This window comes from Impatiens glandulifera, chromosome 1 (assembly GCF_907164915.1).
Source record: "Impatiens glandulifera chromosome 1, dImpGla2.1, whole genome shotgun sequence".
Lineage (NCBI taxonomy): Eukaryota > Viridiplantae > Streptophyta > Magnoliopsida > Ericales > Balsaminaceae > Impatiens > Impatiens glandulifera.
In genome coordinates this window covers 97,889,120-97,954,101 of record NC_061862.1, presented here as the reverse complement: position 1 = coordinate 97,954,101, position 64,982 = coordinate 97,889,120, and the positions used below count along the sequence as shown (strand labels likewise).

At 30.2% G+C, this 64,982-nt stretch overlaps 5 protein-coding genes across 6 annotated transcripts; 2 read left to right on the top strand and 3 right to left on the bottom strand.

Annotated features, from left to right (window-relative positions):
- The first annotated feature begins 9,780 nt into the window (after window positions 1–9,780).
- LOC124922466 lies at window positions 9,781–10,698 on the top strand. The gene has a single exon (XM_047463196.1). It carries the CDS (start codon window positions 9,847–9,849, stop codon window positions 10,465–10,467), a length of 621 nt encoding a protein of 206 aa, XP_047319152.1. The 5' UTR covers window positions 9,781–9,846; the 3' UTR covers window positions 10,468–10,698.
- Window positions 10,699–12,124: 1,426 nt separating this feature from the next.
- On the top strand, window positions 12,125–20,299 carry LOC124919383. Of its 2 annotated transcripts, none has more exons than XM_047459616.1 (8): window positions 12,125–12,532; window positions 13,527–13,707; window positions 13,799–13,920; window positions 14,000–14,024; window positions 14,117–14,200; window positions 14,285–14,420; window positions 14,529–14,593; window positions 20,286–20,299. In XM_047459616.1, exons 1-7 carry the CDS (start codon window positions 12,440–12,442, stop codon window positions 14,590–14,592), a joined length of 705 nt encoding a protein of 234 aa, XP_047315572.1. In that variant the 5' UTR covers window positions 12,125–12,439; the 3' UTR covers window position 14,593; window positions 20,286–20,299. The 2 variants fall into 2 exon arrangements, with proteins under 2 accessions (XP_047315572.1, XP_047315571.1); XM_047459615.1 differs by lacking the exon at window positions 20,286–20,299 and adding an exon at window positions 14,688–14,932.
- LOC124919382 (pentatricopeptide repeat-containing protein At2g35130) lies at window positions 15,441–20,597 on the bottom strand. Its single transcript, XM_047459614.1, has 3 exons — window positions 20,444–20,597; window positions 17,346–18,463; window positions 15,441–16,666 (listed from the first exon to the last, which is right to left on the bottom strand). Exons 2-3 carry the CDS (start codon window positions 18,396–18,398, stop codon window positions 15,608–15,610), a joined length of 2,112 nt encoding a protein of 703 aa, XP_047315570.1. The 5' UTR covers window positions 18,399–18,463; window positions 20,444–20,597; the 3' UTR covers window positions 15,441–15,607.
- Window positions 20,598–24,388: 3,791 nt separating this feature from the next.
- On the bottom strand, window positions 24,389–26,294 carry LOC124937784 (protein ABA DEFICIENT 4, chloroplastic-like). The gene is made up of 5 exons (XM_047478111.1): window positions 26,138–26,294; window positions 25,963–26,060; window positions 25,755–25,883; window positions 25,569–25,657; window positions 24,389–24,561 (listed from the first exon to the last, which is right to left on the bottom strand). The coding sequence occupies exons 1-5, from the start codon at window positions 26,292–26,294 to the stop codon at window positions 24,417–24,419; spliced, it is 618 nt and encodes a 205-aa protein (XP_047334067.1). The 3' UTR covers window positions 24,389–24,416.
- A 4,759-nt stretch (window positions 26,295–31,053) lies between these two features.
- On the bottom strand, window positions 31,054–32,186 carry LOC124922465 (protein ABA DEFICIENT 4, chloroplastic-like). Its single transcript, XM_047463195.1, has 6 exons — window positions 32,140–32,186; window positions 31,877–32,060; window positions 31,694–31,791; window positions 31,486–31,614; window positions 31,298–31,386; window positions 31,054–31,214 (listed from the first exon to the last, which is right to left on the bottom strand). The coding sequence occupies exons 1-6, from the start codon at window positions 32,179–32,181 to the stop codon at window positions 31,076–31,078; spliced, it is 681 nt and encodes a 226-aa protein (XP_047319151.1). The 5' UTR covers window positions 32,182–32,186; the 3' UTR covers window positions 31,054–31,075.
- Window positions 32,187–64,982: the final 32,796 nt, after the last annotated feature.

The following is a 64,982-nucleotide window of genomic DNA, read 5'->3' as shown; positions in this document are numbered from 1 at the left end:
CCGTCAATATCATAGGAGAACGGATAATACTTAGTCTTGGAAGACCTAGTCGTTCCTTTCAAGAACAGATCAATCCGGATCTACAATGGGATCATCTTTAGGTACGCTTCCGCTGCGTTATAATTATAGTCTATATTCATGATTAGGATAATGATAAATTTCTATCACGACCACGCCAATTTAGTGACTCACTTGCCTTAGGATGTACTCGTACATGAGTGCCATCAATAGCACCAATACAATTCTGTTAAAGACAAGACATGAAATGATTTTTTTATTAATAATATACAAAACAAAGGAACTAATATTATTAATCGTAAAAAACCAAAAAAAAATTACCTTGAATAATTTTCGAATGTTAGTGGTGGAGAACTTAACATGTACTTGTGTTTGATCAATGGGTTGCATCTCATCCGTGTATAGTTGTACTAATGATTTTAACACTTTTGATACAATTTTAGACATCGTAGACTTCGAATGACCAAAAAAGATGCCCACCGCTCCCATACTTCCACCATGGGCAAAATATACTAAAGTGATTAATACTTCCTCTTCAATTGAAATTTTACGTCCACCAACTAAATTGTAATGTGTTACACAAGGATTTATCAATCGTCTAACACATTCACAATTCATTCTTACAGCTCGAAAATATGAATTATCATTATTCATTAAAACTTGTACAATTTCAGCACCACGAGTGGATGGATCTTTAGGTAAACGTTGAACTTGCTCATTCAATAAATAATGTTCCGCAAACGTTGTAAAACAAATTGCGACCAAATAATTTACAAAATCATCATCAGATAAAGTACTCGTGTCAATTTCATCTAAATTGTTCATTCTTTCTAATTTTGTAAAACAACTCAAAAATACTAATAACTAAAAAGAACACGTGAAAAAAAAAAATCAATAAAGAAGAGAGAGATGTGTTATGATTTGTGAAGAGAAAAATATGAACATAAAAAATAGACGGATGAATGTGTTCTTTATAGGTAAAAACTCAATTATTGTTTTTAATTTGTCCATAAGATAAAACAATGTATGTATTTGTTATTGTTATTGTTTGTCCATTGGATTAAATGATGTATATACATATTATCTCAATTATTATGTATTTTTGGTCCTTAGGATTAAACAATGTATGTACTTATTGTTGTTTGTCCATTGGATAATATTTGAAATGTACATATTATCTCAATTATTATGTATTTTTGGTCTTTAGGATTAAACAATGTATGTAACTATTGATGTTTGTCCATTGGATAACATTTGAAATGTACACGCCTTCGAAATCGGTCAGATTTTAAATATTATCTCAATTATTATATACTTTTGGTCCTTAGGATTAAACAATGTATGTACTTATTGTTATTGTTGTTTGTCCATTGGATAACATTTGAAATGTAAATAATATTTCAATTATGATGTATTTTTAGTTCATAGGATAAAATGATTATATCTTTATTGTTGTTTGTGTATATTATTTGAAATGTACATAATTACAAAGTATTTTTGTTTGTGTATGTGATTAAATAATTATGTGATTAAATAATGTATATTATTTGAAATGTACCTAATCTACATCTGCTTTGACCAAAAATAAAATAAAATAAATGTCCGATGGTTCAGGTATAGATGAGTAAGAAGATCAGTTATGTCTTATTTAGTCATTTTTAACCTGTTAGATTGAACATTGAATAATAAGGTATCTATTTATTTGTATATTATTCTAAAAAGTTTATGAAATATTAAAAAATGAAAGAAAAAAAATTTAATGAGCAATAATTTTTTTTTTAAAAAAGTCGATTATTTGTATATTTTATATATATACATTGTATAATTATTATCTATTATTTATTGTAATTAAATGAATAATTATATATATATATATAAGGAGGAAAATTTAAGTCGCCCATATCCAAAAAGGCAAACCTTTACTTAAAATAAAACCAAATAATTGTGGGTTTCTTATTAATAATTAAGTTATTTAATTATTTAATTTATTAATTAAATTAAATTTATTTTTATAATATTTTAATATGAGATAAAAAAAATCAGTTATTTAACTTAAATAATATTTAATAATTTATTTTTATTCAACAACAAAAAAAAATGGAATTATATATTCAGATTTTATTCAAATATTATAAGTCAAAAGAATTTTAAAATATATTTTATTATATATTTGTAAATTTGTAATGAAAATTTTAAAATATATTTTCATTATAGTATGAGTGTTTTTTTTATCATTTATATCTTCTCCACTTTCTTTTCTCTAATATGTTTTAAAGGACTTTTTAAAATAGATCAATTCTTTTTTTATAAAAAAAAAATTAATTCTCGTTAAATCAAATAAGAAGTTACATTTAGAACATTAATTTATAAATAAAAAAATAACATTTAAAAAATTAAATCTAGACGACACATAAAATAAATTTACAAAGATTAAGATTCTATTTAAACTAATTTACCAATCACATTATTTCTTGAAGGTAACTTCAATGACAAACTAATTTGAACTCAATAACAATGAGTGGTGAATGAGAGTAAGTCGAACAAACCATTAAGCGGCATCGGAAGAATCTCTACCCGGAATTTTGAACGGTAGTAAGATTTATTTTTGCTCGAGGGTTGGTAACTAACGCCGGAAAAAGTTATGCCAAATAATAACTGACCATATACAAATATGGTTAAAATAGCGAGAAACTCATCGATTTGTTTGTAAAAAAACCTTAAGATGAAAGATTAATTCTAAAAACTCCTTAAAAGAAAAAAAAGAACTTCAGAACAGACCATATAATTTCTTTTATTGCAAAGAAAGAAATGAATACAGACTCGAAAAATTGTCACCAACACGATTTGAGGGTATGAGCAGCAAACGACCTACCAAAGATATTCGAATTACAAAAATCTGAGGTTACAAATTCAATCAACAACTGGACTTCAAATATAAGGGGTTGAAAAAAAATAAGACACCCTCCCAATACTAAAAAAATCACCATAAATACTTTTCTAATTTGTGTGTATAGAATATGATATATATATATATATATATTATTTATTTGATTTATACATTATTTAAAAAAAATGTTGTTATATATTATTTAAGTTAAATTATTTAATTTGATAATAATACAAAACTTCTTCAATTCTAGCCTGAATTTGGTTCAAGTGGAGAAATTTTACTTGTTTTGGATATAAAAAGTTTGATTGATATACACCAAAGATTTTGACATGTCATTTTGTCTAAGTTACATGTTACCTTAGAGTTAGGATTGAAGATATTTAAAAGTCTGAGAGAGAAAAAAAACAATGTTAGTTGATAATTTTAAGGAGATTGTGATTATTTTTTATAAAAAGATTTAAAAAGTATTAATATATAAATAAAATAAATGATATTTTAGTATTTTAATTAAAAATTTGAGTAATATAATAGATAAGAGAAGAGTGAAATAATATTTTATTTTATTTTAATTATTTTAATAACCTAAACAAAGAAAGTATAGGGAAATTGAATAATGTGTATGTATCTCTCTAAACAATTTTCTTTAGAATATTGAAATTTGAATAATTTGTATCTTTTCTAGATAAGTTTCTTGATTGCAATAGAATGTTACAACTGCCGTCAGAATAATCTTCTCATTAAAACTTTATCTTAAACGTACGGATAAGTGTATTACTAAATTTTGATACATTGTTTGATTGACACAAAATAGCCAATTTTGAAAGTATTATTATAATCACGATCATAAATATAATCACTTTTACAAATTTTGAACATAAAAAATTAAAAGTAAGTTAAATTAATTAGGACAATTCAACTATTCAAGTATAAGAGTAGTTCAATTTCATAAAAACGTTTTAAATTTTAAAATAGGAAGAAAGACTATAAAGATGGTGTTAATTTTTTAAATTTAAAAAAATTAAAGTAATTTTCTTTTAGATATAATATAAAGAATGTGATTAAGTTTAATAAAATGATTTTAGATTAAAAAATAATAAAATAAATTATTTAAAAATTTTGATTAACAAAAATAGAATATATTGATCGACTAATAAAATAATTATTCATTATTTTAATTTTATAAAACAACCCAAATAAGGCATAGAGACTCTCCTTTACTTTCACATTATTATTATTATTATTATTATTATTATTATTATTATTATTATATAATTGGACAAAGTAGTATTTCTTTATACATCTTAAAAGAGAATTAAGAGAAGGGTGGAGGTGGGCCATAGTCAGAGTAACTTTTTAAAACACTATTAGGCAAGGTTTTGTCCAGTTGGTTTAAGATCTAAAATATTCAAGGGAGGTGATCAAAGCCTAATTATCACCCTTCGTTTTATTATATATTTTAAAATATAATAAAAATTAATACTTCTTTATTATTTTAATAAAATATACTATTCTAATTTCAAAATTTTATTAAAATAATTATTATTAATATTTTATTTATACAACCAATATTTTGTAATATATAAATATTTATAATAATACATAAATTCTAATTAATATATAAATAAGATTTATTTATATATTAAATAATGTAAATCATATAATAATATTATTTATTTTAAAATTATATTTATATAATAATTATATATTATCCTTCCTTTTATTTAAATTTTAATATTTATTATTTATTTTAAAATATAATAAAAATAATACTTCTTTATTATTTTAATAAAATATATATACTATTCTAATTTTAAATATAATTTTATTAAAATAATAATTATTAATATTTTATTTATACAAACAAAATTTTCTAATATACAAATATTTATAATAATACATCAATTCTAATTAATATATAAATAAGATTTATTTATATAAATTAAAATATAAAGAATTATATACAATATAATATAAATCATATAATAGTATTATTTATTTTAAAATTATATTTATATAATAATTATATAAATTTTAATATTTATTATATATTTTAAAATATAATAAAAATAATACTTCTTTATTATTTTAATAAAATATATTATTCTAGTTTCAAATATGATTTTATTAAAATAATAATTATTAATATTTTATTTATACAAAAAATATTTTCTAATTTAAATATATGTATAATAATAATACATCAATTTTAATTAATATATAAATAAGATTTAAGTATATAGGTTAAAGTACAAGTAATTATATATAAAATAATGTGAATTATATGATACTATTATTTATTTTAAAATTACATCTATATAATAATTATATATTATTTTTTATTAATTTTAATATAATTAATAATATAAATTATTTATAAGATAAAGAAAATCATAATTTATATAAATATAAAGTTAAAACAGTTTTTTATTTTTTTTAATTTAAAATTAATTTAAAATTATTTCGAAATTTTATAAAAAAAATATAAATTAATATTAAAACAAGTTAAAACAGTAATATTGATTTGGTTCGGTATTTAAATAAATAAATTGATATATTATTTATTTTTTCAAAACGATTTATATACATTAATATTATATATTCGTCTTTCTCATGTGTTTATTCACTGGATAATCTGTTTTTGTCACAATACTGAAATTCACTAAATTAGACTTTCATATTTTATTTATGTATATAATTAGTTTTTTATGATATAAAACTTAATTAATTTAAGTTCTCACATTTTTTTAACCTAATTTTTTTTAACTATATAGTTTTTAATTTATAAATTTGTTTTTTAAATTATTTATCTTATCTTTTATTAGATTTTGTATATTTATTTTATTTTAGTAAAATATTCTAGAAACGGTTTGATAAATATATTCACTCATTGCCCGTATCTATATATATAATGATGCTTAATTTTCAAAATGTCATAATTGCCGGGTCGAGAGTTGTGGTTAATTTGGATATATATGTGAGAGTAAATGGATACTTGAGTCGGATTGTGGGTTGACCCGCCCATAAACTTAAAACGGTTAAAAATAAAATTAAAAATGATGTATGTATGTTTCGAACTTGTAACCTAACAAAACAAGTACAACCCTTTAAATAAGTGTAATTGGGATATGGTTTGCCGAGGGATAATAGGTCGGTAACAGTTGAAAGTGTTAGGATCGATATTGACAATAGAGACTGGGGTCTGGCTATTGTGAACAACTTACAAACTTCGATTCGATTCTAACTCTGTTAGAAGTTTAAATCTATTTCTATTCTTCACAAATCTTCACAAACTCTTGAACAAGTTCAAGTGCAGAACAATTTGTTGGATTTGAAGCTTCAGACAGATGAATGCAAATAACAGAAAATAAAGAACACAAGGAGTTTTATGGATGTTCAGAGATAAAACTCATACGTCACCCATTCTTCCTCATTTGGAAGGATATTCACTAGAAGGATTTGATCAGTATATAACACACTACACAGACTCAGTCAGAAACCACTTGACTTAACAACCGTCTGCTTCTGAACTTCTAGCTAACTCTCTATTGAACAGAATAATCACTGTTCAACTTACAATACTGAAATTTCACATAGAAAAAACAGTTTACGATTTACAATATGATCACAGCTAGACAATAATTAATTCGTGCTTGAGCTTGAGAGATTGAATAATGAAAAAGAGAGAACTTAAGAAACTTGTGAGACTAATATGTGAAGCAAGTCGTGATTGATAGCTAAGTTCCAGTTATGTTCACAAACCAGCTAGCAATTATTCGTCTGTTGTCCTTGAGCTTTTATTAATACTTGAAGAGCACCAACGGTCGAATCTTCTTTGTGGACACATGGCATGTGTCCGTTGGACGGCCTCTAGTAGTACAATAATACAATGGACTGTGAGCATTGAGATCATGGTCGTACAGAACTGATAGTGAGCCGAATATCCTCTGATATTGTGTTATACTGGAGAGATACAACGTGAGAAATTTGAATGATAAACTCATACGTGGTAGTCTTTCATTTGTCGAGATTAGTTGGCTTGTTAGACTGCTAAAAACAAACACAATAGACGAGCTGAGTAGAGAAACAGACGCTCCTTCGGACGTAACGATTATTAAATCGCTTGGAAGGGGCTTCTGATGAGCACCTAATAGATCTCTTTTTGACATCATCCCCACCTTCCTCCAGTATATCACTGGCAGTCCTTCGTGAGTGCTCATCTTCTTATTTATAAGCCACAGCTCACTTCGACGTTTCCAATTTTCCTGATCAAGTCGGAAGACGTCTAACTACACTTCTTTATTAGACCGCGTCTAAGAGGAAGTTTGACGGCGTCTAACCGCGCACTCTTTAGACCACGTCTAAAGGAGTTAGACGACGTCTAACCGCGATTTTCTTAGACCGCGTCTGAAGGAGTTAGACGACGTCTAACTGCTCTTTTCTTAGACCGCGTGTGAAGGAGTTAGACGACGTCTAACTGCGCTTTCCTTAGACCACGTCTAAAGGAGTTAGACGACGTCTAATCACGCTTTTCTTAGACCGCGTCTGAAGGAGTTAGACGACGTCTAACCGCACTTTCCTTAGACTGCGTCTGAAGGAGTTAGACGATGTCTAATCGCGCTTTCCTTAGACCACATCTGAAGGAGTTAGACGATGTCTAACCGCGCTTTCCTTAGACCGCGTCTGAAGGAGTGAGACGACGTCCAACTGCCAAGATGACTACTTCCGTCAGACCAAGTCTGAAGAGGTTAGACATTGTCTATCGATCAAGACGTTTGTTTACGTTTCCTTTAGATGTGCCTGCAAAGAGACAATTTTACAGCTTAGACTTATTTATTTTTAATATTAAATTAATCTTTTCAGCTTTGTATGTGCATAACTAAGTTTTATTTTGATTAATTCGCACATCATCAAAATACTGTCAGACTATAATAAAGATAATGTTGTTTTAAATAAATTTATTTTTTTAAGTTCAGTTTAAGTTTAATTAAATTGACTAGACCTAACAGAAAATGGTTAAAAAATATAAATCAAATATTTGATTGACTAAAATGTAAAGTTACGATGCTAAATTTTTAAAAAATATGAATCAGATATTTGATATACAAAAGTGAAAGGGTAAGGTCACGAGATTAAAGGTTCATTGAAAAAAATATGTTATGAAATATACGAGAAGATGAGTTGTTTTACCGAAGTAAATAAAATGTGAAATGAGAGTGTTCTATTTTTTATTTTAATATATTATTCGTGATTTATTAAAAAGTTTAAACATTAAATACATATTATTATAATTTTGTTTTAATTTTTTTTATATATAATTATTCAATTTTCCTAGTTAATTTAATACCTATAACATTTTTTCAGAAAGGAATTTTTTTTTCTGGATTCACCTTTGACTAAGAGAAATTTGTAAATAAAGAAATTTTTCATTAATTAACTAATCTTAGTGTTTTTTTTATATTTTATTTAATGTTACATACTTAATAAACTATTTTAGCAACTTAACTAATCTATCATAACTAATACATATGTTCATAATTTATATATATTATTTAAGGTTTAATAGTACTTAACAATGATGAACAATACCTATGACCTAATCAATTTTGAAAAAGTATGAAATAATCAAACACATGCTTTAAGAAATAAAATATTTGAGTTATTTTGTATTTTGAGACCAAGTTACTCTTCAAAGTTGCCATTTGTGAAGGTTTTATGCCGATTGATTTATAATTTTTTATGTTTCAAGTCAAACAAGGCGTTACCTATATATTTTTTTTCTTATATCTAGATTTTAATAATAAATTCTGTTTTCAAACTTAATCTTATTTCAATTCATATCTTATCTATAGTTAAACTGAAATAATTTTTTAATATTAAATTATGTATTAATGAAAATAATATAAATATGACTTTGTGATTGATTTTATACTCTAACAATCACTTAAAATTTGAATTTAGAATATAAGATGATATCAGTCAGCACTTGAGTCTGTTTTTCAATAAATTTAAATTCAATTTTACTAGTTTGTTTATACTTATAAAATATAAAGATGAGTAATTTTTTATTTGAAAGAGATGTAAAATGATATTTAAATCAACTTTTTATTAATCAAATAAATTAACTAGAAAATGCCAGCATAACAAAAAATTTAAACAAATTTCTTTATTAAAAAATATAAATATTAATTTGGTATAACTACAAAAAAAATTCAAGTACATTCTAATTTTAATTAATATATTTCAAGTAAAATCAGATTGATTTAGTTAAATAGATCTTAATTTTTTTTTTTGTTCAAATTGAGTGAGTATAATCTATTTTAATAATTTATCTAACCCAAAACAATAAAACTTTTTTTTGTACCCAAAAAAAAAATACTTTTTTATTGCAGGATTTTTTTTTTTATAATTATAGTAGATTATGTAAACAGATCCAAATTGAATAAAATAGTTAGTCAATGGTCAATCATATTTGTTAATTGTTATGGTGTTTCCAAATAAATTTAATTGTTAGAAAGAAGAAAAAAAATCTGCATATTTCAAAATTAAGTCAAATATATATACTAACATTTATTAAATCTCAAATAAAAACAAAATTATAAATGTTCTTAATAGTTCATTTATAATGCAAAATAATAAATGAAGGTTGAATGAACAAATAAAAGTAAAAATTGATTATATTATAAAGTTGGTGAAATAAATAGATTAAAATAATGGTAGGGTTAAAAAGTAATATACTTTGGTAAATATTCAAAGGTGGGACCCATAATCGGAACGTTGAGGATTTAAGAGAGAGAAAAGTTATAATAAGACCGTTGAGAAATCACTTTATTATATAATAATTTTTATTTTTTCTTAAAATTCTCACCGCAAGAACGAACCTTTCCTTCTTCTTCTTCTTCATCTTCTTCCTTGTTCAATATTTTACTACTCATCGGAAAATGGCCGGAGCATCTGTTTCTTTCATTTCACCGGCGACCCAACAAATGGAATCTCTGTTCGATCCCAAATCCCTAATTCTCTCTCAATTTGAATTCAACAATGAAAGCTTCGTCTTTGAAAGAGGTCCTCGTTACAAAGCGTACGCAGATCTTAGAGAATCGAAACTTCGAAGAAAGATGATGGGACAAGAAGATTCCGTTGAAATCAATCTCTCCCCTCTTAAAAAACAGGTCAGATTTCAGGGGAGTTTATTACCGGAGCCAACTCCGATCAGGAGAAGGCCCACTTCTTCATTAGCTCAATCGGTGCCCGATTTCTCGGCGGTTATTAGGAAGGAAAATAGGAAGCCGGCGAACATGTTGCCGCCGTTGGCGGAGAAGTCGGCGACGACACCGCCGGCAAAGAGTAGTTCGAAGATGTACGGAGTTGGGTCGAGATCAACGGGAGGAAGTAGGTCGGCGAATTCATTGGAGAAGAAAGGCGGTGGGATTCTAGCTAGGAAAAGCTATGCGAGTATTGAAGAGCTAAGGGGGATTTCGACGGCGGCGGCGAATGGGATCGGCCGGAGTAGCAGAGGCGGTGGAATTGTTAAGGGTATTATGACGGGTTACAGGCAGTGAAATCAATTGAAAAACTTGAATTTGTTTTGAATAATAATAATCATCCTTAAAAAAAACATCATTTTTCTTTTCAAATGTTTTTCTGTTCTTCATGAAATTTCCTCAAATCATTCATTCAGTTTGTTCTACTCTTTCTTGATTGTATAGATCATTTGGTTTCATTTGAAACACTTGTATTGAATCCAAATTTGAATTTGAATCTAAACTTTGACAATAATAGTGTAATTTTTTTTGTTTAATATTATCAAAGAAAAAGCTAACACAATTATGAAGTGAGGACCCACTTTCAAGAATAGGCTAGTTTCATAGTTTGTTTAGTAAGTAAATTGTATATAATCTTATTATTTATTTTGGATTATTCAATTTATTGGCTAAATACTACTTTCTATAATAGTTAATTAGGTCATGGTAACTTTTTAGAGCTTATAATTAGAATAAACTAGCACCTTGTATAATTTGTTGGGTAAATTATTCTGCCTATAAAACATAGAATTTGGAAAATTTTGTTGAAACAAAAAGTAAATTATTGAATATTTGTATTGTATATAAAAAAAAGAATAATTTAATTAATAATGTTATCCATAAAATAATTAATAATGTGAATTTAACTCGACTCACTTTTACATTGCCATAAATTTAGCTTATATTCCCAAATATGCTTAAATAGCATAAAAAAGGAAACCATAAATATCTTTAGGCCTTGTTTGAAGTATGTTATTTAAGAATTAGATTTCAAGGTTATCTATATATATATATATATAATGATGCTTAATTTTTAAAGTGTCTGGATTGCCGGGATCGAGAGCTTTGATTAATTTGGATATATATGTGAGAGTAAATTGATACTTTGGTCGGATTGTGGGTTGACCCGCCCAAAAATTTAAAATAATTAAAAATAAAATAAAAAATGTTATAGTTATGATTCGACCTTACAACTTAACAAAACAAATATAACTCTTTAATCAACTAGGTTAATTAACACTTTATATTTTAAATTCAACACAAAATTTGTTCAAAGCGGGATATTTTAACAATATAAGTTCAACTTTTTAACTAACTAATTTATATATATAATGATGCTTAATTTTTAAAGTGTTCGGATTGTCGGGTGGGTCGAGAGCTGTGGTTAATTTGGATATATGTGAGAGTAAATGAATACTTGAGTCGGATTGTGAGTTGACCCGCCTATAAACATTTTTACCGTAATATTTTTTTCAGGATTTTTTATATTATTACTCGTGTAAATACATTGGATACATGTTAGTTTTGATAAAAATACATTAAATATATAAATATATATACATTTATTTTTAAAGATAGATAGATTAACTCAACCCTAATTGAAGAAGATAGATAGTATTCTGTTTTTCTATCTTATTAAATTTTATGCAAAAAGTTTGATAGGAAGATTGTTGGATTCTAACTTAAAAAAAAAAAAAATTGAGGTTATATTAAATTTCAAATTTTGAAAAAAAACACCTTGCAAAAGATTATAAAATTCAAATTAAGAAACAAAAGAAGAAATGTACTGTCCTAAATGTTTTTGTTTTTCTGATTCGTCCTCCGTGGCAAGAGATGATTGGTTGTTTCTGGGTCTTTTGAAATGACGAAGGTCTTCTTCTTCTTCTACAACCCGTAGCCGTCTTCTGAGAAGTCTCCTTCACCAATTAGGTTCAACTACTCTCTATCTATTGCAGATTATCATCAAAAGGAGGAGAGAAAAGAAAAGAAGAGAAAAGAACCATTCTTGAAGAAATTTCTCTCTTTCTCTCCGCGTCTGCTCAGCCCGTTTGCGCGTTTTTCTTGACATTTCCATTCCAACCCAATAACCGGAGAATCAGTCTTTCTCATCTCTAATAACATAAATTGATCATCATTTCCAAACTTCAACAACTATTTCCTTGATTGAGAGCTGAAAAACCCTTGTTCCAGACTTCAACAACTGTTTCATTGATCTGATTCGACAGTAACAATGATGCCGAATTGGGAGCTGAAAAACTGCTGTCAGCGCGATCAGACTGCCTTCCTCATCACCATTGGCATCTTTTTCCTGGTTATACTCTTGGTATGTCTTTTCTCGAGGATGCTTTATGTTTGCCTGTTTTAAATCAACTCTAGAACTACATGCTTTGGTTCGTTGAAATTTGAATTGAGATAGGGAAATTGAAGGAATTGAAACTGATCACGAACAAGAAGATTGCAACAGATATTGGAAACCCAATTAGATAAGGATTTTAGAGTTGATCTCTTCTTCTTATTTCTTCCTTTTTCAGAGCAAAACACCCCTCATTTGATTGATATTCTGGATTTTTGAATGCTTGGTTTATTTGATTCCCTAAAAATATGATCTATTCTTAAGCGGGGAAGTTTGGCTAGTGTGTTTTACATTTGGCCTTTCCTGCCTCCTTCATGATTTGGTACATTGATCTTTATTTCTCCAAGTTATGGTGTTGTCCATGAACAATTATTTGTATTTGGATTCTTTCAACACCCTCCATTTATCATCTTTACTTAAATTGAGAAAATACCAACAAATGGTAGTTTTTTGCGAAATGGAATTTAAAACTAGTATTATTAATGAAAAAGATTTACAAAATTTTGAATGAGATGTCATTTTCAAACACAAAATTATACATCATAAGTTTTATCCTAAAGTTCATCTTTCAAACATGGATAATATATGATCAGGACCCAATCCCATTTTTTGCCAAAGTAAAATTGGAGAGATTGTTCGGACTCTGCTTCCATACTCTACTATGAATCAACACATTTAAGTGAATTTCTTTTCATACTTAATCATCTCGTCGCCTTTTTGTCTTGTCAAAGTGTCTAGCATTTTGTTCTCAGTCATATCTTGTAGATCATGGCCCCCAAAGCGCATTTTGTTCTGATTTAAAGGGGGTCATGCTAGCCACCCCTGAGAATAAACTCGAGTAACCAAAAAAAATTACATTGAAACATTACAATTCAATCTCCTTCTACAATCTTCAAAAACATGGCAATTAACCTGAACATTACTCAAATCTGAGATGTTTTTTTCTTCTTCTTTGTGATTACAGTTATGGAGGACATTCGTTTTGACACCATTTAAACTCATTACTGTGTTTCTTCATGAGGTGAGCCACGCAATTGCGTGTAAGCTGACATGTGGTCACGTCGAGGGTATTCAGGTCCATGCAGACGAGGGCGGGGTAACACAGACAAGGGGTGGAATCTATTGGCTCATATTACCTGCTGGATGTAAAAAAAAAAATACATTTGAAATTTATGATTATGTTCTTGAAAATTGTCTTAAATCAACAAGTATTTCCATTTTTTTTCTTGTATTCAGATCTTGGATCATCATTCTGGGGAATGGTCTTTATCCTTTCATCTACAAATCTTCTAACCACAAGAATTGCTGCTGGTTGCTTTGCTATTGCACTACTTATTGTGCTATTTGTCGCTAAAAATGTAAGTTGAGAAAACTATGAATTTGAATTTGAATTTATTTGCCACCTCTAACTTCCTTTTGACTTTGTTCCTCGAGCAGTGGACCCTTCGAGGACTTTGCATAGGTGAGGACATATTTTTTCTTTGATTTTGTCCCTATTGAGTTGATAATAGTCTGCCCTTTATTGATGATCTGAATGGTTTTTTTTTCTTCTAGGATTTATCGTATTCCTTGCTGTTATATGGCTTTTGCAAGAGTACACGAAAGTTAAAATCCTTCGATACATCATTCTCTTCATCGGTAAATCATATTCCTACCACACTTTCCTTTTTCATATGCATTGCTTACTTGTTCATATATCTGATTTTGGATAGTTTTTTTCAGGTGTAATGAATAGCTTGTTTTCTATATATGATATCTATGATGATTTGATTTCTCGAAGAGTGAACTCGAGTGATGCTGAAAAGTTTGCTGAATTATGTCCATGCCCTTGCAATGGTGTTGCATGGGGAGTTATATGGTGAGTTGTTTCTTCAAAAGGGTAGTTTTGATTTTTTATTTTTTTACATTTTATTTATTTTGTATTTTATTGACATGAAAATTGAAAATTACAATTTCTGCATTTCAGGGGAATGATCTCTTTAATATTTCTCTCAATAGCTATTTATCTTGGACTTGTCATCTTGTCTTGAGGTATATGGAAAACTTCTTTTCTTCGATTTGATCTGCTGTTTGATCAGAATTTGATATTAGGGTTCTTCGTTTGTTTGTTGCATATTGATCGTAGGGCTTCATTTATTCACATGATTAGATTCAGAATATCATTGTAAAATTTTCCTACTTCTTCAAAGATTATGTAAATCTTTCGATTCTTTTGACCATAATATTTATATTGGAGAATGGAGATGATCCATATTTCTTCTCAAATTCTATATTTATTTATTTGTAAAAATTGAACTGTGCATTCCAATGAAAAAAATCTACCCTTGTTTGGAATAGGGATTTTTGGTATTAATCTAACATCCATTTTATAAAAACCTAATATTTTATTTATAAAGTTAACACTTCAGATTAGCACATTATAAATATATGATTTTGTTAAACATATATATATAATACAACAAAAACAAGAAAAATTAATTTATGAAAATCTTTATCAATAAAATTCTAATAATTTACATAAATTTAACTTTAAATCAGTAAAATTTTAAACAAACCATTAATTTATTTCAAAAAAATAAAGACAAATTAAATTAAAATTAATTTCAGATCAAAAAAGAATCATTCATACAAAAACAAACAAAAGATAAACAAAATATAATATAAGATAACGCAACAAAGTTTCTCGGTTTATAATTATTTCAATCAATTTTTGTCGCTTTGATGCGATTTTTTGTTTACACCAGTAAATTAAATAACTAATTACCACACAAAATTATTTGAAAATAACCTATTGATTATGCAGTTTCATGATCAATCTATTAGCAAATCAAAATGTTTACATTACACATGAAAATGCTGATGATGAACCCATGAAAAGGATGAAATAAAATCTTCCTTCCTTCTATTTTGAGATGCTCAAAACAAAATGTCAATATCTGCATATTCAAACAAAAACAGCAAACACACAAAAGAGTGAACTAACCTTGAAAAGTATCGAATTTTTTCGGTTCATTATTCCCAACTGCTTCCCAAGAAAATTACGAATCAAAAGAAACTAGTTGACCCCTTGCGACTAAACGCATCAACCGATATCCAATTAATTTTAGCCTTGTCGGACGCCACAAAACCCCTAGCTTGCATCAAACCATGCATCCTTTTAGCATCTTCGTTAAACCCTCCATTTATAAGCCCACTAATAATCCTCTCAAATTCATACCCAGACAACTGTTCATATTTAGCTTCCACAGTTTCCAAAGCTTGAAGAGCCTTTTTCTCAGAACCAGATCTCGCATACATATCACACAAACTAACATGAACCTTAAACGGAGGAGCCTCGCCCATTATCGAAATCTTGCTTAATATCGCCTCAACTTCGTTTACTAACTGCAACTTACCGAACCAATCCACTAAAGCCGAATAAGTCAAGATTCCTGGTTCAAACCCGTCTTTCTCAAGTTCAAGCAACAATTCCAAACCCTTGTCTAATGAATTATTTTTCTCGTAAGCAGTTATCATTGCGGCTGTACACCTATCGTCTGGCTTGAATCCGAGTTTCACCATGTAGTCGAAATTGCTCCTAGCTTGATCGGAATTTCCATATCGACTATAGGCTTCAACCAGCAAGGTGCAAGATTCTAAATCGGGTTCGAATCCTGCAAACTGCATTGCAGTAGACATTCGAAGAGATCCGACTATGTCTCCGATTTGTGAAAACGAACGCAGTAATAAGAGGTATATTTCCTTTAAGGGTTGCCCTAAGTCTCGCGATTCAAGTTCTCTTAATAACGATTCTCCCATTTTCGGTTGTCCTGCGTTTACGTAGGCCATGATCATGGAGTTGTAGATTTTAACATCGGGTCGGAATCCTTGAATTCTGAGACTTTCAAATGCTTCTTTTGCACGTTCGAGGTTTCCTGCCTTGCTGTATGTGTGAACTAGTGTAGTGAATGAACGAGTATCGGGTTGGAAACCTTTTTCATTCATCTTCTTGAGAATTCTTTCCGCGTCGTGTAAACGATTCGCTTTTGAGTGTACCTCAACTAGCTTTGAGTAATCAGTTACGTTCGTTTGGAAGGACTCTTCGTCGAGAACAAGTTCTCCTACCTAAATAATACATTAATTTGTTAACAAAATAATTATATAAAAAAAGTAGAATATGAAGGAAATACATGATTTTTTTTGCAGCACAAGGGATTTTCTATGAACTGGAAAACATAAATGAAGAATAGAAGTAACTTGTGAAGGATTTTTCTTTACTGATACGAACTTTAACATTTAGAAATTGTGAAGGGTAAGGTCTATGCAAACTCAGCAGCTCTACACAGAGTTAGTAATGAGATAATTATATAATGTAAATACACAATAGTCAGAGGATAAAATCACTTTAGCGACACAAATTGCTGCTGACAGATGGACATTTAGGCCTTAACCCACCCTATTATCGATTCACAACATTCAAATTATCAACTAAAATACCCTCTCTATTTTATTTGTATACTCCTAATGTTACTATACCCAAATAAACCCAACATCAAGCAAGATTGTTTTGAAAATAATCCTTTAGTTATTCAAACAACACAATATCGAACAAGGCCATACAGATTTCCCAAAGAGAAGCTAATACATTGATAATTTGATTTAGACAAATGGTGTCAAAAGCCATTACACAGGAGGACTTGACTAAATAAACTAGAGATATGGAAAACCAACCCGAATTCAAAAATAGAGAAATTACTAGGAAAAAAATACAATGCTAATGATGATTATGAATGAGTGTACGTACCTTGAGGTGTATAGATGCATCCTTGTCTTTTAATTTATCAAGCAAAGCCATCCAGTCAGCCCTGTTAGGCTGTAAAAGCTCTATCCATTCAGCCAATGGCACTGAAGGATCATCATCTTCTTTCAAGGAAAGGATTTTCTCAGTAACCAGTTTGCATTTCCCAGTTATAGGTTTTGGGTCTTGAGGCCAATTAGCCTCCTCAGTATCATGAATTTTATCAGCTACTTCAGCCCAAGTTGGATCAGATAAATCAAGACCATATATTTTATAGTTAATTTTACCATGCCTCTTGGGAAGAGAAATATCTTTAGGTTTCTCTTCAGAAACAAGGTCACCGTCCACTTCAGCTTCGGCCTGAGATTCTTCCTGTTTAAGGCGTTCCAAACCCTTGTAAAACTCATCCTCCTCCATTTTTTCACGAGCCCATTTGAACCGTAGTTCTCTTAACAAATCTCCACAAACGCCAGCCTCAGTAGCAAATCTGTACATTTCTTTGACCTCTTCACACTGAAGAAACGTCTTCATTTTCTCCTTCTTCCGAGCTTTCTGCATCTCGTCAAGGACCTTATTGCTAACTTCCCATACTGTTTTCCACAAATCGTCACTTAGATCATGTGATGAAGAGTCCATTGATGATGCACCGAGAATCTGCTCAAAACCACCCTTCTCTACTTCGGAAACAACTTTCTCCACGATAATCAAAAGCATACTATCAATGGTCTTCTTATCACAATCTGGGTAGACATCAGAAAGCTTGCCACGCATGATCCACACAAAGTGCGACAAGAATTGATTCATGGTTGTATCATCATCCTCTATTTTATTGGAATCAAGCACTAGTTTAGTGCTCAATACATCGTGATTTGCTTTTTGATCAGAATGGAAATACCTGGAAGGTTTAGGAGTTTTTGGTGACAAGTCGTGAACTGTGAATAGTGGAAAGGTAGTGGTGGAAAGTTTTCTATACAGGATAGGTTCATGGGATAAACATCTCCCTCTCTGTTGGGAGATGACCTTAATTGCTTTTCTAAAAAATAAATGTTTCAAATTCATTTCCAACAGATTATTCCCTAGACCAAATTGTCAATAAATTTGCATTCCTTGGTCATCAATCAGCCCTGAGTAATGAGAAACATTGAAACACTTCACTCCTTTGTTTGTAAATTAAAATAGAACACAGTTAGAGAGCACAAATAATACAGCCTATACTACTTCAGAAATGAAGAACAATTAAAATATATATATATATATATATTTATACAAGTACAAGTACTTCACCATAAAAAAAATTAACAACTAAAATAACAATGATTTATTAGTTGTTTCACTTCTGGATCCGGATACTGAAACTTAAATTACAAGTGTTTCCAAATGGGGCCGTACTTACCTCACATCGGATATATAAATCAGTCTTGTAAGTAAATTTTAGATTTTAAAAATATGTAATTTTGATTTAACATAAAACTTGGCCATATTAACATCTGAGCAAGCTACAAAATGTAGTTGCAAACACTTCTTAAAAAATGCTCAATAACTGCAGGTAAATGCAAACACTTTTAAAAAAATGCATACACACTATATGTTTTTATAACATATACGATTCTATTGAAAAAAATGAAATCACAATAATATTGAAATTGATCATGTGTATAAATAAATATCTATATAAGTTTTTCTAACAAATATATATAAGATTTAATTACAAATCAATTACATCAGTTCATTTATTTGAAAGCGATAATTTTTTGAATTTGTAAATATAAATTCTCTTTATTTCATTAAAATCATATATAATTGTAAAATTGAAATAATTTGTAAATTAGTAAAATCGTAAAATTTGTAATATCGTAACTTTAGAACTGTAAGAGTTGTAACAGTTTAAAAATGTAAGAGCTTACTTAAATTTTGCTCGTTAGGCTCCTACAGGGTCGTAAAACCGATTATAAGAGTCAACCCGAGATTTTAACTACCTTGTTCACCATCCATACAATCAACAACACTTAGATTTCCGATCTACTATTTTTTATCTTTATTGGATACATGTCTCACAAAGGTTATATGTGTTTGCATAATATATTCCATATGCATTTAAACGAGTCTATTGGTTGTCACAAAGATTGACTTGTGGCAAATTGTTTTCACCAGCAACTGAACATTGACTATAAGTAAACATTTAGTCTAGTTGGTAGACCTAGGACTATATGTGTACTATTCTGGATTATTTTTTTGAACAAAGATCATTATATTAAAAACATAGTCGTTTCGTCTATGACCTAGGCAATACCATTTTGGTTCTTCCTATGAGAAACAATATCCTATCCACCAACTTGAGGTAAGTAAAGTTTTTCTCGATGGTACGCTAGATGAGGATGTATATGACTCAACCTTCGTTATGATTAACTAAGAGTTTTGAATCATGTGTATCATCTCTGAAAAGTTATATATGGTCTCAAACAAGATCCTCGTACCCTACAACTTAGAAAATAAAAGAAACTATACTGACTATAATCTGTAAAACAAATCAAATATGCAAGTGTAGTAACTATAGGAGATGTAAACGCGCTTGATGAAGGTAATTCTTCTTATATAGTTTATATATCTGTATGGATGTTGCGACCTATTTTCCAAAAGATTGCTTTATATTGGTACTTTTTATCCACACACGCGACTTGATTGTTCAATATTTATCAATAATTTAAGCGATGATGTGTGTAAGATTGGAAATCTGAAATCTGAACTCTGAAAACTACTTATGCTTGAATCAAGTGTAGCTCTGTTAATAAGATTCAAGGACAACAAAACTCACTTCACAAAAACTCAATAGAGAAGAAACATATTGATTATTAACATCATTGAACTGATTGTTTATTTGTTAGAATCATTTTATCTCCTTGCATATATATAATTGAAAACTTGAATATGTAAGATCCTTCTTCTCAGGAAATTACCACAAGTGAAATCAAACTCATTCCAGAATCAGATGCAGAGTTTTCAAGAGAATCAAACAAGATAATCTTAAACTAATTTCTAAAGTAAGTAAAAATTAGGGTAAGTAATGCTGTATATGCTACATTTCATAAAGAAAGAAAGTAACTAACCTAGAGGCTTTCGGATGATTAGTCTGGGAGAGTGTTCGCCGGAGACTCGGCGGGGACTGAGCAGCGGGCGACCGGAAAGAGGTGTCGGCGAGGGCTGAAACTGAACCTGAAATTGAATCGGAAGAAGAAAGGCGAGGGTAAATTTTTTTTGGTCAGAGAGAGGGTTTGGTTTGGGAATGGGCCTAATGGGCTAAAACCCTGTACTGTGAAGGGTTTTCAGTTGGGCCTATTTTGGGACCGAGATGCGCCCTTGTCCTACTCATGGATCACTTAACCTACTGGCCCAAATCTGTAATAGGTAAGGTATATAGTTTAAGAAGATTCAAACATTTTATTTATTTATTTAATTTTTTTTAAATGATTCATGCAAAATTATATAAATAAATATTGTTGATCTTATCTCTAGCTAATCTATATTTAAGTCTTATCTATCCAAATCTTTTGTATTTATTTAATTTTAATTTTTATCTTATCTATTCATATTTATTTATATAATTTAATAAGTTACTTCAGAATAAAAAGTTTGACTCCTTTTTCATTCTCACTACAAAAATATATATAATATATTAAGTTAAAGTTATAAAACATTTAAAATTGGAAATTTATTTAAAATTATTGATAATTTTTTAAACTCATAAATCAAAAGTATATTTTAAAATAATGACATATACTAGAACAATGTATAGAATGAGTTGTTCTTGTTCAACTCAACTAAAAAGTAAAGTAAAATAATATGTAGAACGTATTTTCTAACTCAAAATTTTTTATTATTAATAAAATAAGAAAGTAAATTTTGCTCTTTTTTTAAATTTTATTAAATATTTTAAATTTTAATTAAATAATGTATTATCTAAAACATTCAAAAATATTTATTTAAGTATTTTTAAATTTTTATTATAACAAAGAAATATTTTTTTATTTTGAAAAAGATTCATCTATATTTAAAATGAAAAAAAATGTTTAAGCACAACGAAAAATCACGACATAAAAATAAAAAAATAAAATAAAAATGATGGTACTCAATAAGTTATTAAACTCGTAAATCTACGAAAAGAACGATTAACTTTTTGACCGACTCTACTGTTATGAATTTTGCGCGTGTAATGCATGTTCCTTCTATTTCTCCAAGCAAAACTCTTTGTATCGAAATGCCTATTGTGTTGGCTTGACCTTTCATAAGTGGAGATAAAATAAAGCGCCAATAATAAAGACGTTTACTAATAGAAAGAAAGAAAAAAAGATGTAAGTTGGCTGGACCGCTTACCAATTACAAAATGGATCGTTAGTTGAGGGAAAAATCCGCAAGTATTGCATTTGAAGGTATTGAGAGAGAGAATTGGATTTGGTTGGAAAATAAGAAGGACAATGTCTAAAAAGAGAATATGACCTACCAATGAAGCAACTAGTATTTGATCAAGACAAGACGTTGAATGTTTTTTTACCCGCGACTACGATTATTGAAATTTCGATGATTTCTCTCAAACCATATAGTCCACCAAAAACTAATTAGGATGATAACTCAATATGTAGGACTGTCATATCAGTCACATCAATCCAAATTTTTCAGTAACTACTCAAAGACTCGGCATCACCCAATGAATCAAAGTAATATTGCACAAAAACTTCAAATACTAGTCATCTCTCGATAATAAGTAAATGAGTTACTGATTCAACATTTTCGTTACATATATGACTAGTCATAATACATCATTATTTCATGCACATATTATCGGTTAGCAGGGACAAATGAAATTTAGGGTCTAGGTGGGCTTAATGTCACGGGCAGAAAGGATGGAACAAATTGAGAGAGAAAGAGCTTAGAGAATATCTTGTTTATTGCTTACAAGAGTGAGATATTACAAGTGTTGAGTGTTTTGAACATTCGTTGAGTTTAGTTGAGTTGAGTTGAGTTGAGTTGAGTTTTTTGGTTTATGGCCAAGACTTGTTTATATACAAGTGGGAAGATCATTCTAGATCTTCCTTGTCTTAGAGATTTCTAGACTCTTCTATTACTAATCTAAACCTAAGAATTCCTAGAGACTTCTAGAGAATTCTACCAACACCTATACATGAGAACTCCTAGAGAATTCTAGAGACTTCTCCTACCTTACATACAAAAAGGAACTCCTAGTGAATTCTAGAAAGTTCTATGACCCTACTTACAAAAAGAGGAACTCCCAGAGAATTCTATAGAGTTCCATGACCTCACTTACAAAAAGGGAACTCCTAGAGAAATCTAGAGAGTTCCATGACTAACCAAAACTCAGGAACTCTTAAAGGATTCTAGAGAGTTCTAGAAATGACCACAAGACCCCAAAATATTCTAGAAAATGCACCTTATAGGCTTGACATGTGCACCGCATACCAATGGGCCGTGACATTAAGCCCACCCTTACGGGCTATTGACGATGAAATTTGGTAGGTTTTGAATTTTGGTTGAGATAGAAAAGAGATGTTAGATATATTTTTTTATTTGGATTTTAATTAATTTGTAAGATTTTATAGATATTTTAGTGTTTTTATAATATATAAGTATTTTTTATTTTTTAAATTTATTTGTTTTTTTTAGGTTCAAATAATATTTTATAATAAATAAATAATTTTAAATAATTAACATTTTTAATATATTCCAAACTTTAAAAAATATATTATTATTATTATTATTATTATTTATCTAGTGGTTACATTCACAATTTATATAAATTATCTTATTAACTTTTTCAGTGATATATATTTTAAATCTTTTTCATCCCAAATATTTTCTTTTACTTTTTATTAGTGTACTTTATTATTAATGTATGAACCCACTTGACAATTGACATTTCATAAAAACATATATAAAAAAAATACAAATTAATAAAAATAAATTCTTCAATACAAATTAATAAAAAAAAAATACTAATCATTTGTTATTTTATCAATTAATATTTAATAATAAATATTTAAAATCTCAAACCTTGACAGCGATAATCACTTATTTTACCAGTCACAATTTGAATTTTAAAGATTTTTATTATATTTAATTGTATAAAAACCTTGTTAAAATTTTAAAACCTAACAAAATATAATTTTTTGCCAAAGAAAAGTGAAACTTACTATTTATTTTTTATTTTTTTTATTCACTATTTTCATATATAAATCTAAAAAAAAAAAATGCTAAATACACCTTCATCTACTTGTTTCATTCATAATGTTCTCTTTATTTTATTCAACCCTACCAAAAAATATTAAACCTATTTAAAATAAATTTCAAATCCACCCCAACTAAAATTTCTAGGTCGGTCCCTGTCGGTTAGAATTTCACCATAAATAACAGTACATCCAAAGAACGATATATTGGATTGAATCTTTGATTCCCAAAGTTTTTTCTAATAAAAATTATATGGAATCATTTTAGCGAACAACTTATAGCCATGCCCACATGAAAATTGTCAATATTTTGTCAACGCATAACGTCTTGTTCAGACGGTGACATTTGTTTGCGTCTTACTAAAAAGTAAAACTCTATTATGGGACGAAGTCTCCATAATATTTAATTTTCTTTTATATATAATTCGGCTAAGAAAATCACTAGACTGATGATCAAACATGATCTTAAGAGTGACATCTCTACCTATAACAAATAAATATTAAAAAATATTAATTTAATTTTGGGTATGATCACAACAAATCTCTGCTGCATGTTATATAACAATTTATTATGTGATTAATTTTAAGATTACATAATCTCTAGGTTGATTATCTTACTGCAACCCTAAGTTAAAGCATGCATCAAATGAATAAAATAAAATAAAATTTTGAGATGAAGCAAAGTACCTATGTTTTTGAGTTCAAACATATTTATTTCTTGATGTAGTCTCCAAAGAAAATTACATATGATCAATCAGAAAATTCCTTCTGATTTGAGTATTAAAAAAATGAAATTATTCTGAATATATCAACTTAAATTGAGACATGTTGTCTCCGCATAATGCTATTCTAATGGGGATTTTCGGGTACTTTTGATAAGTTTTTTAGTAATGACATGAGATAGGATTCCAATGGGACAAGACAACAAACATAGAGTCACAGAATGTCGAGTTTCGATCTGCTCTTCTAATCCATCCATGAACACCTGCCTATAGTTTATCACCATACAATAATAACCCATTAGATTTTACATATAAGTTTCTCTGTTTTGTTGGTATGTTTTCGTAATAAAAAAAAATCTAAAAATTAGAGTTGAGATGGTCTTAAATTTTTTTTTGTGGTGAACTTGTAAAATTAAAAGGAAAATAATTTATGAAGATGAGTTTTGCCTCTATTTTTTTTAGAATTAGATAAGAAAACAGTGAACTAATTTGAATTTTTTTTAAAAATTAGAAGATAGTATCGCTTTTCTACCATAACTATTATTATTATTATTATTATTTTCGAGTTGAACTTAAGTCCACACCAGTAGTAACTTAAATCCGTCTCTAATTCCCTCTTTTAGTCTAACAACAACAAGAGGTGAATATCCTCAGTCTCCTTGAGTGGTCCTGAGTTCGAGCTCGTCAGACGATAATTTCGATTTGCGTCTGATTAAATGTGTTTGCAAGCTATGTGTTTAACCCTCTTGTGGCCACATTTGTATCTTCTTTTTCAGTCTAGCGACAACAAGAGATGGATATTCCAGGCCTCTCTGGGGTCCTGAATTCGAACCCGTCAGGCGACAAGTTCCACGTCTAGTTAAATGATTAAGTGTGTTTGCGAGTTATGTGCTTAACTCGTTGTCCCGTATTTTCTTTTTTAAATCCGTCCCTATCCATAATTAATGTTACATTCAAGAAAAATCAAGAAATAATGAAATTATAATTTTTAAAATATTTTCATTGTCACTAGCATTTTTTTGTTGTTGTCATATTAAGAGGGTGACACTAAGGTATTAAAACATATTCATTATTGGCCACCTAAAATAAATAAATAAAAAAAAGAAGATTTTTGTAAGATTTAAACATATGACCATATTCCACCCTATATATGAAGATTTAAACATATGACCATATTCCATCCTATGAATCTTATCACTATTAATATTTAATTTAAAAGACTATTAATATTATAAAAAAATGTTAAAAATAAAAATATCATGAACAATTAATACCTTGCAGCAAAGAGATCTACAACCAACCAATGAACCCAAGCAGAAGCTAATGAAAGCTCACTAGAGAACAACTTAGTTATACCAGGGAGCTGCAAAATGATTAAAACCTCAAAATTACTCACAAGTTTTAATTAATTATTTACATGTGGGTAATTTGTTATTACTTTAATTAATTAATTAACCCACTTCAGGCAAAAAATATTTACTTGCAAATATGAGCCTCAAGGTATCAGGTGTCCAAGAGAGGTAAAGAAGATGTGCATACACCAATCCAAGAATAACATATGGTACATTACTTTCCATTGACCTTTTCGTCTGTAAATAAATTGCAGTAAAAACTAATTAGTAAAAAAAAATTGTGGGGTGGTAAGAATTTGAGTAATTAATTAGTTACCAGTTCAGATTTTGGAGCAATAACCATGAGGGAATAGTAAGGTAACACAGCTAAAGTTGACCATGTGAAAGCATTGCTAGCAAGTTCAGGACTCAACCCTCCATCAAACAAAATGATAAAAATCCATAAATAAAATAAATAAAGGATTTGTGTGAGATTTTTTATTTTTTTTTACATGAAGCAGAAAATCTAGGGCTATTTTTGTGAAGATTGAATGTTGAAGATGGCGGCGGTTTGACGAGAATTCTTGATCCAGTCTTGAAACTCCAGTTTAGGTTTTGAAGGAGAGAAGATTCAACGTTAATGCGTGTAGAAACATGTTTCATATCCATTAATGTTGTGTGATTGATCTATAAAGAATAAAAATCGAGATAATGAATGAAAATATATATCTCATGAAAAGAATATATAACATTTACCTTGAATGAGAATTGGGAGAGATTTAAAGAAAGATAGGCCATAACTGATAAGCTGTTAAAACAATTGATAATAGAAAGATGCTCAATTCATATCCATTATATATAAAAGCCAAATTGCAATCAAATTTGGCAACTTAAAAAAAATATTTGTACCTGAATTTAGGTTTAATCAGAAAATTAATGTATGTATTAAAAATAATATTAACATACTGCGGAATTCTTTTTTATTCTCTTTTATTTTGTACCACACAAACCCACTTTTAATTTTTGAAATCTCTCACTTTTTATTTTCAAATATCAATTTTATTTGGAAAACATTTTGAGATTAAAGAATAAAAATTAGAGAAACCAAATTTCTTTGGATAAATATCTCATGAAAAAATGTAATAACAAATACACATTAAGTTATGTTATTAATCACGTATAAATGTATGTATGTTCAAAAATAATCTCACATAGACATATGGACTGTTAGAAAATCATATAAACGTTATATAATTTTTCTTTTAATTTAGAAAATTAATTCAACCCAATCAATTTAAACTACGATAGTGGCTTAATTTTGTAGTAGAAATAATACAAATATTTTAGTAACATGGCTTTTTAGTAGTTTATATATATATATAAATAAATATTTTTACTGGACATAAACATATATTAGCTTAATTCATTAATTATTTTGTTGTTTAGTTAGCTGTATTAAGATTAAATATTTTAAAAATTAAGGATGTCCAAATATTTGAGATCTTAATTTTTTTTTAATAAAGTCCTTCTATCAAAATAGTGTATTAGATTTGAAATGAAGCTGAATAATCTTTGAACATCGATAATTAGTATGATTGGTTTGGGATTGAGCTTTCACTGTTCTCAAGGTAGCGAGTGTTTGTTCACCAAAATGTCTAACTATCCAGTGAAATGTAATATTTGAAAAAAAAATTATTTTTATGGAAATTTTTTGTGAGCAGTCTAGATTCATTATGGGGGATGATTCTTCGATTAGATTTTGGGACGACATTTGATATAGTGTCAAATTCTAGCTACGACGTATCCTGAGCTTGCTTCCATTGTTATATGTAAAAATGTCATAGTTAATGACATGTTTGATCCTCAGTCTAGTGATTTCGCTTGCAGAATTAGATATATAATAAGATTAAACATTATTGAGACTTCATCCCATAATAAAGTTTTATTTTTGGTAAGACGCAAGCAAACGTCACCGTTTAAACAAAATATTATGCATTGACAATATATGGATATTTTTCATGTGAGACATTGCTAAAAGTTGTTTTCTAAGATGATTTCATATAATTTTTGTTGGGGAAAATTTTGGGAGCCAAAGATTTCATCCAAGATCTCGTTCGTTGGATGAAGTGTTAATCATGGTGAAATTCTAATTGATAATATGTGCATGAAAAATGTTGTATTATGACTAGTCGTATGTGTCACGAAGATGTTTGAATCGACAACTCACTTACTTTTGTATTGTCGAGGGTGACTAGTATTTGGAGTCTTTTGTGGAGTATTATTGGGATTCATTGGGTGATGCCCGAATATTTTGGTAGTTGTTGGGAAGTTTGGATTGATGCGATTAATATGGTAGACCTACATCCTACATATTTAGGTTATCATCCTAATTATTTTTTGGTGGATTATTTTGTTTTGAGAGAAATTAACGAACTTTCAATTATGATCGTAGTCGTCTGATGCGTGTCATTCATAATACTATTATTATAACGCTTTCTAAAATTTGTTTAGGAAAGTGAGTAAAGTCTGTTGGGAAGTTAATCGTTCTTCTCGAAAATTTACGAGCTCGATAATTTATTGAGTACTGCTTTTTCCTTTTTTTTTTCTTTTTTTTTATGTTATGTTTTGTCATTTTGTGCTTAAATAATTTTTTTTTATTTTTAATATACATGGTTCTTTTTTTTTTTAAACAACATAAAAACATCTATTAGTTAAAAAAAATAAGTTACAAATATATATGTTGAAATTCAAGTTTGGCAAAATATGTGGTTTCCTTTGATAGAAATACAATTTAGACACGCAAGATACCATCAATGGAAATACCGAAATAGTAATTGATGGGACTCTAGAAGGTTTGTTGGAGAGTGATTTCTTAATTTAATTTAATTCAAATAATTAATATCTTTATGATCAAACCTTTTTTCAATATCTTAATTACTTAATTATTTTATTATTATATATTTATACTAGTTTAACTTTCTATAAAAACTAACCTCTTAATAATTTAAATAGAAAAGGGTTATTAAAAATAACTCATAAATAAGTAATTTAAGTAAAAAAAAAAAATTACATAAGAATATTTGATGGTATTAATTTACTAAAAAAAATTATGAATATAAAAATAAAAGAATTAACAAACCATGCAGGCTTAGACCAATTCCAACCGGCACGCATAACCCATTATAACCCATTATGCATGCCCTTTTCTCCTCCAACCCACCGGCAAAAAAAACCTATAATGCGTATTAACCTTTCTCTCATCAGTTCAGACGCATATTTGCGTTTGGACTGTTCATTATCACCAATTTTTGTCCATTTTTAAAAAATGGCCCTCACACTTTTTTCTTTTTCTTTTTTTACTTCTAATTTTTTTTACATGTAAATTAATTATTTAATTTATGTTTTTTTACTCTTAAGATACAAAATTATATTTTTTTCTAAATGTATAATTAAATCATTAAATTTATTATACTTAAATTTTATCTAATTTATTTTATATTTATGTGTATAAGTGTTTTTTTTTTATTAATAATGTTTGTTATTATATAATGTGTTCGTTTATTTAAATATATTATTGATTTATTATAAAGTAGTGATATATAATTAATTTTATTGAATTAATAAAAAAAGATTGGGGTTAAATATGTAAAGTTGATAAATATATAGATAATATTAATAAGGTTAAAAAGTTTGTGTAAGAAAGGAATATTCTAAGAATATTCTTTTGGGTTTGGAAATGAGTTTTTGGGTTGGAGATGAATTACTGTTTGATGTGACGTTTACTGCATTTTGGGTTTGAGAATGAGTTTGTGTGTTGGAGATGGTCTTAAGCATTGTATATATAGAGAGCTATTTAAAAATAATATTATTTAATTAATAATATTTGAAAATATAGTTAGGAGTTTGAATCTTTCAAAAAAAAACATTATTAACGATTACGTGACTGAAGATGTATTTAGATATAATTTGGATCTTTCTGGTTTTTTTAGTTTATATTTTGAATTAGAAAATGATTGATGATGACTTAATGAATTATTTGAATTTAATTCAAATATTCATTAACAAGGTATTACTATTTGATTTTTAAATATTGTAAAAAAATGAATGGGAGAAGTTTTATTTTATTTTTCATTTTAAATGATTATTTGAATCAAACAAAGTTATTTAATATTTTAATTCATTATAAGTACAAATATAAGAATGAAGAAGAATGTCATTTTTATGTTTTAATTGATTATTTAAATTAAATAATATCTTGACATTTGTTATTTTTAAATGTTTATTTTTATTTTTGAAAAAAAGAATATTATATAAATTAATAATTTGATAAGAAATTTAGTGAGGCAAAATGACTGCTAAGTTTTTATTATTTCAAAAACATTAAATTTAAATTCACTAATTACTTTTAGTTTTGGGTAAGTGTTAAATATCAGGTCTTAATTATTTTTTACACTATTAAATAAATTAAAATACATTCCTAACTAACTTTAAAAGTTAATTATAAATAAAATTAATTCAAATATTTTTATTTTTTTATTCAGCTTTTTACTTTTTATTCATTTATTTTTGTTAAACTTTTTTTTTATTCAATATTTTAAAAAAATATATAATTATCTCTTTATGTTAAATGTTTTTTTAAATCTGCCTATAATTAAATATTTTTTTCAAATATATTGTATCAGTTCATATATTTTTTGTACCTGAATTTTAAAAATAAAATGTGTTTTCAATTGATTTCATGAAATAATACCTTGAATATAATTTTATAAAAATAAAATAAAATTTAAGTGAGCACCTAAAACTAGTACAAACATGAAACAACTATACATACATGTGAGTTGGTGGAGCAAACCAAATTTGATTATATGAGTTAGTGGAGGTTATTTTTAAACATACCTAATTTCTTTAAATGGTTGAAAAATGAGTTATTTAAATAAATATTTTCATTTTTTAAAATCATTAATTTAAATGATTTAGTTATCTTTTCTTAAAAATATAATAAAAATGTCAATATTCTCATTAATTATATAATATTATTTTTAAATTAATTGAAAAAATATTATTTTTAAATTAATTGAAAATTATTATTTTGTTAGGATAATTATCACAATCACTTTTAAAAATTGTTAAAATAAAAAGTAAAAATAATTTTATTTTTATTTAATATAAAAGATGTTAAGTAAAAAGTAAATAAATAAAAATGAATTTTTAAATCACAGAAAAGCAAAAAAAAAAAAAATCTAAGAAAAATGATTTTTATTTTATTTTTGACAAAAAATAATATTTTTTAAAAAAAGAAGATATTAACAAATATGTAGAATAATGAAGATGATTCAAATTAAAACAAGGAATTGTTCTAAATATATCAATTTCAATCGAGACTATGGTATCCATAATGATGTTCTAAACTTCTCCAAATTCCAAATTCAAAAAAAAGAAAAAACTTTCTTCTAATGGGATTTTCTTTTACTTTTGATCATAGCTTTAGTAATAACATGAGATAAGATTCCAACTGGACAAGACATCAAACATAGAGTCACAGAATGCCGAGTTTCAATCTCCTCTTCCAATCCATCCATGAACACTTGCCTATAGTTTAATTAATATAAAAACAAAATTAAACCCAGGTAAAAAAGTAAAAAAATATTAAAAAAAAAAACAAAAATAGTTACCTTGCAGCAAAGAGATCTATAGCCAACAAATGAACCCAAGCAGAAGCTAAAGTCATCTCATTAGAGAACAACTTAGCCATACCAGGCAGCTGAAATCAAAACCAAGAAAATATTCTGTTTTTCAGAATCAAAATTACCCTGTTTTACATTTGGAAAATAAAAAAGATTGAATTTTTACTCTAACCCACCTCGGGTAAAAGATATTCACTTGCAAACATGGTCCTTAAGGTATCAGGTGTCCAAGATAGGTAAAGAAGATATCCATACACCAATCCAAGAACAACATATGGTACACTACTCTCCATTGATCTTTTTGTCTGTAAATAAATTGCAGTAAAACCCAATCAGTAAAAAACAAAAATAGGTCATGGGGTGATGACAATTTGAGTAAATTACCAGTTCAGATTTTGGAGCAATAACCATGAGTGAATAGTAAGGAAGGACAGCTACAGTAGACCATGTGAAAGCATTGCTAGCTAGTTCTGGACTCAACCCTTCATCAAACCCAGAATCCATTACATTAAACTCAAATAATCTATTTTATATATGAAAAAAACAAAAGAAAAAAAGAAAAATTACATGCAGCAGCAGGAGAGAATCCATGGATCTTTCTTTGAAGATTGAATGATGAAGACGGCGGCGGCCTGATGAGAAATCTTGATCCAGTTATGAAACTCCAGTTACTGTTTAGACGGAGAGAAGATTTGGAATGAACTGGTCGGAGCGATGAAACAGAGTTCATGTCCGATCCCCTGCGATTGATCTAAAAAAAAGAGGGATTAGTTCATGAATGATTAAAATTGAAGAAATGAAGATCAGAAACGGATGAAGAATTGATCAACCTTGAGTAAGAATTGGGAATGACATAATGAAAGGGGAGCCATAGCTTTTTCCGGCGAGAGACAATGACGATCAAACCAAGAAGATGAAGATAAAAATAAAAAAAATGAATTTAGAGTTTAGACACGCAACATAACAAGAGTAAGTACAATATGAGTGGTGGGGCCAATTAGGTGTTGTTTGATTTTTTTTAGTTAATTCAAATTTATAAAAATTAAAATGTTATAAAAAAATATTTTAATTAATTGAAGTAATTGGTGATGAAATAATAATTATTTAGATTAATCAAACAAGGCCGAATTCAATTGTTAAAATATATTTACTTTATTATTTAATTAGAATATGTATCTAAATAAGTCAATAAAGTTATTTTATATCAAAATCAATATATTTTAGGGTTTCTACCAACTTTGTTTTTCTTTGATTTAACTCATATATTTGATTATTTAAATAATTCTTTCAATTTCTCTTTTTTCATTCATTCATTTATTAATTAAAATATTATATTAATAATTTCAAAAAAAAATCATTAATAACATAATTTTTTATAACCTTATAATAAATAAAATTATTTAAATAATTTCAAATTGGTCATTTAAATAACCCAATTCCAAACAAGATATTAGATTATTTATTTTTTATTTTTGAAGAGATAAAGATTGATTCATGAGAAAGTAAATCATTTAGGTTTTTAATTTGTTAAAATTTAGTTCATATGTATTTTATATTTAAAATTAAATTTTATGAAATAAAAATAAAATAATATTTTTATATAATCATAACTTATTTTAAACCCAAATCAATAGCTTTTAGGATTTTAGACATTTTTTTTTTGTTTTAACTCATTTATTTGATTATTTAAATAATTATTTTTGAATGGAAGATGCGTGCAGTATAGCGGTCAGACGGGCATATCCATATCTGCGGCGAGGCGGGCCTACCCACCAAAATCCATCGTTTGATGGGTCGACGACGGGCTGGTCCACCATCTCAACGGACTGAAAATTCTCAACCCAACCCAAGGTGGGTTGCGGGTTAGACGGGTCAGCCCGCGGGTTGTCTCACTAAAAAAATAAAAATAAAAATCATTAATAGTTCTATAAAACAAGAGTTCAAGAATATGATCAAATAATCATAATACACACCAAACAAGAGTATTGTATATCGTAACACATTAATAGACCAAATAGTTTACCAAAATAATTAAAATTTGAAAAATATTAAATTTTAGACTTTCAATGTGAAGATTCTAGAACTGGAACCAAGTATGAATCCACGAACTCTTTAAGGCGAAAACGAAGAGACGAAAGCGGAACAAATAAGTAGTTGGCGGCCAATGGACGAAGTATTGAGTATTGACTGCTGCAGTTTGGAACCAAGTTTGAATTCACGAACCCTTGAAAGCAAAAACGAAGAGAAGAAATGCAGAACAAATAAGTAGCCGGCGGCCGATGGGCGAAGTATTGAGTATTGATTGTAGTAGTGCTGCCTGAGAGAGAAAAAAAACTATTACTATGCGGCATATGCCTATAAGGCTATAAATCAGATTATATATTTTTGCCAACCCGCGGGCCAACCCAAACCTGACCCGCTTAAGCCCGTAACCCGAGCGTGTTGGCCCGTGTAGGCCCACTTCCAAATAGGTTAATAATATTTTAACCCAATTCGTCTAAATTATTTGGCGGGGTGGGCCAAACCACATGCCTAACCCAAATTGACGGCTCTACTTGCAAGACTTATAATCATTACACCTATGTCAACTTACAACTTATGATGCTCTAAGTGAGAATCTTTGTTCTCTATAAACCACTCTTATAACCACTAGCATTTAAACTACCTTAATAGGTTAATTATTTAAATAATTCTTCATTCTCTCATAAATTTATTTATCAATTCATTTATTAATTAAAATATTATATTAATAATTTTTCATAACCTAATTTTTTAATAGTCTTATAACAAATAAAAAATAATTCAAATTCAAACAATATAGATTTAATTTTTAATTTGTTAAAATTTTATTACTATGTATTTTATATTTAAAATTTTATAAAACTAAATTAAAATTTTATTATTTTAATAAATAAATTGAGTTATTGAATATTAAGTATTAAAACTAAATAAAATATAATATATGATTTAAAAAAATACAAGAAATATTTAAAAAATCAAAATGACCGAGTTATTTAGATTACCAAATAAATGCGTCTTGTTTGATGATATATATATATATATATATATATATATATATATATATATATATAAACTTAACATTAAAAAAAATACTTAGTTTATGTATACATAATAATAATAAAAAAGATTTAGTTTATGTATACTTAGTTTGTAGAAAAACAATTTATTTAGATATTTCTATCAAAATAATTTTATTATTAAATATTATAAAAGAAGATTAAATAAATTTGATATTTTAATTTCATAACTTTTGATAATTACATAGAAAGAAATTTTGAATGGTTAGGCAGTGATTTATATGAAAAAATTACAAATAAATCACACCACAATACTATTAATTTATCTGAAAACATATCTATTAATATGTATTGTTAGATTTTCTTTTGTTTTATTTTAAACATATATATTTTATTTCCCACATTTATTTTAAACTTATAAATTCTATACTCCACTTAATTTTTGTTATCTATTAAGTAAAACTACTTTTCACTCTAAATCTAGATGAGATTTAAATATTCAAAGAGTTATTATAAGCATGAAAATTTGACATAATTTATTTTAGAAATAATATGAAAATGTTTTTTTTGAATTTTTAAATTCAAAATAACTCAAAAAGAGATTAAAGATCGAGTTAAGGTTAATTATTGTGTAATTAAAGTCTAATTAGAAAAAATAAATAAAAATTTAAAAATAATTTGAGATTAAAATATTGTATTTATTTTACCCAATTTAAACCTAGTAATGGGTTGAAATTATTTAATTATAATTTTAAACATAAATTATGTATAATTTATGGTTTAAAACAATTAAATAAATACCAAAAATATAAAAAAAACATAATAAACATAATTTTTATTATATTTTCAGAAATAATTTTGTGGATTTTTTTGGTGAAATGTATTAAAATTCGATTTCAAATAACCCTTTTATTAAAAATAATACTGATAATCTTGAGCTTGTTCGGATTGAGAATTTTCTTAAAACCTAAAGGGAAAATAATGATTAGTGATGATTTTGAAGAGATGATGATTATTTTTGATAAAAAGACTTAAAGGGTATTGATATATATAAATAAAATAAAAAATAATAATTTAAAATAAAAGGTATATAGTATTTATGTTAGGAAAAGAGTCAACAATAGTAGATGGTTGGCCAAATATTGTTAATCGCGAAAACTTTCGTTCGATATTAACTCTGTTAGAAATTAATATTTGTTTCTATTCTTCACAAGTCGTCACAAACTCTTGAACGGAGTTCAAGTGCGGAACTGTTTGTTTAAACTTGAAGCGGCAAATAAAGAGTAGGATAATGCTGAATGTAAAGAACACAAGACACAAATATTTGTTTATGGATGTTCAGAATAAACTCTCCTACGTCACCCATTCTTCTCAACCTCGAGAAGGATTCCACTAGAAGATTTGAATAGCATCTCCACACAAATCCAGTAAGAAACCAGGTCTTAAACACTGTCTGTTTCTGAACTTTCCAGCTCACACAACACTTGTTGAATAAATAATATCTACTCAACTTACAAAGAGCTCACAATTAAAGAAAAGTGATACAATGTTTTTCGGTATGAACAATCTCTCACAAAAGATGTTAAGGCAAAAGCTTGAATATATATTTGTAGAGAGAAAGTATTTAATTTTTAAGAGAACCCAAAGAGTTAAATCTTTTTCTGTTTTTCCTTTGATCTTCTTTTATATCCAAGGCACAACAACGGTCGGATCTTTTTCAATGGAAACTTGTCCTCTTTTCGTTAGATGAGTGCCATGATAGTACATCAGAGAATATTCTTGAGATCGTGGTGTATTGGATAGTGAATAGACAATTTGAATAATAATGCATACGTGGCAGTCATTCATTTGTTGGCGGGAGTACTTACCACGGTACTATAACACATTGTTGTTATCTTTATATATATTAATATAATTGATATGACTTAACAATTATATATATAATTTAACTTATATATAATTAAAACTTAGTTTTATCTATTCATTATCAAAGCCATTTCATAAATTATAATTTAACAATTTCTCTTTTTTTGATTATTTAAACTAAATTATAAAAACCACGTGAAATCATTTTTAACTTATAAAATCGATTATGTTAATTATCCATGTAATTAAAACTTTAATCTAACAATTTTTCCTTTTTTGATTGTTTATAATAAATTATCAAACCAGTGACTTCTTTCTAACAATTTCTCCCTTTTTGATTATTTACACCAAAATATCAAAACTAGGAGAGTTTATAATTAAATCAGTTTAGGCATTATCGTAATCTAACAATCCTAAAATATTTCTAAGGTAAGAAAACTTAGACTCAAAAAGTGGCTTCGTGAGGATGTTAGTCACTTCATGCTTGTTGTTTGTCATATGCTCTGTCTGTCAGTAGCCGTCTGTCCAGATCTTATGCATAATCTTCCATGTTGCAGTCCTGTTTTATGCATTCATAAACAATAACAAATCTGGTACCCATTTTTCTTTGGGTCCGTGATGAATTAGTCCCTTGGGAATCCATACCTTAATTATGCTTATGGATTTCCCATTGTGTGCGTGTGTGATAAATTTGGCAGATCTCTTACTGCCTGCTGATGATTCTTTAGCTTCAAAGGATGATTTTTGGTAAAAATTTATTGACTTCCTATCAAGTGGCTTTCCTTCTCTTGGGTTTCAGCCAACTTGAAGTTGGCTTAACATAAATCACTTCATCCTTTGAAGTCAAATCATCAAAGCTTGGATCAGTTTCCTTTTCAGTTGACTGTCCCTTGACAAAACTTATTAAAGAAAGTTTGCCTTTGTTGGGTTTCAACTTCTTGATGGACTTGTCTGGGTTTCCATGAACATACTCAAGACCTGTCTTATGTCCTGCAGGTCTTTGTTGTTCATGGAGGTGCTTAACAACTTCCCCAGATTTTGTCCATGCATCGATCACGTAGTTGGCTCTCTAGTTTTCTTTAGTCAATATTTGAATTGTCTCTTTGAGCTTCTCGTTCTTAGTAGGGGTGTTCATCGGTTCGGTTTTTGGGTTATTCGAGTTCCTCAGTTCGGTTTATTCGAATTTTTATTTTTTTAGCAAATTCGAAAATCGAACCGAATTCGAATAAATTTTAATTAAATCGAACCGAATTCGAATTTGATATTTGGTTCGAATTTCGAATAATTTGAATTCAAACTGAATTCATTTTTTTTATTTTTTGGAACTAGCATAACTCAAAATAAATTATACCAACTAGGAATTGAACCCGAGTTTATACCATGGCAGGGTACTATTCTACCACTAGACCACAAGTGCTTTTGTTTCCTTTTTATTTTATTATTAAATTTTGAGTTCAAAATATTCTAATTTGATTATTTTGAATTTTTTCTTAAGCTAAGTTTGGAAGAATAAATAATAAAAAAATGAATTCGGTTTTCAGTTTGGTTTTCGAGTTGAAACTCAAACTCGAAAACCAATTTGAAAACCGTATTTGAATTCGAATTGGTTTGAAATTTGATTCGAAAACCAAAAATGAAATTCAAATTCGGTTTATTCGAATTCGGTCGGATATTCGGTTCAGACCAAATATTGAACACCCCTAGTTTTTAGAGGATAGTTCATTTGTCTTACTAATCACGTTGTCTAGTTGAGTTGAAACAAGATCAGACATTTTCTTGTACTTAATGACCATGTCATTGAGTGCAGTAATCAAGTCTTCTCGAGTGAATTCTTCAGAGGTAAAGTCAAATGTCTCTTCATCATTAGCCATGAAGCACTTGACTTCTTCATCATCACTATCACTTGAGGAGCTAGAGTCTGAATCACTTTGGACCCATTTGCTTTTGCTTTCTTCAGCTATCAACATCTTCTGATCCTTCTTATGCTTGGATGTTTTATGATCCTCCTTATGTTTCTGATCAGTAGAATTTTTGTCATCTCTCATTGACTTTAGGCATTCGAACTTGTAGTGACCTAAAGTATCACAATTAAAACACCCTATGTTAGCCTTAAAGTCATTAGAGTTATTATTGAAAATTGAGTTAGATTGATTCTTCCTCATATATTTATCAAACTTCTTGACAAATAAAGACATCACATCTTCGTTGATCTGTTCAGCAGTCTTTGCAGTTGTTGATAAAGAGGGCTCTTCAGCAGTCACTAAGATTTAGTGATGATGGAAGTTGATGGCTCCCCCTCATTTCTCGAGTTCATCTTAAACTCGTAGACTTTTAAATTAGCGAAAAGATTGTGCAGCTCGATCTTGTGGAGGTTTCTGAACTCCCTCATCACCGCTGTCTTAATGTCCCAAGCACTGGGAAGAGCCTTCAACGCCTTAACGATAATTTCTTCGTTGCCATAGACCTTTCCCAGAGTAAAAAGTTCAATGAAGATGCTAGTGAAGCATTTGTCAAACTCGTTCATTGACTCCCTTGGGCGCATCTTGATGTTATCGAACTTTTGAGTAACAACCATGAGCTTATTCTCTCTAGTTTGTCCATTACCCTCATAAAGTTGGATAATCTTCTCCCATATCTCCTTGGTGGTGGAACATGCTCTGATCTTTGCAAACATGTTCTTGTCAAGAGTTTTGTACAGAGAGTTATTGGCTAGGTTATTAAGGTTGTTCTTTCCTTTATCTTCAGTTGTCCACTCGCATCTTGGCTTTTCAATCTTTATCGGGCCATCAATGATAACATACCACATATCGTTATCTTGGGAGGCCAAATGCACATGCATACTGATATTTCAATAAACATACTCTTCAATACAGAACATGGGGGGTTTGTTGGAAAAAGATATGATGATATTCGAATGCTTGAGAATAGAAACCCTTGCTCTGATACCACTTGTTAGGAAAGGAGTCAACAATAGCAGGGAGTTGACCAAGTATTGTTAATCGCGAAAACCATCGTTCGATATTAACTCTGTTAGAAGTTAATATTTGTTTTTATTCTTCACAAGTCGTCACAAACTCTTGAACGAAGTTCAAGTACGGAACTGTTTGTTTAGACTTGAAATGACAGAGAAAGAGTAGGATAATGCTGAATGTAAAGAACACAAGACACAATGATTGTTTATGGATGTTCAGAGTAAGCTCTCCTACGTCACCCCCTTCTTCTCGACCTCGAGAAGGATTTCACTAGAAGATTTAATTTGAATAGCACCTCTACATAAATCCCGTTAGAAACCAGGTCTTAAACACTGCCTTTTTATGAACTTATAGCTCACACAACACTTGTTGAATAGATACTATCTACTCAACTTACAAAGAGCTCACCATTAAAGAAAAGTGATATAATGCTTTTCGGTATGAACAATCTCTTACAAAAGATGCTACGGAAAAAGATTGAATATATATTTGTAGAGAGAGAGTGATACAAGTCTTTTTCTGTTTTTCCTTTGATCTTCTTTTATATCCAAGGCACAACAACAGTCGGATCTTCTTCAATGGACATTTGTCCTCCTTCCGTTGAATGAGTGTCAAGATAGTACATGAGAGAATAATCATAGAATATTCCTGAGATCGTGGTGTATTGGATAGTGGACAAGCAATTTGAATAATAACGCATACGTGGCAGTAATTCATTTGTTGAGATATCCAGTCGGACGGATGCTTCTTCAGTAATAGAGGGTATTTAATATTTAGTATTTTGGTTAATGATTTGAGTGATGTGATAGATAAGAAGTGAGTGAAGTGATGTTTGATTTTGTATGAGTTTTTTTAAAAACCCATACCGAACAAGGCCATGGTGTTTAATAGGTTGCAATAGGATTCTCAACCATTGGATCCGTGCTAGATTTTCATCCAACGTTTAGGAACGCGCCACATGACCACTGTAATAGAGCCAACGTGTGTCCGCTCCACTAGATCAACTAACGGGATGGACTAACCCTGTTAGCCAAGATCGCCTAGACGCTGACGGACATGGATGGAACGCCAAACGGTGCCACGAAACAGGCATCGTTTTAGGTCTTCTTCTTCGCTGGAACGGGACGCTCGCCGAAATTGCGACTGCTTGACAGCGATTCTTCTAGAAAGGATAACTCCGTCATTTCTCCACTTTATCCTCTGATTTTTCTTCCTACGTGTTCGTCTTATCCTCGCCTACAATAGCCCTAAACATATTTATATTATCATACCCTAGAACTAGGCTGCCACAATTTAGATAAGTTTAGGAATATAACTTTCGATCATCAAATTGAACTTGAATTTCTCCTCCTCAACCGACCTAAAGCTACTATAAACACCCTCAAAGTGATCCTCTATCAAGCCATTTAACAATTATCGAATATTACAGTCCAAATCGAAGATCCAAGGAGCTCCAGCGAACTGATTTTTGTGAAAATCTTCTCCGGCCACCACAGATCCGATCTAGGCTTCGAGAAAGCTCCTAACACATCCAAGGAGTGCTCTCCAGATGTTGTTATGCTTCCATATCCTTTATATATCGATTTGTGATTGAAGATTTGAATTTTTTTAAAATTTTCAAATTTGATCGATTTGATCTGTTCTAGTGTTTAATTATGTGATTTTTTGTTTAGAATCATTCCTTGTTGTATGAACTTTCTATTGAAAAAGATTCGATCAAATCAAATTAAAACTCAAAAAACAAAAATTTGAATTAAAATTATGGATTTTTGAAAATCCATGTTCTTGAATTTTAATCTTGTCTTTTGATTCAAATATCTGTTAAACATGTTATGATGATTTTTAGATGAGTGTAGCATCATCCCGATGTTTGATCCAACTGTGTTTTGAAAAAAAATGAATTTTGATTTCATCTTCAAAAACTATTACAGTGATGTTATGATGTTCTTGTTTTGGTTGTGTTCAATTATGTTCATCATTTCAAAGCTAATTGAACAAAAATCAGGGAAATGGTCTAATTCAAAAGATCCCAACTTTTTTTTTTCTAAAAATAGTTTTAGAAATTGAACATTTTAAAGATCGAATGATCATGATTAGGGTTAGGACTTTTAATCCTTGCAATCACATGAGTTGATTGCAACTTACATATCATGATTCAATCATCTAAATCAAAAGTTATGAGACCTGTAATTTCATCATACCAATTGTAGAACACTCGAACCTAGAACTGAGTACTGTAAGACTGGGACCGAGAAATAGGACCTGAATCCATTTTCAAATAATCCTGAAAGGTCAGAAAATGGTGTTCGAGATATAATCTCGACCAAGGACAGGCGTGAAGGGCATAGTGCGAAAGTTTTTTCCCGAGCGTAAGCAAAAATACGAACCCCTTACAGAAATTCTGGTATAAATACGTTTATTGATTTTCCTAAAATTATTTTGCGACTCTGATTTCAAATAAATAAACTTTTAAATTAGTTATTTTTAATTAATTTAAACCAGGTTTTAACTATATTGTTATTTAGCCCCAAATTATTAAAATATTTAAATAAAATTAATTATTTTTACATGATTAATTTCAAAAACTCTCCGGTATTAATTTCTTAAAGAAGTTTATCACGTAAACTAAGTTTTAAACGCATCAAAACTCGAATCACTCCACAATATTTTATATATTGCCCTGTCCTAGCGCATCGGAGTAAGCGATTCTTGAGGTTATAGTTATAATTAATGGTAAGATAATATATATTATTTATATGTGTAAATATTTCTTATTTTATAATAAAATGCATACTTTTCTGTGGTTTACAATTATTTATTTTAATATAATAATATCAAATAAGTTAGTTTGTCTTAATTACATTAAAAATAATTATTTAATTGATAGTTTGAGAAAAAAAATATGGTTGGATCTTGTTTGATATTGAGTTTTTTATTTTTTTAAAAACCCATCAAATTATTATTTTTTCAACATTCAAATAACTTAATTTATCAATTAAAATAATAAAATACATTTATTTTTCTTTAAAAAAATATTATAATAATTCAATTTATTAAAAACTTAAATAATATATTTTTTTTTAATAAAAACAATTAAAGAAAAAACTCTAAATAACCCAACATCAAACGTATTCTTAGTAACTATATATTGAATTCAAATCTTTTAAATCAAATTAGGTATTAATATTTGATATTTCATAAAACATTTTAAAGAAAATGAATAAAATATTTTTCTATTTTTAGTTGTTTATTTAAATAAAACATGGCCTTAGTATTTGATATTTGAAATCTCATAAAGAAAAATATTTAATATTTTCATTAATGAATTTTATATTTTGGGTAATCCAATTAATAATTTGATAAAATAATGAATGAAGATTGGTTTAAGGAATATTTTAATTCATTCAAATCTTAATATTTTTCCCTTTTTGAAAAAATATTTAATTTGGTTGACTTTTTTTACTATTATAAATAAACAGTTGGCAAAAATTATATTTAAGATATTTTAATAAAAAATTGTTACTTTTTCAATATAATAATAAATGCTCGAGTTTGAATTTATTTACCTTTTAAATTTATACTTTATCTGTACTTTTATTTTTCAATATTTATCAAATTTAAATTAAACAAGATTCTAATTAAAATATATTCTTAGAGAGGCGGATTCCAAACGAGACCTATAATATTCTAGGAATCAGATTGTACACTGATAAGATAATATATTATTTTGGTAAAAAAATAATGAGTAAGCTCCCTTATACAACTATTTGAGTTGGATTAAAAAACCTGGTCTTCTAAAATATAAAAGATGGTAATTTTTTTTTATTAATTTTAAAAATAATTTACATAATATTTTGATTATAGATATTGAATATGCTTAGTTTTTTTTAAAAAAATCAAAATAATACATTAGTTGAAGTAAAAAGTTTTATATATTTTTTATTATATATGTTATCAATACAATATCATACTTTACACATGTGCTTTCAATTGGTGAAATTATTTGAATTCAATTTTTACCCTTTATTATGAATACACATATATATTTTATATGTCATTCGTTTTTACTTGTTTTGACTAAATGTTTTATCATTTTGTTTTTGTTATCTCGTTAATATTTGCTAAAAATGTATATGTGGAGTAAATATCTCGTAAAATGAGCCAATTATTTAACATAACATAAATGTGAAAAATTAAATAACAAATATTCTTCATCGAATATTCATTGTTTGTCATTTGTCACACAATCTTTCCTAAAACAACAATTAAGGATTTATTAATATTTTTTTTAGTTTTCTTATCAAGCACAACATGAAAAATACATAGTAATAGAACCCACTATTTTTTTAATTATTCACATAATTATATATATATATATATATATATATATATAATGTTAAATAATTAAAATTCAGTTATATAAATATTAATGGAAATGATATATATATACTAGTTAAAATAATATTTTAAATAAAATATTAAAAACTTTAGTTTTAATTTTGTAACATTTTAAAATATTAAAATATTTTAGTAATTTTATATAAATTAATTACTTTTTACTTTTTTTTCTTTATTCTTTTTTGATGAATAAAAATATTTTTTATATTAACCTAAAAAAGCTCTATATATACATTCTACACCTCTCCTAATTCTCTCCACCTCTCTCTCTTTCTCTCTCCGGTCTATATCAAATGGACACTTCTTATGAGCACCAGGAGAAACTTGTTTTCATTGAAGTTCCTATGGATACTATTAGTGATATTTATTGGAATGAGTCAATAGTAGCCATGGATTATGATGAGGAAAACAGCATGTATAAGCATGAAGATGATTTGCAAATCGACGAATTAATGGACACATTTGTGACAAATGAGGTAAACTTTGCTGACCATTTTATGTCTAATGATATTGAGGTTGTTAATGGTGTCGAGGTTGATGAGTATCCGGAGAACGGTTGGATTTGGAATCGATACACGAAGGAGGAGCTAAACGCGATTTATAGAGAAGAAGATGATGAAGTTGTATGGGAATACTCTCTTTGGACCTGGCCAGACGTATGAATATATACATGAGAGTGAAAGATAGAGATTGAGATAGAGATAGAGATAGAGAAAGAGATTTGATTGTAGCTGTTTGGTGAGAGGAAAAGATTATTAATTTTTGGAGTTGTTTTTTGTTTATTTATTTTTATGTTGGTTGTATCTTATTCTATTGAGAAATCAATATAAATTTTGTTTGAGTTGTGAAAAATTAAAGAATTGGATTACTAAATCGAAGATTCTATAAAGAAATAGTTGAAGGTCTGATTATGTTTATGTTGCGAATGTTTGACATCGGTTCTTTTGAGACCTTTAATTTGGGGATTCAAGTCTTTTTTTTACTGTAAATCAATGAAAACATTATCACAAGAGAAATTGTTGGTGAATTATAAGTAAAGTGTTTTTTGATGATTTAAGATAGATTAAAAGGGGTAATGATGAATTAATTTGAAAAGATTTAAAAAGTAATTGCATAATTATTTTTATATATGATTATTTTAAATTGATAAACATGTTATTTAAGTTGTCTTCAATGCAATGTTATTATTAAGAAATATATATAGGATACTAGCCTAAGGTCAAATAGAAATTGGTTAAATTGAGAATTCTCAAGATTATACATAGCCTATATATCTTTTCTCCACTCTTCCATCCTTTATTCACTTGTCCTTCTTCTTTGTAATGTAAATATTGCATTGTAAAATGTCACAATTCTGAAAATTTTATTAATTCTTAAAAGTAATTCAACTATAATATTTCCAAAAACGATAAATACCATGATATATTCATAAAAGATGTCTGCATTTAACGTATTTTTTACGCGCTTAAGCTTTAATTTTCCTTGTATATTTTTGGACAATTATAATATTTTTATTAATTATTTTCTTTTGTTAAAGATAATTCCTTTTTCTTAATTATTTCCTATTAATTGAGGTTCTAATACAAGTTATATATATATTTTTAAATATCATATGAAAGATTCTTATAAAGAAAAATTACAATTTTGTATTGAATTTGAGGGACCCCAAAGCCTATATATATGTTAATTAATTCATTAAGAAACAAAAAAAAAATGCCTTGACTATTTTAATAAAATACATCTTTTACAAAGTATATAATATAAAATTTATATAGTATTTTTAATCAAATACTTTTTTTTTTTTTTTTACAGTTGAAGAGTTGTCACCAACGGTTGGAAGAACGAATTTGGTAATAGTTGAAAGATTTGTTGTTTTATATTCTTATTAGATCATCTTTAACCCATATTGTTGATGGCATAGATTGGGTCCTCTTTCGTATCTGCGTGAATCATTTCACCCTTTTAGTTAGAAAAAAAGACAGTCTTAGAAAAATAATAAGTGTCTTAAATGTATATTCAAAGTCACTTGTTGAAATTCTTTCTATTACAAATATATTTTTAACCATTGAGGAGATTATGAGTTTTCGAATAAAAAAACTTATTTTGTTAGTGTAAATGATATTGACAATTTCCGTTTGAGGTAAATATGATTTAGGAGTCATCTAATCGTGATATTAACAATTTACTATATCACAATTTGATAGGATCGGCTTTATCGTTAGAGACGGGGTCTGACTAAGGATGAAGGCTTATGAAAAACGGTTTGATAGAAATCCTGTTAGGGATTAATATCTCTTTCTATTCTACGCAAACTTGTGTAAACACTTGAAACAGATTCAAGGCGGAATTGTTTACATGGGTTTGAAGCACACAAGATGAAATATGAAAAAATGACAGAAATGAAGAACACAACAGTTTGTTTATGGATGTTCGGAGAAACACTCCTACGTCACCCATTCTTCCAACCACCAGAAGGATTCACTATAATATGATAAGAATCAAATACAGTTTACACACACACTTAGCGCACTATTGAACAAAACACTTTCTGTTCAATTACAAGATGAAGAATATCACTCAGCTAAAGGTGTTTTGATTCTAGCTCTCTCTCTCGATTCACACACAGTACAATCAGAAAGAAGCTTCACAGAATAAATTCAGTAAGCAAGATGATTGAGTAGTCTCTCTCTGCAAAATCAGATTGCTTGTTCGTTTGTATTCGCTTGTTCGTGAGACAGATTGTCCGTTGTCCTTAGGATTTGTTAAATACTGAGCAGGAGCTAACGGTCGAATCTTCAAGAATGATACGTGGCACTCTTCCATTGGAAAGCCTTCATTGTAAATAGCAGGTTCTGAGCACAAGGATTGTGGCCGTACCGAACTGGTAGTGCGCCGAATATTCCATCAGGGATGTACCTGCAAAACGGGTAATGTGAAGAAAATTCTCTTAGTGGCATTAATTGATTGGATGCATATAGTTGTTGTACTAATCTTCACTGGAAAGTGGAGCAGAAGTAGGGTACAACTATAGCATGTGGGTAGGAGAAATGCTAGATTCAAGCGTACTGCTTAAACTGAGCATTAGACGTATTTCAGTTAGACGGATTTGTGAAAATCAGTCTAATGAAATAAGTCAACTCCTTCTAATGAAAAATGTCTATTAGACCGCCTGGTCTAATAGAATTAGACTAACGTCTAATTACAATAACCATTAGACTGCCACGTTTAACTCCACTGAGTTAGACTGACACGTCTAATTCCGGTTCTACCTCAGACTAGTCTGAAGGAGTTAGACTTACGTCTAACTTTCACTAATTAGATTACCCGTCTAATTATTCAATAACCATTAGACCGGCACGTCTAACTCTACCGAGTTAGACTGCACGTCTAACTCTACCGAGTTAGACTACACGTCTAACTCTACCGAGTTAGACTACACGTCTAACTCTACCGAGTTAGACTACACGTCTAATTCCGATTCTACCTCAGACTTGTCTGAAGGAGTTAGACTTACGTCTAACTTTCACTAATTAGACTACCCGTCTAATTATCCAATAACCATTAGACCGGCACGTCTAACTCCACTAAGTTAGACTAACACGTCTAATTCTGGTTCTACCTCAGACTAGTTTGAAAGAGTTAGACTTACATCTAACTTTCACTAATTACACTACCCGTCTAATTATTCAATAACCATTAGACCGGCACGTCTAACTCCACTAAGTTAGACTGACACGTCTAATTCCGGTTCTACCTAAAACTTGTCTGAAGGAGTTAGACTCACGTCTAACTTTCACAACGATTAGACTATCCGTCTAATTATTTAATAACCATTAGACCGGCACGTCTAACTCCACTGAGTTAGACTGCACGTCTAATTCCGGTTCTACCTCAGACTTGTCTGAAGGAGTTAGACTTACGTCTAACTTTCACTAATTAGACTACCCGTCTAATTATTCAATAACCATTAGACTGGCACATCTAACTCCACTGAGTTAGACTGCACGTCTAATTCCGGTTCTACCTCAGACTTGTCTGAAGGAGTTAGACTTACGTCTAACTTTCACTAATTAGACTACCCATCTAATTACAAATATATTAGACTACGCGTCTAACTCCGATGAGTTAGACTGTACGTCCAATTCTATTAGACTTGCGTCTAATTCCGTGTATTCATTAGACTATCCGTCTAATTCTTTACACATCTATTAGACTACACGTCTAACTCCGATGAGTTAGACTATACGTCTAATTCTATTAGACTCACGTCTAATTCCGTGTATTCATTAGATTATCCGTTTAATTCTTTACACATCTATTAGATTACACGTCTAACTCCGATGAGTTAGACTGTACGTCTAAATCTATTAAACTCACGTCTAATTCCGTGTATTCATTAGATTATCCGTTTAATTCTTTACACATCTATTAGACTACACGTCTAACTCCGATGAGTTAGACTGTACATCTAATTCCGTGTATTCATTAGACTATCCGTCTAATTCTTTACATCTATTAGACTACACGTCTAACTCCGATGAGTTAGACTGTACGTCTAATTCTATTAGACTCACGTCTTATTCCGTGTATTCATTAGACTATCCGTCTAACTCTTTACATCTATTAGACTACACGTTTAACTCCGATGAGTTAGACTGTACGTCTAATTCTATTAGACTCACGTCTAATTCTGTGTATTCATTAGACTATTTGTCTAATTCTTTACATCTATTAGACTAATCGTCTAACTCCGATGAGTTAGACTGTACGTCTAATTCTATTAGACTCACGTCTAATTTACACGTCTATTAGACTGCACGTCTAACTCCGATGAGTTAGACTGTACGTCTAATTCTATTAGACTCACGTCTAATTTTATGCGAATGAGAATCAAAATCGGTCTAATGACCCTCATTAGATCCAAGTCTTATGACATGTTGTCTCAATACACCTGTATCAAAACTCATAATTTATTTCATCATCAAAATATCAGAGGGTAAATTATTTCAACACTTAGTCAAAATAATTTGACTCAATAATTTTCCCCTTTTTGATGAAGAAATTGCAAACTTGTAGATATATATCCAAACATGCATTCATCAAATAAATAAATAATCAAACAGCATGCAAGTAATCATTCAAAAACATCCAAGTTAATCACATATGAGTGTTTTCAGAAGAAACACTCAAATTGTTGTTCTATGTAACCGAGATAAGTTTACCAAAAACATTATGAAAACATTCAAAATAACTACAAAAAGACATTTAATCACTAGTCTTCTTCTTCTTCTTCCTGGTCATGACTTCTGGACAGGATAGACTTCAACCTAAGAGGTCTCTAAGACTGCAGTTAGAGAGGAGTTGGAGTCTTCACTTTTTCGTTTCTTAGACTTGAGCGTTTCCACCCTTTGAATGTAATCTACCACTTTCTGGTAGTTCAGGATCTTAGAAGGAAGGGGAAAACTCTTACCAGGTTCGTTCAGACGATGACAGAGAAAAGAACTGAGAGGACCGTCAAAGCCGAAGATCTTCTTCCTAGCCACAACCATTCTGACAAGATTCCCGAAGAGGAAGCTTGTCCAGTTCACCGGAACACCCTTGGTGATAGCCACCATTATCTAAAAGACCTTCGTACAATACTTGTAAGAAGTTTCTTTGGCCAAAAGGGATTTCGAAATGATATCGCTTAAGAGCGCATATTCAACCTTCAGGAGGTTTTTCTTTCCATGAATATCTACTTCAGGGGAATCGGAAAAGACTTTTATCATCGAAATCATTAGGTTAGGATGAGTGGAGGAGAAATCATCTATACCTTCTATTGGGAGATGGAAAAACTCACCAAAAGATTCTTCTGTGATCCAGACCATCTGGCCCATTACGGCTCCAGCAATAACACTATCTTGATAGAAACTAGCGGTTTGAAAGAATTCGTTGACTAGTTGTTCATGATAGGTTTCATGAGGGGTGAGGAATCTTCTCAGCCCAGAAGCTTTTAGTGATTCAAACATCCTTTGCAAGCCTGGAGATTCAAGAGTGAATACGGATTGAAAGTCCACTTGAATCGATTTTGGTTTGAGAGATTCGACTTCTAAAGAGAGAAAGAGGGATTTCAAGGATCTTCTAACCTTTTAGAGTGAACGAACCTATTAATATTGGGGTCTTAATCATGAAGAAGAAAACTAATGATTGCTCCTACCGTCAAGAATTTCAAAACACAGTTCCCAATATACACAACATTTAATGTTAGCATGAAACAGAACGTTTAATATTAAGTGTACAAGCAAAAGATGTCAGAAATATTAGTCATTTCTTGCATATTGAGAGACACGTGTCTTCAATTCTTTTGAGGAATGACTGATTTTATTTTTCGGCGGGAAAAAGGACTCAAACAGACATCATTAAAAGACAGCTGTCCAAAAAGCCAGAAGATGAAGAGTCTAATTACACCAGTAGTTAGACGTTTTATTCTCCTTTTCACATTTTCAACTTTATTTTGAAAATCAGTCTATTAGACGTGTACGTTTAATTATGCTATAACAGCACGTGAGACACGCGTGTCTGATTAGACGTGAGCATCCTCTTGCTCATGACGTAAAAACGTCTAACGTCTATTAGACGTGTCCGTCTATTAGACGCATCCGTCTAACCAAGCAGGTTAAAATAACCATGACAGTGATTTCATCAATCAAGATCAACAAGACCTAGCATTCGTCTAAGTAGATGTGTTTCTCAAACTCTGAATCCTTAGGACAAGTTAAGACCTCCGTCTTTCATATCTGTTCAGTTGCGTTTTGAACGATATGTTCCCCCTTAGTTTATGCACACAATTACATCAATCAAGATCAACAAGACCTGGCATGTTTCTAAAGTGAGAAAACTTAGCTTCCGGAAGAGGTTTCGTGAAGATGTCCGTAGTTTGTTGATCTGTAGGAACATGTTCAAGACGGATTTGCTTCTGATTGACGTGTTCTCGGATGAAATGATGCCTGATTTCAATATGCTTTGTCCGAGAATGCAGAACCGGATTGTAGGATATTGCGATAGCACTTGTGTTGTCGCAGAAAATTGGAGATTCATCAGCCTCAATCCCATAGTCTTTGAGCTGTTGTTGAATCCACAAAACTTGAGAACAACAACTGCCAGCTGCAAGATACTCTACTTCTGCTGTAGACGTGGCGACTGACGTCTACTTCTTGCTGAACCATGTGATTAGACGATCTCCAAAGAACTGGCAAGTTCCACTAGTGCTTTTTCTATCAATTTTGCATCCTGCATAATCTGCATCTAAGAAACTAATTAAATTGAAACTGGAATCCTTCGGATACCACAGTCCCACATTTTGAGTTCCCTTCAAGTATTTAAGAATACGTTTAGCAGTAGTAAAATGAGAGAGTTTAGGATCAGCCTGAAATCTGCCACAAACACCAACGATAAATTGAATGTCTGGCCTGCTAGCAGTTACATATAGCAAGGAACCGATGAGTCCTCTATATGCTGTTACATCGACACTTTGACTACCCTCATCTTTATCCAATTTAACTGAAGAACTCATTGGAGTAGCTGCAGCAGAGCAGTTCTCCAAACCAAACTTCTTTAGCAGTTCTTTGGTGTATTTGGCCTGGTTTATGAGAGTTCCGTTTTCCAGCTGACGGATCTGAAGCCCATGGAAGAATGTAAGTTCTCCCATCATTCTCATTTCAAACCTATCCTGCATCAGCTTGGCAAATTTCTCACACAGTTTGGGGTTAATTGACTCAAAGATAATGTCATCAACATATATATGAACAAGTAATATGTAAGAATCTTTAGAAAATCTAAACAGGGTTTTATCCACTGTTCCAACAACAAAATCATGATCAAACAAAAATTGGTTAAAGTGTCACACCAAGCTCTAGGAGCTTGTTTTAGACCATACAATGCTTTGTTAAGCCTATAAACATGATTAGGCAAAACATGATCTACGAAATCAGAGGTTTTCTCAACATATACTTCCTCACTTAATTTTCCATTTAAAAATGCACTTTTCACATCTATTTGAAAAACTTTAAAGTTCTTCAATGATGCATATGCTAGGAAGATTCTGATTGCCTCTAGTCTTTCAACCGGTGCAAAAGACTCATCAAAATCAATGCCTTCATCTTGTCTGTATCCTTGAGAAACTAAACGAACTTTTTTTCTAATGACTAAGCCATCTTCACTAAGCTTGTTTCTAAAGACCCATCTTGTTCCTATAATTGACTTGTCAGTTGGTCTAGGAGTAAGATACCACACTTTATTTCTATCAAATTGGTTTAACTCCTCTTGCATAGCATTGATCCAATCTGGATCAACTATAGCTTCACCAATTTTCTTTGGTTCAATTTGAGAAATAAATGTAGAGTTGACCATTTCATCCATCAGTTGACGTCTTGTCCTTCGAGGAGAAAAAAGATTTCCGATTATCAGAGTTCAGTAAATAAGATGATTGAGTAGTCTCTCTCTGCAAAATCAGATTGCTTGTTCGTTTGTATTCGCTTGTTCGTGAGACAGATTGTCCGTTGTCCTTAGGATTTGTTAAATACTAAGCAGGAGCTAACGGTCGAATCTTCAAGAATGATACGTGGCACTCTTCCATTGGAAAGCCTTCATTGTAAATAGCAGGTTCTGAGCACAAGGATCGTGGCCGTACCGAACTGGTAGTGCGCCGAATATTCCATTAGGGATGTACATGCAAAACGGGTAATGTGAGGAAAATTCTCTTACGTGGCATTCCTTGATTGGATGCATATAGATATTGTACTAATTTTCACTAGAAAGTGGAGCAGAAGTAGGGTACAGCTATAACATGTGGGTAGGAGAAATATTAGATTCAAGCGTACTGCTTAAACTGAGCATTAGACGTATTTCAGTTAGACGGATTTGTGAAAATCAGTCTAATGAAATAAGTCAACTCCTAATGAAAAACGTCTATTAGACCGCCTGGTCTAATAGAATTAGACTCACGTCTAATTACAATAACCATTAGACTGTCATGTCTAACTCCACTGAGTTAAACTGACACGTCTAATTCCGGTTCTACCTCAGACTTGTCTGAAGGAGTTAGACTCACGTCTAACTTTCACAACGATTAGACTATCCGTATAATTATTTAATAACCATTAGACCGGCACGTCTAACTCCATTGAGTTAGATTGCACGTCTAATTCCGGTTCTACCTCAGACTTGTCTGAAGGAGTTAGACTTACGTCTAACTTTCACTAATTAGACTACCCGTCTAATTATTCAATAACCATTAGACCGGCACGTCTAACTCCACTGAGTTAGACTGCACGTCTAATTCCGGTTCTATGTCAGACTTGTCTGAAGGAGTTAGACTTACGTCTAACTTTCACTAATTAGACTACCCGTCTAATTACAAATATATTAGACTACACGTCTAACTCCGTTGAGTTAGACTGTACGTCTAATTCTATTAGACTTGCGTCTAATTCCGTGTATTCATTAGACTATCCATTTAATTCTTTACATCTATTAGACTACACGTCTAACTCCGATGAGTTAGACTGTACGTCTAATTCTATTAGACTCACATCTAATTCCGTGTATTCATTAGACTATCCGTCTAATTCTTTACACATCTATTAGACTACACGTCTAACTCCGATGAGTTAGACTGTACGTCTAATTCTATTGGACTCACGTCTAATTCTGTGTATTCATTAGACTATCCGTCTAATTCTTTACATCTATTAGACTACACGTCTAACTCCGATGAGTTAAACTGTACGTCTAATTCTATTAGACTCACGTCTAATTCCGTGTATTTATTAGACTATCCGTCTAATTCTTTACATCTATTAGACTACACGTCTAACTCTGATGAGTTAGACTGTACGTCTAATTCTATTAGACTCACGTCTAATTCCGTGTATTCATTAGACTATCCGTCTAATTCTTTACATTTATTAGACTACACGTCTAACTCCAATGAGTTAGACTGTACGTCTAATTCTATTAGACTCACGTCTAATTTACACGTCTATTAGACTGCACGTCTAACTCCGATGAGTTAGACTATACGTCTAATTCTATGAGACTCACGTCTAATTTTATGCGAATGAGAATCAAAATCGGTCTAATGACCCTCATTAGATCTAAGTCTTATGACATGTTGTCTCAATACACCTGTATCAAAACTCATAAGTTATTTCATCATCAAAATATCAGAGGGTAAATTATTTCAACACTTAGTCAAAATAATTTAACCAAACACAGTTGACTTAATTAGTTACTTTACTATTTCACATGCCACCTAAATTATCACTAGATGAAATATTTGGCAGGTGGGTCTCTAAAGTATCGACCTTATAGAGACTCCAGGCGAACAGTCTTTCAAAAAGGCAGGTCTCATAGTGTTGAACATGGAAATGTAGACTCATGGAGTGCCGAGTATGGAGAGAGAGATTCTTGTGCACTCCCGCTAATAGTAGTAGGGGTGAGCAAATGGGTAAAACCAATCTGTTTTGTCCGATCCGTATTAAATTCAAACTAAGTTTATCCAATCCATAATCCAAACCATTTTACTATTTAATACGGATCGGATACGGATTGGATTAAAAATGGTTTGGATAATCCAAACTAAAAAATATTTATATATATTAGTTTGAAATTAGTCAACAATTTTTTTTTTAATTTTTTAATTTTTTTAAAAAAAAAATCAAATTTTTTATTATTATTATTATTAAATTTGAATCTGAAAAAAATAATAAAAATAAAATAAAAATAAAAATAAATATAGTTGTCTAGTGATGATAAGTAAAATATATATTATATTGAGATGAAACTTAATTTAAAGAAAATTAATTAAAAAATATATTTTTATTTAGATAGTTTGGATAATCCTAATCCAATCCGATTTAATTCAATCCGATCTGATCTCAGTCCAATCCGAAATATCCAATCCGAATTAGTATTTAGGAATCAGATTGGATTGGATTTCGGATTAAACCACACTCAATGCTCACCCCTAAATAGTAAGACCCTTATATACGAGTTTTTCCATTGAAAGTATATTGCTTGACTTACTTAACTAATTAAACTATCTTAATTATCTTAATTAAGATTGAGGAATCCTAATAAAAAGAAAATAGAAATGAAAAAGTTACGTGAGGCCGTTTGTGTTGGATCAGCTCATTTGGCAGCTAGCTTGACAAATTAATAAAGCCCATTAAGGCATATTTAATTAAAGAAAAAAACATAGTAGTAGTTGGTTTTTTCTCTCTCTTTTCCTCTATTGAAACAACAATTTTTCCATTGAAGCAGCAAGTTCTTCTTCTAATTTCCTTTATCCTTTCTCTATTTGGTTAGTTATCTTTAGTGATGATGATAATGTATGTGAATGACAAATTAGGATGAGGTTAATTGATAATTTTTATTAGATTACCTCTAGGCTTATATTGAACAACATTGTATACTCATTTGATATAGTGGATGATTTAAGTGGCCGAAGTATCCCGTGCTTTTACCTAATTTGGGTTTCCACATAAAATCTTGGTGTCTTGCTCTCTGTTTCTTTGATTGTTTGATTGTTTGATGCTCAATTGAATTGGCTGCCCATTTGATTATACAGAAAGGAAAAAAGAATTGTTAGGCCTTTGTTGTAGCTTGTCTATTTCTGGATTGCTAAACATGTGTTATTATTTGATTTCTCCAACAAGTGGTATCAGAGCTGAATTCGTTTGGTGGTGATATTTGTATAATTCAAATGGAAGAATCGCTGAGTAGTAATGACACGATGATCAAACTCACAACTACCAATTACACAATCTGGAAGTCACAGATGGAGGACTTATTGTGTAATTATGATTATGAAGACACTATTTTGGGTGATAAAGGCAAACCCGAGGCTATGACAGATGCAGATTGGAAGAAGCAGAATAGAAAGGCAGTTGGTAAAATTAGGCAATGGGTTGACAATAGTGTGTATCAGCATGTGGCTACTGAGGTTAATGCTCATAAAGTGTGGACTATTTTGAGTGAGTTGTATGAGAAAAACAACACTCAAAACAGAGCATTACTAGTTAGGAAGCTTTGCTCGTTGAAATATCAAGATGGGTCTTCTATGTTCGAGCATCTAAATGCTTTTCAAGGTATTCTAAATGTGTTGGCTGCGATAGGAATGAAATTTGATGATGAACTTCATGCTATGTGTTTGATTAATTCTCTACCTGATAGTTGTGAGACACTTGTGGTTTCAGTTACCAATTCTGTTCCATAAGGTAAGCTCACTTTGAAAATGATGAATTTGATCTCTACTGGTATTCTTGATGATGAGGGTTATCATAGTTACTTTGGTGGAGGAAAATGAAAACTCACTAAGGGATCTTTGGTGATAGATAAAGGAAAGAAGGTCGGTTCTTTTTATGTAACAGAGACTAAGTCTTACGGGGGAGAAGCAAATATAGTTAATGATTGTTCAGGACAACTTTGGCATGAGCGACTTGGTCACTTAAGTTAGAATGGCATGCGAGTTCTCTCCAAGACAATCAATTTTCAGGGCTTAAAGTCCACAGATTTGAAGACATGCACAGATTGCTTAGTGGGTAAGCAACATAGAGTTTCATTCAAAAGTTTCTCTCCATCTAGGAAGCCCAATATCCTAGATATGGTTCACACAGACATATGTTCTATGGATTCCTTGACTTTAAGTGGTGCTCATTATTACATCACTTTTATCGATGATTGCTCAAGGAAGCTGTGGGCCTATTGCTTGAAGACTAAGGATCAAGCATTGAATTACTTCAAGTTGTTTCATGCTGAAGTGGAGAGAGAAATTAGGAAGAAGTTGAAATGTGTCCGTTCAGACAATGGTGGCGAATATAGAGGTCCATTTGTGGAATACTGTAAAAGTCACGGGATCAAGCTTTTGAAGACCGTGCCAAAAATACCTCAATAGAATGGAGTCGCGGAGAGGATGAATAGGTCTATCAATGAGAGAATTTTGTGTATGTTGTCTCATGCTAAGTTGCCAAAATCTTTTTGGGGAGAGGCAATGAAGACAGCGGTTGATCTAATAAATCTTTCACCCTCAAGTTCCAGAAAGAGTTTGGAGAGGTAAAGACGTCTCTTATGATCACTTGAGAGTTTTTGGTTGTAAAGTGTTTGTTCATGTTCCTCGAGATGAGAGAGCTAAGCTTGATAGCAAGACAAGACAATTTATCTTTATTGGGTATGGCCACGGAGAATTTGAGTATCGATGTTGGGACCTGGTTAACAAGAAACTCATTAGAAGTAGAGATGTGATATTCTTTGAAGATCAGACCATTGAAGACTTTGAGAAAAAAGAAAAGTCAAAGTCTACGGAGAAGGAATTGCCCGATAATGGTAGGATTTGTACACCACAATCAAAGCCCAATGATGTGGAAAATTCCCAAGTTGAGGTTGATGAGACTCCTCTAGTTGATGCTGAGCCAACAGAGGAAGTTGAATAAGATGATGATAGTTCTCTAAAGCCACCTGATGATCAACATATTAGAAGATCTAGTAGGCAACGACAACCTTTTAGTAGGTATCCTCCTAATTAGTATGTGATGTTGACTGACGGGGGAGAACCAGTAACCTATCAAGAAGTATTGTCTCAGGAAAACAAGAACAAGTGGTCGGTGGCAATGAAAGAAGAGATAAATTCCTTGCAAGAGAACGAGACTTATGACTTAGTGAAACTTTCGAAAGGAAAGAAGATTTTGAAGAACAAGTGGGTATTCAAGTTGAAGCATCAAGAGAATAACTCACAACCTCGATATGAAGCAAGACTGGTTGTGAAGGGCTTTGGATAGAAAAAAAGGGGATTGATTTTAAAGAGATCTTATCACCGGTTGTGAAGAGGTCATCTATCAGAGTTGTGTTAGCATTGGCTGCTAGTCAAGATTTGGAAATTGAACAACTAGATGTGAAGACTGCATTTCTCCATGGTGACTTGGAGGAAGAGATCTATATGGAACAACCTGAGGGTTTTAAAGTTAAATGTAAAGAAGATCTTGTCTGTAGGTTGAGGAAAAATCTGTACGGGCTTAAGACAGCGCCTAGACAATGGTACAGAAAATTTAACTCCTTCATGGAAGCAAATGGGTACAGTAAGACTACTTCTGATCATTGTGTTTTCATCAAGAGATACTGCGTTGATGATTATGTTATTCTTCTTCTTTATGTTGATGATATGCTGATTGTTGGGCAAGATATTGAGAAAATTGAGAATCTCAAAAGGGATTTGAGCAAGTCTTTTGCGATGAAGGATTTGGGTTTAGTGAATCAGATCCTAGGCATGAAAATCACAAGAGACAGAAAGAACAGAACACTTTGGCTATCATAGGAGAAGTACATTGAGAAGGTACTTGAAAGGTTTACAATGAAAAATGCAAAAAACCGGTTTCAGTTCCACTTGTAGGTCATTTCAAGTTGAGTTCAAAATAATGTCCTACAAGTGAGAAAGAGAAAGATGAAATGAAGAATATACCTTATGCCTCCGTAGCTGGTAGTCTTATGTATGTCATGGTATGTACAAGACCGGACATAGCACACGCAGTTGGTGTTGTTAGTCGGTATCTCTCCAACCCCGGAGAAGAACATTGGTTGACTGTTATGTGGATTCTCAGATATCTTCGAGGCTCTTCGAAAGCATGTTTATGCTTTGGAAGTGATACTCCTATTTTGGAAGGCTTTACAGATTCTGATATGACGGGTGATGTTGATTCAAGAAAATCCGTATCAGGTTTTTGGTTACCATTGCAGGTGGTGCTATTTCGTGGCAGTCAAGGTTACAAAAATGTGTTGCTTTGTCTACTATAGAAGCTGAGTATATTGCAGCTACTGAGGCATGTAAAAAGGTGTTATAGATGAAGAAGTTCCTACAAGAGTTGGGCCAAAAGAAAGAGAAGTTCACTTTGTTTTGTGACAGTCAAAGTGTCATTCATCTTTAAAGGATTCAGCTTTTCATTTGAGATCCAAACACATTGACGTGAGATATCATTGGATACGTGATGTGCTTGAGGCAAAAGAGCTGAACTTGGAGAAGATTCATACAAGTGAGAATGGTGCTGATATGTTTACAAAGTCCTTGCCTAAGGACAAGTTTGAAGATTGTCGAGAGAGAGCGGGTTTATTGAAGCCCGCGAAGTTGCGCTAACGGGGGAGATTTTTTGGGTCAGCTCATTTAGCAGCTGGACCTGACAAATTAATAAAGCCTATTAGGGAATATTTAATTAAAAAAAAAACACAACAGCAATTGGTTTTTTCTCTCCCTCTTCCTCCATTGAAGCAACATGTTCTTCTTCTAATTTCTTTTATCCCTTCTCCATTTGGTTAGCAATCTTTAGTGATGATGATAATTTATGTGAATGAAAAGTTAGGATGAGGTTAATTGATAATTTGTATTAGATTACTTATAGGCTTGTATTGAACAACATTGTATACTCATTTGATATAGTGGATGGCCGAAGTGTCCCGTGGTTTTTACCTAATTTGACTTTTCCACGTAAAATCTTGGTGTCTTGCTCTCTATTTCTTTGATTGTTTGATTATTTGATGCTCAATTGAATTGGCTGCCCATTTGATTATACAGAAGGAAAAATAGAATTGTTGGACCTTTGTTGTAGTTTGTCTATTTCTTAATTGCTAAACAGGTGCTATTATTTGATTTCTCCAACAGCTTGTCACCAAGTTGACTTAATTGACGAGATCAGTTCCTTTCTTTCTTTGAAATTGGTTTTTGATAAAAATAAGTTATTATACCATTAATGGACTAGACTCCAACGGATAGAGGTTAACTCGAAACTCGAAAAAAAAAATTATAAAACTTGAAGTGTGTTTGTAAGACAAACTTCTACTCATTAGTCATGATCAAGAGAACTAGGCAGTTGATTAGGGTTTTATTTCTTAATTTGTTATTGTAAATATTTTTTAAAGAATTCTCCTATCTCTACTTCTCATTGAGAATCGTTGTTCAACATATAATTCATTTATGTCATGTGATCGTCTCAAGTTTGAACAATGAACCACTTTTTAGATTTAGTCACGACATTGTTTTACTATCTAAACCATTGAATAATTTTATCCTAAACTAAATAATAAATTATATGATTAATGGGAGAAAACACCCATATTTTTTCTCCTCTCCCCTTTTTTTCATGAAAATATCAATGACACCTTTACAATTTTATCTCTTCCAAATATTTTTTAATATTTGATTATGTAGATCATTATTTATGTGCAAGAAGTGACAATTTTACAATAAGAGTACTCCATCACAATATTATAAATGTTAATTTCTTTTTAAAATGACTTTTTTCATTATTGTGTCACATAATAAAAAAATTATGATAATTTAAAGTTTGATTGTATGTGATAATAAACTTAGATAAATTGTCACATTGGTGTCACTAATGGTATAAACAGAGTTTTTAACGACGAACATTAGCGACATCGAGTGATTAATAATATTTATTAGTGTCGACGATGTAACGCCTACGTTGATACAAATTATCAGCCACAACTTTCGTTGTATTCACTATGGCTAATGTTCTAACTTTTCTGCCACTCTCCCACCATTATTATCTACCACGGTTTTCATTATGAACACCGTGGCTAGAAGTCAGGTTTCCCCGCCATTTAAAAATTATTATTATCCATGGCGATAACATATTTCCGTGGCTAATAATCAATAATATCAGCCATGACATTATGCTATCGCCATGGCTGATATTCCAAAACTATTAGAGACAACGATAGTATAATGTCATGGCTAATATTATATATTATTAGTAACGACAATATGTTATCGCCGGTATCAACATCCCACCGACAAATGTCGTCGCTGATATTCTTTCCTTAATAAATAACACGCTCCTCTCTACTTCTCCTTAAGAAATTTGAGATTCTCCTCCTAAACTAATGGTTTACTTCCAACCAATCGGGATCTTCTCTTTAGAAGAACCCATTGTCTATTGGTTGGAAAAATGCTTCTTTTATGGTGCATTGACTTCGACCCCAGGTCAGACGGGATTACCTACTGAGTTTAAGCATATCAATTAGCGGGGGAAAAGAAACTAATAAGGATTCTCTTAGTAACGACGAGCGAACTGGGAATAAGCCATTGAAAATCGAACGGCTTTGTTGTTCGAATATACTGGTTTGAAGAACTTCTTTTTAAATAATTTTCTCAATGATCATCAATTTCTTCTTAAGGAATAGCACCATCTTCTCTCGTTTCTTTCTTAAGGAATTTGAGATTGTCAAATAAGTGAAACTACTAATTTCCTTCCAACCAATGTTAAATCGGGGTCCTCTCAATCTCATTTGAGATATCTTTATCTTCAATTTATTAAAAAGAAATTGAAATTTCTCAACTCAGAGGACCTAGATTGGATATTGGTTAGAAGCACATTGGTTGTAGATCACAAATATAAAAACAATATTAACGTCGGCACAATGAAAACGCTGATGTTGATTTGTCTCTAGCACTCTATTAGGAGCGACGTTAGCATAATGTCGTGGCTAATAATCTTTTAATTAGCCGCAATATTATGCTAATGTCGTCCCTATTAATCAATATTCAGACTATTAACGACCCACCGAAAAATGTTGTTGCTGATAGTTTTTGCCAAATAATTTTCAAGGCATATAAGTAGAACACTCCTCCTTTGTTTCTCCATAAGTAATTTGAAATTGTCCTAAACTATTGATTTCCTTCTATCCAATATGCAATTGGGGTTCTTCTGAGATATCTCTATCTTCAATTTGTTAAAAGGAAATTAAAGATTTCTCTAAAAAAACCTCAATTGTTTATTGGTTAGAAGCACATTAGTTGAAGATCACAAGGAGAAACCAATTCCTGCAGTCACTTAGCACGCTCCTTTATCGCTTTTCCTTAAAAAATCTATTAGTTTGAAACACTTCTCCTTAAATAATTTTCTCAATGATCATCAATCTCTTCTTGGGCATCTTCATCATCTTCAATTAGTTAGAATGAATTAATTGAAGATGGAGATTTCCAGAAAGAATCTGATTGTCTATTAATTAGAAACACTTCTCCTTAAGGAATTTTCTCAATGATCATCAATCTTATCTGAGATATTTCTATCTTCAGTTGTTTAAAAGAAATTAAAGATGAAGATATATATCTCAGATGAGCCTAATTGTCTATTGTCTATTCAAGTCGTCCATCAAGTATTTTAATTATGATTCCAAAACAAATAATTGAGGATTGTGAGGTGTACCAGTAACATTTTATCTTAAAATATTCAACAAAACTTTTCTATTTTTAATTTAAAGTATCTATCATATTCAACAAAACTCTTATATTTTAAATTGAAATATCTATAATATTCAACAAATAATTGAGGATTGTCATAAAATTTTCAATATTTAAAAACAATTACATTTTCATTAAATTTTAATAAAGGAGAACTACTGGAAAATGAAACATTTTTTGAGAGGATTATTAGTGTCAGCTTTACCCTGCAGCCGACGTTAATTTATTATAATTATTAACGTCGACTCTAGAGTAAGACCGACGTTAATAAAGGAGAGCTACTGAAAAATGAAACGTTTATTTTGGAGATGATTAGTAAAGTCGGATTTACCCTATAGACGACGTTAATTTATTATAATTATTAATGTTGGCTCTAGAGTAAGACCGACATTAATAAAGGAGAGCTATTGGAAAATGAAAGGTTTTTTTGGAGATGATTAGTAGCATCGGTTTTACCCTATAATCGACGTTAATAATTATATTAACGTCGGCACACGATAACACCGATATTAATAACCTATATAAATTAAATACGCTTATTCTTTTTCCTTCTTCTTTCTTTCTTCTCCACAGCCAACGTATTCTCTCCTCTCTTTCTCTCACGATTCTCATCATTTTTCCATCGTTCTGTCGCCGTCTGTCGTTCAACCTTCTTCTGTCGTTCGTCCGCCGCCCGCCGTTCAACCTTTTTTCTTCTTCTGTCGTTTGTCCGCCACCCGTTGTTCGTCTGTCGCTAGTTCTCTCAATAATTCAGCAGCAATCCAACAATCAACATCAAGTATTGATCTTATATAGTTAGGTTTAATTATAAATTGTTCGATCTATTTAGTTTATTTAACATTGAAGATTACTAGACATTCTGTAGGTATTGAATTATTGTTCAAAATTAAATATTAAAAGTTCTTACGTTTGATTTCATAATGAAATATAATATTATTTTTGCTTTTTTGAATAAAAACAAAACATAGATATTATTGATTTAAGTTTGAATGTTTGATCTATTTGATATGTTTGTTGATATTGGTTTATTTATGTTGTTTTGATCTATGTTTATTGATTGATTGCCGTTATTTTTTATTTTTCGTTTTACCGGTTGGAATCAAATAAGTATTCGATATTTACTCTTCGACGACATTCTCCATTTGGTAATTTCTACGAATTTTCCTTTTTTTATGATTAAAGTTGCATGTTTAGAGAAATGACTTACTTTAATTGTTAGAGTTGAATGTCATTAGGGTTGCATGTTTAGATAAATGACTCACTTAGATTATTAGGGTTGCATGACTTATTTAGACTAGTATGTTGATTATGATTATAGGTAGATGTTAATTTCATTATTGGTTGTTAATTTCTAGTTAAAATGAAAGTCCCCGTTAAAAGTTGGATGACTCTACGCCGATATAATCCAAATTATATTCAAGGAGTTGAAATGTTCATAGACTTGCGATTAGGTCTACTAACAGAAATTTAATTGCTTGTCCGTGTGTAAAATGTGCAAATCGAACCCAAGAGAATAGAACAGTGGTGATAGATCGTCTAATTGTGCTTGGAATCCTTCAAAATTACAATTTTTGGTATTGTCATAGAGAAACGAGATCTTCGAATGTAAAGGTCGATTGTAATGATGAGGATGATGAATTAGATGACCTTAGAGATGAAGATCGGGGTGGAGTAGGAGATAATGTTGTCAATGATGAAATGAACGAAGAAATTGATCAAGAGAATGATCAATTTATGGAGGCATCATAAATGATTTGTATTCAACCGCTGAAACATCAAATAATGAATTCCTTATTGACGATGCTAAAACATTCTACAGGTTGTTGGATGATTCAAAACTTCCATTGTACGAAGAATTCCGAATTTCAAAAGTCTTCACCATACTGAAATTACTCCACATAAAAAATGTATGGACCAACACTTCATTCGATTTGTTATTAAAATTGCTCAAAGAAAAATATTACAACCTAATTTTGAATTGCCAAGTTCTTACTATGAGTATAAAAATTTATTACAAACATCGGTTTAACGTATGACAATATTGATGTTTTTAAAATGATTGTATTCTATTCTATAAAGAATATAAAGATTTAGAAGAGTGTAAAGTGTATGGTGTGTCTAGATAGAAGATCAATCAGTCAAGTGGTAGGCTTCGAGAAAAGGCGAATGGGAAGTTAATTCCAAATAAAATTTTACGATATTTCCCACTTGCATTAAGGTTGCAAAGGTTGCACATGTGCTCTAAAACTGCTCCTCAGATGAATTGGCATAAAGATAATATTAATATTGATGATGAATTCTTAAGGCATCCAGCTAATTCAATGACATGGACGTCCTTCGATGAAAAGTTCAAAGATTTCTCCTCCGAGCCTCGTAATGTAAGATTGTCTCTCGCAAATGATAGAATTATATGCTTGACAATAACTACTTCACGCTTGAATTTAAGGTATATAGTACGTAGTCATTTATATTTCATTATATGTTTTTTTCAACTATTAACTAATAACTATTATCTTATAATTTTAGAAAAAAGTAAGATTAACGCCGACAACAGATCAAAATTGTTATACCCCCACCACACCGACATCAAATCATTTTTGTAGATGGGGCGACATATGGTAAGTTTTAGTAAGAGTATTAAATTTTCATAATATCTAACAAATGATATGTATGTTATTTGTATATGAGAGGGATATTGGACACCCTCCTATTCATGCAGACTTCTTCCTACATATGCATACTAAGAGAGCGACCATCGAGGATCTGACTCCCGTGTCTTTTCCCTAAGTTCAGAAGGTCGTCATAAGTTGTAATCATTTCTATTGTTTTAGTTTGCATGTATAATTAAGTTTAAATTACTAACATTAATGTTGTGAATGACTTTAGACTGTGATGCACGAGCGACTAGAATCAAACCCTAATCTATCGTCGCTTGAGATGTATGAGGTTACTTTAGAACGAAAGGGACATGGGAAGGTGACTGGGATGGGATTGGGAATACGTCCAACTCATTTTAGACCCGATCAACGGGGAAGTTCTTCCTCGAGTGTCAATAACTCACGTGTGTCTCAATGTCAACAGACGGAAACGCTCATGGAGATGGAGGAGAACAGGAA

Coding starts and splice junctions, on each gene's coding strand:
- LOC124922466 (XM_047463196.1), top strand. CDS start 9,847: ATGGCCGGAGCATCTGTTTCTTTCATTTCACCGGCGACCCAACAAATG.
- LOC124919383 (XM_047459616.1), top strand. CDS start 12,440: ATGATGCCGAATTGGGAGCTGAAAAACTGCTGTCAGCGCGATCAGACT. Junction 13,921..13,999: donor TGCTATTTGTCGCTAAAAAT/GTAAGTTGAGAA, acceptor TTCCTCGAGCAG/TGGACCCTTCGAGGACTTTG. Junction 14,421..14,528: donor GTTGCATGGGGAGTTATATG/GTGAGTTGTTTC, acceptor TCTGCATTTCAG/GGGAATGATCTCTTTAATAT.
- LOC124919382 (XM_047459614.1), bottom strand. CDS start 18,398: ATGAATTTGAAACATTTATTTTTTAGAAAAGCAATTAAGGTCATCTCC. Junction 16,667..17,345: donor ATGCATCTATACACCTCAAG/GTACGTACACTC, acceptor TGTATTATTTAG/GTAGGAGAACTTGTTCTCGA.
- LOC124937784 (XM_047478111.1), bottom strand. CDS start 26,294: ATGGATATGAAACATGTTTCTACACGCATTAACGTTGAATCTTCTCTC. Junction 25,884..25,962: donor TTGCTCCAAAATCTGAACTG/GTAACTAATTAA, acceptor ATTTATTTACAG/ACGAAAAGGTCAATGGAAAG. Junction 25,658..25,754: donor GTAAATATTTTTTGCCTGAA/GTGGGTTAATTA, acceptor ATCATTTTGCAG/CTCCCTGGTATAACTAAGTT.
- LOC124922465 (XM_047463195.1), bottom strand. CDS start 32,181: ATGGCTCCCCTTTCATTATGTCATTCCCAATTCTTACTCAAG. Junction 31,792..31,876: donor ATTCTCTCCTGCTGCTGCAT/GTAATTTTTCTT, acceptor GGTTTGATGAAG/GGTTGAGTCCAGAACTAGCT. Junction 31,387..31,485: donor GTGAATATCTTTTACCCGAG/GTGGGTTAGAGT, acceptor TTTTGATTTCAG/CTGCCTGGTATGGCTAAGTT.